This window comes from Myiozetetes cayanensis, unplaced genomic scaffold, assembly GCF_022539395.1.
Source record: "Myiozetetes cayanensis isolate MyiCay16 unplaced genomic scaffold, myiCay2020 scf5-8, whole genome shotgun sequence".
In the NCBI taxonomy this organism is placed as follows: Eukaryota; Metazoa; Chordata; class Aves; order Passeriformes; family Tyrannidae; genus Myiozetetes; species Myiozetetes cayanensis.
In genome coordinates, this window is record NW_026087742.1 from 24,486,849 (window position 1) to 24,550,265 (window position 63,417).

The 63,417-nt window shown below is 46.1% G+C and overlaps 1 protein-coding gene across 1 annotated transcript; it reads left to right on the plus strand.

Moving 5' to 3' along the window:
* Positions 1-4,374: 4,374 nt before the first annotated feature.
* Positions 4,375-31,526, plus strand: ATP1A1 (ATPase Na+/K+ transporting subunit alpha 1). Its single transcript, XM_050332935.1, has 23 exons — positions 4,375-4,607; positions 12,350-12,454; positions 13,688-13,747; positions 14,732-14,935; positions 15,292-15,405; positions 15,946-16,080; positions 16,276-16,393; positions 16,647-16,915; positions 17,920-18,118; positions 19,540-19,649; positions 21,059-21,193; positions 21,730-21,922; positions 22,417-22,592; positions 23,118-23,254; positions 24,508-24,658; positions 25,189-25,357; positions 25,979-26,133; positions 26,490-26,613; positions 27,409-27,554; positions 27,674-27,804; positions 28,363-28,464; positions 29,583-29,674; positions 30,126-31,526. The coding sequence occupies exons 1-23, from the start codon at positions 4,596-4,598 to the stop codon at positions 30,152-30,154; spliced, it is 3,066 nt and encodes a 1,021-aa protein (XP_050188892.1). The 5' UTR covers positions 4,375-4,595; the 3' UTR covers positions 30,155-31,526.
* The last annotated feature ends 31,891 nt before the right edge of the window (positions 31,527-63,417 follow it).

The window sequence follows — 63,417 nt, forward strand, 5'->3', positions numbered from 1 at the left end:
AATGGCAAAGTGCACACACAGATATACACTGTGGTTCCAGGGAGTCTAGTGATTTCAAAGCTGCTTTATCTACCAGATAACTCACTGGCAAAGAAGGGTGAATTAAGAACAGTGTTGGTATCTAAAAACGGAATGATAGGTTATAAATATGGGCTTCAAAAAAGAAGAGTCATTTAAGGACATGTTACAGAATCATTCAGAGCAAGAGCTTAACCCTCTACTTTTTGATTTGTGGATTCCTAAATATTTTTCCTGAAGAAGTACAAATACTTGAATTGTGTATTTCAATCTATTTCAATTTGGTGGTAGTTTTGCTTTTTGTACTCTCACAGCATCCCCTCCCTCCAAGTAGTCTTTGGGCATCTGTGAACCAGTAGTAAAACCCCATACCCTAGCAGTTGGACAGGAACCACGTGCTCCTAAATCCCACACACTGATCTGATTCACTGCATGACTCTAGTAAGTCTCCATCCACCTCCTCTCAGGTAAAACCCAAAAAAAATCCAGAGTTTGTAAGTTCTCGGGCTGAGCCACTTCGAGCTTACTACAGAGAAAGGCTGAGCGGCCAAAGTTCCTGCTTACGGAAGTGCCAAGTGCCCAGGAGTTTTGTACAGGCATTGCACTGAGGCACTTGAAATGAATGGAATGCTCTTTTTGTGCCCTTTGCCTCTGCAGCCCGCAATGCCATCGTTCTGAAGGAAGGTGATACTATTTATAAGCAACGGCAGAGGCCAGAGCTCTCATTTACACAGGGTCTTTGAGGAGCCTTTGTTATGTTTTTGCAACAGTATTTTAATGACTTGGAGGGCTTCAGAAAAATCCAAAATGTTTGTATACCTCAGCCAGGGGGAGGAAAAGAAGCACTGGAAGAAGCTTAGCCAAGCCTGACAGGGTATAGTAGATCTTGATCTTTGCTCACACCATAGTTAGATATTGTTCCCCCCCCTTTAACGGAGTCACTACCTTATCTCTAAAGTGATCTCATTAAAGGCTGGGGACAAGACAGCAGTGGGTGTGAGACCTGTACTTACAAAATACAGTTTCATACACCTTGTTTTTGTGTTTTCTATCAGAAGCAGGGTGGCCTTCAAAAAGCATGAATCCCTTTTGACCAGTTTTTTGAACCACGCTGACAGAGACCTCATGGTGGAGCACATCTCACTTTATCCGCGCTGCTGCTGCTTTTGTTGCCTGCTGTAGTTTGCTGTGGGTAGCCATGTCCTCTGGAGACTCTTAAGATAAGGTACAAGTGGATGAGGGAAAATAGCTTATTTGTGTCCAGCTCCTTTTTTTCTTTTTTTGCTGAGTAAGTAGGAGTTGCAGGAGCTTTTCATCTCTGCTGGTAAGGGCACTGTAGTATCCATAGGCAAACTGCCCCAACATATACATTGCCACTGAAGGAGCTGCTGTGGTTTTCAAGGTGAACGCTGAAGTGTGGCTCTTGTTGCAACATGTCCAAAAGGCTGGTGAACATGGGAGATGTCACAGAAAATAAAAACAGGAGGGAGATCACATTCTTTCCTATTCTGAGTACTATCCACTGCAGGCATCCTAGTTTGCCCACCCAGTGCAACCCTAGGCAGTGGCAGTTGTAAAGGGATAAAGAAGATTTGCTTCTCTGTGTCGAGCTGCACGCAGTTTGTTACTAGAAATAGGAATATGCCTGAGCAGAAGCTGTCATATCTAGCAGCAAGAGCAAAGAGCTTTCAGACCCTTGGACTCTTAACTGGAACCTGCTAAAGCTTTCCTGCGTGCATGCTTACCTCTCTGTTTTCCTGTTCCTAAAATGGCCATAATAAAACTCCCTGCTGTAAAACAATCCCAGCTTCTTGAAGTAAAAAATGTGGCAGAAGGGCCTTGTGATGTCCACAGGTGCAAGCATTCACACAACACCCTGCACTATTTTAGCTAAGGCCCAGCCTTCTCATTTCAATGCATCCCATGCTACCTACTCCTGGAATTCAAATACCATTCAGCAGCCCACAACCACACCAGTGAATGGTCTGAAGGGAAGAACGATGTATTGATGCAGATCTGCAAAATAAGGATTCATGACTATTCTTGGGATGAACTGAGAGGGACAAACAGCCAAAGAGGAGTTTTCAGGTATTAAAACCTGATTTGGATCTCACCCGCTGGCAGGAGGTGAAGTTCCCTGTAGGTTATCTCTGTTTCTCTCAGTCACCCTGCTAAGGTATCAAAAAGAGTTCGTAATTGCTTGTAGATACTGAAAACAGAGCTCTCCTGATTTTTCTTAAGCTAATCTCACTGATACCTATTGCAGAGGGAGAACACAAGCATTTCTAATATGGAATATTACTCTCTCCTCCGTGCCTGGTTTGATGTAATAAAATTTCCTTTGATCAGTATGGATTTGCTCTCTGTTTAAATTACTGCCAGTAACAGAACTGAGACGCATTTTTCTCCTGAAAGAGACACTAATCCAAGTTTACAGCACCACAGTGGCATGCTACAGTTTCATATCATGCAGAAATGGCAACACATAACTATCCTAAGGCAAAAGATGGACCAAACTGATAGTGTGCCAAATCAACTACATTGGTTAGGTAGAACTTCAAGGGGCAATACAGTGCAGAAGTCATCTGAAGGTCTTCTTTCAGTGTCCTATTTATGACACTTTACTGCCACAGAGAAAGAGACCCAAGTTTGGTATGGTGAATTGCTCTTAGTGAAATGCTTTTAAGGAGTGAAAATGAAATAATTAGGTGATTTAAGGTTCTGAAATTTCTAGTCACTTCCTAATGCCTATCCCCTTCTCCCCACCTACTGGTAAGAGCCAAGCCTTTCCTGGGAAGTCTTAAAAGAAAATCTCAGAAGTAATCAATGAGAGCTATCTGAGAATATTGCCTTGGGGATAAATCAGTGCAGATTAGTAGGGAGATGGCTGCCCAGCTACCATGTGTTTTATAGGTAAACCAAAAAGCTTCAGTCTCTCAGTCTGCCAGCACAGTGCCAGATCCCATAAAGACCATCAGAGGCACAAAATGGAGCTTATACAGAAAACTAAAAAAGCATCTCTGAAACATTGGCCTGCTGTCTAAAATTGCATCTGATCTGGTTTTTATTTTCAAGTTAAGTATGTTCTGTTGCAGAAGCACTTCAGGACTGAGAGGTGAGGCTGTTTATAAGTCCAGCTGAAGTCACAAAGATGGAGCATCCTGGGCATCTGCAAGTGGCAGATCCATCAGAGGCTAAAAGCAGGTCTAGGACCAAGCTCCACTGCCATTGTGGTGACTTCACACACAACTTTCTAAAAAACCATGATGGCTATAGTGGCAAACATTCCCTTTACATACATGGGTCAAACACTTCGATAAGCAAGCTCTTGTGCAGGATGTTTAAGGCATGAATTCAGTTCTCACGTGGAGGGAAATTTCAAGCCATGCTTAGCAGGGAAGCACTGCAACCGTGTTCCTCCTCTACAAGAAAGTTCACTGCTAATTTTTGGGGTTCTCAGCAGGCAAAGCCTCCTGAGACACTTTCTCATTTCCAAGTTCATACAGGGTTACTAAGCCGTCAAAAGTGAAAAGGATCATCAGCTGATTTTCTTTGCCAGAGAACTTACACAGAAGTAAAAGTGAACACACTTTTGCAAAGGAAAAAAAAAAAAGGCGAAGTGAACAAACATGCCTTCAGAACTTCTACATCCCCCTTTCCCAGAATGGAAGGATGGCCCTAGTCAGGCTAGGTCCCCTGGCTAAGCTCCCTGAGCAGCAGAGGGCACAGAAAGCTGCCCTGTAAGCCCTCAATCAGCAAGATCAGTTTCTGGCAAGTACACGCACATCTCCCAGCGTACGGAGCGGGCTGCGGCTCCGGCAGGTTTGCAGCTTGGCAGGCGCCATGCCCCCCACAGCTCGCCAGCGGGAATCTTTTGGGTAAAAAGGGACGCCCGGGGGACTTGTGCCTCCCCGTGCGGGGCGGCAGCGCCGGCAAGACCCGCGGAAACCGACAGGCCGGGCCTTGGGGCGGCCACGGGGCACACACAGGGCTGACCCCCGCAGGGGCAGCGGGGCGGGCGGAGGGCAGGGCGCCTGGCGCGCCCCGGCATGGCGGCGCCGGGGCCTGGGAGGAGCTCTCCTCGGCCGCCGAGGAAGGAGCCCCCGCTCAAGCGACGTGCAGCCGGGGTGAGCCCCGGGGTGAGCCCCAAGGTGAACCCCAAGGTGAACCCCAAGATGCACCCGGGGCATTACTCCCGCCCACGGCCCCTCCCTCCCTCCTCCTCCTTCTCCCCCCGCTGCCCCGGTCCCGTCCCCTCCGCGCCCCCCCTCGCCGGGATGGGCGGGCGCGGCTCGGCGGGCTGGGGCGGGGCTGTTGGAGCGAGGCTTCTTTATGCGGCGGGAAGCCGGCGGCGCTCGGAGCTTCGGGCGGTTGCAGCGACTGAGAGGAGCGACCCCGTCAGGGGTAGAGGGGGGGCGAGGCGAAGGAGAGGAGCCGCGGAGGAGAAGGAAGAGGAAGGCGAGCGGCGGCCGGGGCGCTGCTATTGTTCCGCACCTGCCGCCGGCCGGGACACGTGGCGCCGCTGAGCCCCGCTCCTCGCCCCCCGCCGCTTGACCCGCACGCAGTCGCCCGGCACCATGGGCAAGGGGGTGAGCGGCGGGGGCCGGGATGGGGCGGGAGGTGGGAAATCCAGGGAGCCGAACCGCGGCCGGTGCCCGTTTCCCTTCGACGGGGCTGCGCTTTGTCTGTGCGGGGCTGGTGCGGCCACGTCGGGTGCGAGGGCGGCAGCGGCCGTTCGAGGGCGGCGCCGGTGCCGCCTGCCCCGAGCAACGTGCCCTGGCGGCCGCCGCGGTCCCGCCGCCGCCCGAGGGAGGAAGAACCGGGTCGAGGGCGGGGCGGAGCCCGGGGCAAGAGGGGGGTGGCTCAAACCCCCCGGCTCCCCCTTAAGGCCGTGCATCCCCGGCAAGGGGCCTCCCGCTTGTCCGCCCGCAGCCCCCAGGCTGGTGTTATCTGGTGGCCTTGCGGAGCTGGGGAGGGAGCGTGGCTGCTCCCCTGGCTCCTAAGAGTACTTTAGACTTCTTGAGACACGAGGGCCCCGGTGGGGGGGGAAGACGGGGGAAGGGGAGCCGTCAGGATTATTAGGCTAATTTGCCTCTCAGTAGCAGTAAGGATGTGATGGGAGATGGTAGCAGGAGGGGAGTGGGTGCCCCTGACGTTATCGTGTTCGTTGGAGTGATAAATATTCGCAGAAGGTTGTGCGGCAGTTTCTACCCTGTATCAGCTCTTTATCTACCTTACAGCCCACGAGGAGGAGAAGTCCTTAATGTAGATTTTATATTTTAACTAAGTAAAGCGTCTGTGGAGGCTGTTGGAAACGGACAGTAGTGGCTGTTGAGAGTGGACGGTAGTAGAAGGCTGTTGGAAACGAACAGTAGTGAACACTTTTTAAAGCTGGATGTTGTGATCAAGCACACACGTGTGTGAAGCAGAAACACCTCTTGACTTGCTCCGATTTCATTTTATGTTTAAAAACTAGAGACTAGTTTCTAGGTTTCATTGTTTGGATGTTTGTTTTTTCCTCTTTAAATACTTCCCTGCGTATCTTGTGTAGTTTGAGGTGTGTGGATTTGTGTTTAGAGAATATTTCACAGAATATTGTGGGGTGGAAGGGACCTACAAGGATCATCAAGTCGAGCTCTTGATGGCCCATACAGGGATCGAACCCATAACCTTGGTGTTCTGAGCATCGTGCTCTAACCAACTGAGCTAATCTCAGGCTTTCCTGAGGGTTAGGCACATTCCTGTAAAATTCCCTAATTTCTCCACTTCTCGAGGAGAGGGTGACCCTGTGGGGCCATGAGACAAAGCAGTATTAGTGTGTTCCCTGCCTACAGGTGTTCTGTGCTTCCTAAGCGCTGTTCAAACATTGACTTGACTTTGTATTGTCCTCATCTGTGCAGTACAACAGTGGCAGTGTTGACATAACCACATGAATAGGAGGGGAGCTGCAAGAAAGAACATGACTGTTAATAGGAAAAGGGAGTTGAGTGTGTTGGGTGGATTTTCAGCATGTGTGTGTGTACGGTTTTGTTGGGTTTTTTCTTCAGTGATATTCTTTTGATGCTTAGCAGCCCAGCCTGACATATTTCAGTGCAGTAGACAACAGGCAGTGTGCACAATAAGAGTTCATCCAGGAGATAAAACACTGAGGGGGGGATTTGGGGATGTTGGCAGTATTATGAATCATCTTTAAAGCATCGAAGAAGCCTTAGAGTGTTGTGCGTGTGTTTAGGACTGTAGCGCAAAAGGCTTCAGGGACTTAGTCTGCCTACACAGGACTAATAGGAGGTACAAATGCTTTCTCATGTAGAAAGTTGTTAGCTGTCTTGCTTCCATTTCAGAGTTCGTAGGTTGCCTGGATAATAAAGCAATTAACGCAGAACTGAAGTGCCGACACAAGGAGTAATTCAGCAGGGATAATACGGCTGCCTCATGCTTTCTGGTAGCAAGTCACAAGATTTGTTCGTTTAGCAGTGAGAATGCATGCGGATAATTAGGGACCCCCTGAAAAATGGGAATGTGAGAGAGCAAGGCTGTGAAAAAGGTGGTGTGTGGATACAACACTGAACAGCATGTGCCTACCTTGAATTAGGGTGGCCTAAAAGGAAACTTCTTTCCCATGGGAGCATGTGATGGAAGAGAGAATAAGAGCTTAAGTGTGACAGAGCAACTTTCTTCTCTCAGTGGTTATGAGGAGAAGCTGAGCAGTGTGTCTGTTTTACTTTAAATGGTAACAGGACAGGGGGAGGGCCGTCAGCTGCCTGGGTATGCTGTTCAGCCCAAAAAGCAGATTATCCAAGGGGGTGTGTGTAGTGGAGGAAAGCACTCAGAATTTAATTTCTGTTCAGAGCTGCCTGGAAGCTACATGTCTGTAGACAGCAGCATGTTTCACTCCATATCCCTCGCTGCACAGACATAGCACACAGTCATTGGTCCATGCTTTGGGTTGCCTCTGGAGATCCATCCTACCTTGAAGCCCACAAAGAGAAGTCCTTAATTTAGATCATGTCTTTTAACTAAAGAAAAGCATATGTGAAGGCTTTTTGAAGCTGAATGTTGTGATCAGGTAGCCTGTGTGGAGCAGAAACACCTCTTAGCTTGCTCCAGTTTCGCTGAATCCCAGTTAAAGGTTTTTTTCGCTATCAGAAACTAGGGAGGCTTATTGCATAATAGACCAACTGAGGGGTAATTATGCAAATCAAAGCAATCCTTATCTGGTGCAATTAAAAATTTTCATATATTACTCTTCCCCCCCCCCCATTTTTTTCATTTCTTTATTACTATGGCTGTCTTATTACATTGACTTCCTATTATAGAGGTTAGAGGATAGTCCTTTTACCAAAGAAAACCCTGGGCCTAGTCAACGCACATTTTTGCAAAAACAGTGTAACAGGATGAGGGGTCTCTGGCAAGTGGTCTGTACAACCCACAGTGATCCTGACCTGCTGAAAACTGCAGCTCATACTTCACCCAGGCCTTTCCAAGGGGTAGCCTGTCACCATGTCCTCTAGGGAAAACTTGGTCTTCATATGTTTGTCAACTACTAGAGATGTCTGGATTTATGGTAAAGATGTGCTAATATTACAGGCAAAGAAGTGAGGGAGGTGACTTTCCATAGCTGGCACAGCATCAAAAAAGCTGGATGGGCCGCTCATCTGTGCAGCAGTGGCATTTGGAAAGCCCGCTCTGCAGTTGGTTCAGCTCCATGGCAAGTAGAGATGTTTGTCATAATACCCAGAGAACGCTTAAGGTGTGTGGGTGGTCCTGTTTTTATCCTGGTGATGAAAACCCTAATAGGGTTTAGTTCCTTTCTCAGGAGGAGAGCTTGTCCATCTGTGATTTAGGAAGCAGCAGTCTTGCACAATGAGCAATTACAAGCTATGGAGTAAAAACCGACTTGTACTGTCCTAGATGTTGAGAGTCTGTTCAATTGATGCAGTTGATTAAATTTTTGATTCAGGATAGGAGATTGAACACAGCTCTTGGGAGGGAGTAAGAAGGATCCAAAGAAGCCATTTGCATCCCTTGCTAAGATTACATAGGGTCATGGAGTGGAGTTTTCAGTCCAATAGGCATAGTCCATTTTATGACACATCTGGTTAATGTATTTACTGAAAACTGTCACATGAGGCAGCAGGAGAGTAACTTTCTTGTTTTCTCTTCACAATTGATTATAATGACATAAGTAGTAGAACAGACCAGGCCTCCAGGGACGGCATAATTTATTTTGGCTCTTACTTGACGTTTCTTGTTGGATTAAGCGATCATAGAATAGGGTACTTCTGAGCTTGTCTGCTGATTTGTACTCTTCCCGTTTCCTGGTCAATCATGGCTTGTGTCGAGAACATCAGGTATGAATGGCTCAATTAGTCCAGAACGGAAAAGCATTAGCTGTATCTGAAAGACAATAGGATTTTCTGGGGGCTGTATAAAACTTCTAAAACTGGTGCGTACAAATGTGCTTAAGCCAGTGGAAAAAAAATAAATCTTGCATGGAAAAAAAAAAAAAAGAAGCTGCGCTGTTTTATTTCTGTGGCAGTTTTGATGAGTCACATGGGTTAAGTCAAGTAACAGGGGTGACATTTCTGATGAGACAGACCTTCCTTTGTGTTCAGGCCGTGTGATTAAATTGCAGTAAGATGTGGTTCTGGAGTACCATAGGCCTTCTTCTCATTGTACAGCAGGAAAAGGAGGGGAAAGCAGGGAAATCCTACAGCGCCAAAGTGGGATGAAACTCTCTTTCCCTGGCAACCCAGCCAGCACAAGCCTTTGTTGAACAGATTGGGCTCATCTTGCCGGAAGAGAGGCAATGGCCCTGGAGGCACGGAACAGGGGCAGGACTTCTGACTCTGATCTGTGTGTCAAGTTCAGATTTGAATGATGGAGCAGGAAGTTCGGACTCTGCATGAAATGATCCTGTAGCAAGAGCTGAAACTGATTCTCCTTACTTTTCTATAGGGTTGAGATGTGATACTAAAGCAACAGAAGGGAAGATACTATGTTTTTCTCCTTTTTTTTTGCCTTTTTTTTTTTTTTTAAGCTGAGGAATGCTGAGCTCCTGGGTAAGATGGACTCCATTAAGACCCAAATACTTGGGTACTTAAAGAAGCAAGTAACTCTATCAGCTTTGTTCTGACTGCAACTGATTGCTGGTTTTTGTTTGTTGTGGGGTTTTTTTTTGTTTGGTTGTTTTGTTTTTTTTTTTTTTTAGCAAATCATGCTTGAACAAGGGCAGTGAGCCTTTTCATGTTTGCCCACTTGTAGGTTGTTTCAGCTGCAACTGAAAAAGCTTAAACATTCCTATATTCTTGGTTGTTTACCACTGTCCCAGATAAGCTGAGTGACTACTTCTCACAGAAGTTTCAAAGAACCTGGAGGTTTTTAGATTCGCCTGCAAGCTTGCCAAGCTTTTCTGGGGAGAAGGGTGAAGCTGAAGGTGATAGACTCCTAGTCAAGCAAGAAGGCACTAGCTCCTTCACCTTAGTTAGAAATCATTTCTCATCTCAAGAAGTAATCAGGAAGCATGTGTTTTGTGCAGGGCTGTGTTTGGACTTGTCTGCCATAGCTCTAGAAGGAGTCAAAAGTTGTTTCCTTCAAAGACTGAAGGAGAGAGATGCTTCATGGTGACTACTTGTGGCTTGCCCTGTGGCAAATTCTTGTGATGCTGGAATGTGAGGACCGTGCTCCTTTAAATATGCTTTTTAAAGAAGGGAAATGGGAGTTTAGGTGCAGGGAGAAAAATGCCAGGAATGCTGACAGTCTGTAGCTCTGTGTCCTTTTCCTATACCAGTGGAGGCAAATAGCTCAGCTCTGCTCCGCTTATTAAAATCTTTTTCCATTGCACAGTTCTAGTTGCATGCAAGGATACGGGACATGCAAAGCCTGCCTTTACTGAACCGGGTGCGAGAGGACTTCTGTGGATGACAAATGTGTGACTGGCTGCAGAGTGTTGCATACAGAACTTTTTCAGATCAGTAAAAACCCGTGTCTACATGTGACTGATAGGTTCTTTCAGAAAAGTCATGATTTTTGTTTCTTTTTTATGTAGTTTCACTTTTGGTTTTGGTTTCTACTTCTCCCAGAGTTGATAATAAAAATTTCCTACGCTTGCTGCTGAACAGGACAGTTCTTGGATCCTAACAATAGTTCCTGTGTCCAGATCGCTCTCAGGAATCCAAGTTCGTGGTTTGAGGTGCTCATGCAAAGATGGAGCAAAGCAATGCACTTGAAACCTTTTCTTAATCTTGTTAAAGTTTGACTCTGGTGCCACTAACTGCCGTTTCATTTCAAAGTTCTTCTCGGGGATCTTATTTGGGTGAAAATCTCATCATATAAAACTTGGCAGGGTGTAGGGAAGTAATAGATCCTACACAGAAAGGAACGGAGAGTTGTCTTTTAAGTGATGTTTATGTGCACTAAGTCATGATTTGTTTGTCCTTAGATGCTCGTTTAGTCCATTATGACAAGATCTAAATCTTTACATGATTTCATGTAGAATTAACCTTAATAAAAGTGAACGAAAATCCTACTGAATAAAGGGGTTGTAAGTGAATCATCTGCTCTGTGAAGTGTGAGTGGGACTGAGCACAGATTGAATCTGCAAAAGTGTATTGCTGCTTTGTATACCATTCTTGCTGGTCAAACTGCCATAAATTGAAAGCAGATTTGTTGCATAACGAGCCAGCTAGTGTGCCAAACAGAGAATGAAAGTGTTGGAACTTAGCCCCCAGATTGGACCAGCCAGAGATACCACCTCTTATTTATCTTCAGTTGATAGGCTGCTCCTCCTCACCAGGGGATGTGGAGGACTCAGAGGGGGGAGGGGAAGTTAATGCCTTGAAGAGAACATACGTAGGCACTCAGGAATTGGTTTCTTCTGGTCTTCATCACTTTTTCAGCTTGAGCTGGGGCTCGAGCGTCAAGACGGCCTGAATAGCTTGCTTTCCTCCTAGCTGGACTTGCACAATGTCTGGCTATAATCTGTGTATTGGGGATGATGTTGAGCAGACTTGTCTGCTCACTAGCTCATTTTTTTTTATTTATTGAAGTGGCATAACATTCATAGAATCATTTAGGCTGGAAAAGACCATTAGAATAATTGAGTCCAAGTGTTAACCCATCACTGCCAAGTCTACCACTAAACCATGTCTCTGAGTGCCACACTGACACATCTTTTAAATACTACCAGGAGTGATGACTCAACCGCTTCCCTGGGCATCGTGTTCCAGGGTTTGACAGCCCTTTCTGTGAAGAAATTTTTCCTAATATTCAGTCTAAACCTCCCCTGGCAAAACTTGAGGCCCTTTCCTCTTGGCCTGCCACTTCTTTCTTGGGAGAAGAGACCAACCCTCAGCTGGCTACAGCCTCCTTTCAGGTGGTTGTAGAGAGTGATAAGATCCACCCTGTTTCCCCCCTTATTCAGGCTAAACACCCCCAGCTCCCTCAGCTAATCCTCATAGGACTTGTACTCTGGAACCTTCACCAGCTTCATTGCCCTTCTCTGGCCAGTCTCCAGCACCTCAGTGTGTGTCTTGTAGTGAAGGGTCCAAAACTGAACACAGGATTTGAGGTGTGGCCTCACCAGTACAGAGGGACAATCGCTTCCCTGGTCCTGCTAGTTATGCTTTTTCTGATACAGGCCAGGATGCCATTGGCCTTCTTGACCACCTGGGCACACTGCTGGCTCATGTTCAACCACTGCTGACCATCACTCCCTGGTCCTTTTCCAGCCACTCTGGGCAGGTTTTCTGCCACTTTGGGTAGTTTTCCAGCCACTCTGCCCCAAACCTGTAGTGCTACATGGAGTTGTTGTGGCCCAAGTGCAGGACCCAGCACTTGGCCTTATTGAACCTCGTACTGTTGGCCTTGGCCCATTGATCCAACTTGTCCAGATCCCTCTGCAGGGCTTCCTACTCTCCAGCAGGTCAACACTCCTGCCCAACTTAGTGTGCCTGAATACTGGCTGAGGGTACACTCAATCCCCAGATCATAGATCAAGATATTTAACATGACCAGCACCAATACTGAGGCTTGGGGAACACCAGTTACGACTGGCCACCAGTTGGATGTAACTCCCTTCACCACTGCTCTCTGGGTCCAACCATCCAGCTGGTTTTGTACCCAGAAAACAGTGCACCTATCCAAGGCACAAACAGCCTGTTTCCCCAAGAGAATATTGTAGGAAACAGGTCAAAGGCTTTACTAACATTTAGGTAGGTAACTTTTATAAATTACAATAATTTTTTTTTTTGTCTGCCTTGTGTGCATAGTTTGTGTCTACTGCTGTAGAATTTGACAGATGTTTCTAACAATGCTGTGTCTTCTCTTGCAGGCTGGAAGAGACAAGTATGAGCCCACTGCTACATCAGAGCATGGCGGAAAGAAGAAGGGGAAGAAAGAGAGGGACATGGATGAGCTTAAAAAGGAAGTTTCGATGGTAAGAGTGTAGGGCACAGAAAGAGCAGCTTAAAGAACGTTTGCTCTGCCAAAAGCCCTGTGCCTTATGTGACTGAAAGAAAAAGAGTTGGTGTGCTGACAGCATGGTGTGACTGAAGGTGCTGATTCCCCTTTTCCTCCCTTCCTGTCTGTCCCCAAACCAGAAATGCTGCAAGTGTTTGAGCATCAGGATGACCACACAGTAGACTCTGGAAACATCACTTCTCAAAAGGCACTTTACACAGAACCTTAGTTTCTGCTTGCCTATATTGCCCGTAGCACAGTATAGTTGTATTTCCTCACCAGGCAAGTACTCTCTGGATAGCAGCATTACAGGCTTTATTGTGCTGTCATGTGAGTGGCACTGCTGTTTTCATTGCAGCTGAGCAGTTGAGGCTGTACAGCTCCATTTACTGCTGGCCTCTGCTCAGAGTGACCTCAGTATTATTCCTTCTAATCACGTTTGAGGCTGTGGGGAGTGTCTCCCATCCTCATCTCTGAATGCTGGATGATGCTATACATCTGTCTGTGAGCATCATCTGGCTTAGATCTGCTCTCCTTGAAGGTGATGCAGGTTTTGTTTTTCTATTCTAGGGATTTGAGACTGTGCTTTCACTTTTTTGGCCCCTCTTTTAGGGAGAGGGGATTACTCCAAGATGAGATTTTGTGTTCAGTGGCGATATGAACCTAAAGCATCTGCTCCTCCAGTAAAACCTTCAAAGCGAGGCACTGCTCTGCACCAACTCAATCCAACTGAAAAATAGCCTTTCTGTGAAAAGAAACCTGTTTGGGGGACAACACAGTTCTCCCAAAGTAGTGCTTAATCTGGCAGCACTACTTAAAAATGTGTGAAATTGCAGGCTTAATCTTCTGTACATTCCTACCTTCCTTCCCATCTCCTTTTCTTTCCCCTCCTCTCTCACCCCCCCAAAAAAAACCCCACCCACTGAGGTTTCACAGAATCTGCTGGGGGTGTAAAAGACTGAGATATACTCAGATGTTTTTATAAGAGCTGTCACATTGTACCCAAATAGTCACAAGAACGCTAAAGATGAGACTGTGCTGAGCTGCGGAATGAGCTTGAGATTCTCTTCACAGGGAAGATGAGCTAGAGTCCTATCTCACCAAGCTGTTACAGATAGCAATTCCACCCCGCACCCCAAGTTTCCTGAGCTTTTGCTGATGAACCTACAGGGACTGATCTTTTCTCTCCCAACTATTTCTTGTCTTTCAGGATGACCACAAGCTGAGCCTTGATGAACTTCATCGTAAATATGGAACAGACTTAAGTCGGGTAGGTAGACATTGTTTTCCGGCCCCCCTTGCCCTCCTCTGAAAAGAAACATTCTTGACTCAGAGCATTTCACAAAAGGAGATCTGGGTGGTCTGGTTTCAGTGTGGTAGTGCGGATTTTTTGTGTTTTTTTTCTGTTTAATCTCCTCTCCTCCAGTTAAGTTTCTCAGGCTTCCCAGAACTGTTGAATTCACAAATACTTCTCTTCATACTCCCACTCTACAACCTGACTGCAATACTATTGTGACTTTGCTTCTAACAAAGTCACTGTTATCTGCCTATGAATTGTTCAAGGTCAAGTTGATTCTTGGTTTTATTTTTTTTCCCCGAGGAAAAAATGTAGTCTAGTGCAGATGTAGTCTAGTGAGCTAGCACATGCCCAGAGACTTAATGAAGGCTAGTAGCAGTTAAAATTTTGCCTTCCTGTAGTTAGAGGTGTGCAAATATCCAAGGCTACCTCCAGGCTCGGTGCAGAAGCACTGCAATGGTTTTACACCTTTGGTGTTGTTTGCTTTGCTTAATGCATTTTTTGCATGAGTGCTTATAGCATCAAGTTTACAACAGCACAGAGATTTGCATTTTTGTGTCAGAGACCTTGGCTTCTGAAAGCTGAACTTCCTGGAAGGCCATTTCAAAATGTCATCATCGTTATGGCCCCCAGCTTTCACACTTGTTCCGTAATTTGATAGGATGGATTGCACTGTGCTGTAACTCAGCGTTCAAAGTCCGCTGCTGTAGCTTTCTTGTCCTGCCCTTCTTCACTGCTGTAGCCCCATGGCCTTCAGGATCCTCAAGTAGCATTCAGCATCCTGTAGCTCCTCTTTTGGCATTCAGCTTTCACACCCTGCGCTTGTGTTGTGGAACCCTGGCAGCTGTTTACATCTGTTAGCAGGTCCTTGTTGCTGTGGTACACCTTGAACAAATTCAGAGCTACCTTCTGCAGTCAGTCTTGCCACAATGCCTAAAAAAGAAACTTCTCTTGTAGGGTTTGACTTCTGCACGTGCAGCTGAGATTTTGGCTCGTGATGGCCCAAATGCCCTCACCCCTCCCCCCACCACTCCTGAATGGGTGAAGTTCTGTCGGCAGCTCTTTGGAGGATTCTCACTCCTGTTGTGGATTGGTGCTATTCTATGTTTTCTGGCTTACGGCATACGAAGTTTAATGGAGGAGGAGGCCAACAATGATAATGTAAGTAAAAATGTCGGGTTTTACCTCAAAGGCAGGCCGAGCAGCCTGTTTAGCTCAAAGCAGATTAATTTCCTCTAAGCATTCAGTCCAGAAGCTTTTCCCATAAGCACGGGAAATTCAGTGTGAGAGCTTAACATGTCTTGGAGTGCTTCCACATAATGAAATGAACAGCCAACATCCTTTGTGTTGTGTTAACAACACTAGCTTGTGGATGGCCTTTGTGTACAAAATGTACAGAGACTGCAAGTACCTTCATGTTTGTAATGGGGCACTTAAATGCCAAGCAATTTATCTGGACAAGCTGGAAGCCTTTCAAGCAGATCGTCCTCTGACTCACTTTTCTCTGTTCTTTGTAGCTGTACCTGGGTATTGTGTTGTCAGCTGTGGTTATCATTACTGGCTGTTTCTCTTATTACCAAGAAGCAAAAAGTTCCAAGATCATGGAGTCCTTCAAGAACTTGGTGCCTCAGGTATGGAATGCCTCATTTCTCTGAGGTCTGCCAAGCCATAGCTTTCTCAAGGTTATTAACGGTTTTAAATATTCGCTTCAATTGCAAAAAGCCTGGCTGTTAGTGTGGGTTATTAGCTCTTAATTTCTATGGGTCTATGAGAGTCCTTCCCCTTTACGCTCCAAGTAATTATGCTAATAGGCCAAAGTAGTTCCTGAAACCCTGTGAGTTCCACCAGCTTATTAAGGATCGTAGGACACTTTCTCCATAGTCTGGGGAGCTCAGTAACTGGTGTGATAAGCACTATAATTTGTATTCCTTCATGGAGAGCCTATAACATACCAAACTACCAAACTGTCATCTGGGGAACAAGGAGCTTTAATATCAAGAAAACAAAAAATAGCTATTTTTCTTAAATAACATATGTATCAGATATAAACATCTTAGTAGAAAGTAGAAACCTTGTGGAACCATATCACAACTATTTTAAAGTTCTCAAATCTTCTGAACCCTTTCTTTTGACTCGCTTTTGACATAGATTGTTTCTTCACTGTCTTTCAGCAAGCACTTGTAGTCAGAAATGGTGAGAAGATGAGCATAAATGCTGAAAGTGTTGTAGTTGGAGATCTAGTGGAGGTGAAAGGAGGAGACAGAATTCCTGCTGACCTTCGGATCATATCTGCACATGGTTGCAAGGTACAGCAATGACAGAGTGTCTGGAAACTTCATTCTGAAGGAGGATGCATTAGTTTGGCTTTGAAATGTCTTCTTTGCAGTGAATGGGTGCTGGAGTGGAAGAGAAGGGTGGGGGAAGTGCCTAGTGTTTCATCTGCTTTCATTGCTGAAGGCATCTGCCTGCTTGTATATAACAAAGTACTCTCTTTCATGTAGGTGGATAACTCCTCACTTACTGGTGAATCAGAGCCTCAGACTAGGTCTCCTGACTTCTCCCATGAGAACCCACTGGAGACCAGGAACATTGCCTTCTTTTCCACCAACTGTGTGGAAGGTATGTGACTCTCCTACTTCCCCTGATGTATCAGCAGTGATAGAGATTGAACTGCGTAGGTGAGCGATGTGAATACACCAGGAGTTCAGTTTGTTAGTTGGAACATCAGTCATATCTGGCAGAACTTCCGTTGCAGCTCTGAGAGTGGTAGTAGGCAGTCTTTGTGCTGAAGCCCACCCAGAGCATCTCTTCACCACCCACAGGGTGGTGAGCTGTGACTGGTTTTGTTTTCTAAAACCTGTCTCTCTTCTAGGCACTGCCCGTGGCATTGTCATTAGCACTGGGGATCGCACTGTGATGGGCCGTATTGCCAGTCTGGCTTCTGGACTGGAAGGGGGGAAAACTCCAATTGCCATGGAGATCGAGCACTTTATCCACCTCATCACTGGTGTGGCTGTGTTCCTGGGTGTTTCCTTCTTCATCCTTTCACTCATCCTTGAGTACACGTGGCTGGAGGCTGTCATCTTCCTCATTGGGATCATTGTTGCCAATGTTCCTGAAGGGCTGCTTGCAACGGTTACGGTGAGTTAAGTTGGAAAAAAATACTGGATTTGTTAATATATGGTTCTTAAAGAAGTGGAGTGCTTTGTGCTCAGTGTACATTCACAAAGGTAAACACTGTGAGTGTGTAGAGTTCGGCTTTGAGTTCAGTGTACTCAGACTAGTTGCCCAAATCAGTGTTAAGTTCTGCAGCATTTTACCCATTAAAGATGCTTCCCTAAGTCAGACCTGCACAGAGGCTTGGCAGTGTAGAGCTGAAGTGAGCAAGACCAGAATTCTGGACTTGTCTTGCCTTTTTCTGTGGCAAGAAAGGGCCCTCCTGTTACAACTGTCAAGGTTTCTACACCCACATGAACACCAGCCCTTCCAATCCTTAAGGGCTGGCAAAGCATCCAGCAAGCTTCATTCTAGTCCCAGCTTTTGATCTGGAACCTGTTAGAGGTTCTTTACAAGTTTGATTTCCTAAAGAAATGGTGAGAGTATCTAGGTGTGCTTAGGGTGTACAGAGAGTGGTGGTGGACAGGGCTGGAGGCTTCCAGAGCAGCAACCGAGCCAGGGAATGGACAGTTGGAAGCTGGAACTAGATAAGAGCCTCTGGCAAGAAAGGGGTAGCTGGAGCTGCTCACTTCCTACACCAGTAAGTTGCAGCCTTATCACCAGAGCTATTTTGGGTCATCTCATATGTGGCCTGCCTTTACCTATTTTGAGAGTTCCTCTGATTAGGAGGTGGCAACTTGAACTGAAATTTTAGTCTGGGGCTTGTCATTTCCTTCCTAATGCACTGAGACACAGAAGACTGAAGCCTTATGGGTCCTTTTCTGAAGGTTTTATGTTTAGTGAAGTGTGTTATTTAAGCCTACCACCTGGGCCTAAGTGTTGCTGTTTATTTTTCAGTGGAAGGATGAGCAAGAGGTTAGGGAATCACTGCAGGGCACATAAGCGTATTGTCATTCCACGTGCACACTGAGTTGGATAGTGTTGTTACTGCACAAGTACATCTAACCTGTCATTTTCTTTGTCTCCAGGTATGTCTGACACTAACAGCCAAGCGTATGGCTCGGAAGAACTGCTTGGTGAAGAACCTGGAAGCTGTGGAAACCCTGGGTTCCACATCCACCATCTGCTCTGACAAGACAGGCACTCTGACACAGAATCGTATGACAGTTGCGCACATGTGGTTTGACAATCAGATTCACGAGGCTGATACTACAGAGAACCAGAGCGGTAAGACCATCTCTTTGCACTTCAGGCACTTCATTAAAAAATGGCTTTTTCTGGAGCTTCCTGTGCACTGGTACTTCTAAGAACCCACATTTGTAACTCTTCAGTCCAAAGGGAAGTTGACAGTGCAAGGACTTCTAACATATAATCTACAATGAGCATAAAAACCCTTGAAATGGCACATAGAAAACTTTGCACAGTGCCACATTTCTGTTTAATCCTTTAACTCCATATAGCCTGCTTTTTGCTCAGAATTACTCCGTTGGAATTTGAGCCTCTTGAATGTTCAGCCCCATGTGTTTGTTCTGTACATAGAAATACTTGCAAAGTACCTGACCATCTTTGCTAAAATGTATCTGATTAAATTGCTCAATCTGAAGTCTGTTGAAAGTGTGGACAGCAGCGGTGTTGGCCCTGATAATAATTACTTGAGGCTGGACATAGGTGAAAAGTTCCATGTGGAACTAGGTGGCTGCCTTTGTACAGGGGTTTTCCCAAAACGTCCAGTTGGTGTTTGCAGAGCAGCAGCATGAATGTTAAGACTTTAGCAGGAAGTCTCTCCTTGATATTGATAAGAATCTGAAATCTCAGTGTGCTGTGCAACTGGGGGAGTTACTTATCTCTCCAGAACTCTTCAATCCAACCAAACTCAGGAGTTTCCTAGCTGTCATCTACCTGGTGACATGTTGTGCTTGCAACAGATTATTAGCATAAACATTTTTCCAGTGGTGCTACTGCACCCCGTCCCAGACACTTCAAAACACTGTGCTTGTCTGAACTGCTTTAAAAAGCCGCTTTACTTAACACTAGTGCAAAGCAACAAGCTGTAAATAGCTTCTTGGAAGCCCTCAGACTAGCAATGGTTGAATAAACCTAGAAGATTTCTCTTCATGGGACATACATTAGCTTATCAGTTAACAGTCAGTTCAATTCATCTCTCTTGAAACCAATTTAAGAGCTGTCATGAGAGAAGTAGTATCTTTATTTTAGCTTTGTTCCTCTGGGAAATATTTCATCTAGTTCCTGGGTTGGTGGATAAAGTGAGACAACCTGGTAGAACCCAGCATTCCTTACTCAAACCTCTCTGAATGAATGTTACCTGTCCAAAATTCTGTAGCTTTATCAGCAGCTCTTCTGTTGCTGCTGGATACAACCACTACTGGAATCTTGAAAGCAAAGTGTTCTCTTGCACTGTTGCTCTTTCACCCTCTGGTCTTAAAATAATCAACTGTTCATCAAGTACCTGGGAAGGAGGGAGAAGGATTGAAAGAGATGTACTGTGCTAACATGCTCTATGTGTTTCCTGTTTCTGGGGTAAAGGCTTATTGCTCTGAAGTGTGGGGGATTTTGCACTTATGTGTTTGGTTGTTGTTTTTTTTTTTATCGAGGGGGAGGCTTTTTGATGTTTTTCCCTCTGCTTTCAGGTGCTTCCTTTGACAAGAGCTCAGCCACTTGGGGTGCTTTGTCCAGAATTGCAGGTCTCTGTAACCGTGCTGTGTTTCAGGCCAACCAGGAAAATGTACCAATTCTTAAGGTGAGTTCCTAAAAGAGGTTTTTGTCCTGTTCCTCACTACGTCTCTCTCATAATCATAGTGAGATTACATCTTGTGGTCACAGGAACCTGCAAAGTAGAGGTATCTGCCACTTTCCATCTTTTCTGCAGTCTAGCACTCTTAGAGGAAGTATGCTATGAGCAGTGGAGATGAGACTGGGAAGACATTTCTCCTACAGCAGACTCCCTGCCATCCACTGGCATCTACACCCTCTTTGGGAGGTCAAATACATCAGACAAGGCTAGGAAAGACCAAAAAGCTTTCTAGGCATTTCCCAATGTCTGGCTGTTCTAAGAATCGCTATCTCTGGCATTTGTGCACTTAAAAATTACAAGCACCTGGTGCTAGGATAAGTAGATGTCAGAGCTGGGAGAGCAGCAGTTGTGGGAGAGTGTCTCTAGCCAGTCTGTTCTCACTGGCAAGTCTTTTTAAGCTTTTGCTGTTTCAGTGCTGGTGCAAATACTGGCATAACACCAGTTCACATTCTTGATTCTGAACTGTGACCCAGCCAGGGCTGAAATTAATCGTACAGTGTTTATAATCTGTCAAATGTTAGTCATGTTGCTTAGTAAACTTCTTCCTGAGGGTGTTCTGATGCTGTGGTAATAGAGATGATGGAAGAAACTATTTTTCCTCAGCACTCCCCTGACTGTATCTTAGGTCTACAAAATAGGACCTGAAGTTAGAGAGTTGAAGTTCTTCCTGTCTGAGGAAGGCCTGGGGAGAGGAAGAGTTTTGAGAAGTCTTTAGATGCCAAAAAAAAAAGTAGCATAGAAATGAAAAAAAATTAAAATTCTCATAGACAGAGACCAGAAAGGCAAGAAATACTTGGTTTCAGTTGCAGCAAAGGAAACGCCAACAGGACATCGAGCACACACAGATCTCTAGGGATCCTATCTCCAGTCTCTACCAGTGCTAACCTTATGGGGAAGGGAAGCATGGAGAGATCAAATCCCTGCCAAAGGCTCGATAAGCTGATCATTTACTGGAGTGGGAGAGCACATACAAGTGTTTCTGTGTTCATGTCATAAGCCTTTGTCTTGTATTTGCTGTTCTTCACAGCAAGCAATTTACATTAGTCCTTCTGAAAGTTTACACTCTAGCCTTACTTAGGCTGATAGTACCTGGTTATGTCACTTTCTCTACCCTTTGAAAGGGCTTCTTGACTTTGGCATCTGAAGACCACTGTTCTCTCAGGCTGGGAGGCCAGGTGTTCTAAAATGCAGTGTTTGTCAGTACTAGATAATAGAATTATTTATTCTTTGCTGCCATATCATGTTATGTAGAAACTGGGACTGGACTGAGATGAATACACTTTTTTTTTCTTTTAATATCTGATCTGTGGTGAGTCCACTGGGATGCATGTTTTGATAGTTGTCTCTTTCCTTAGAGAGCAGTGGCAGGAGATGCCTCTGAGTCTGCACTTCTGAAATGCATTGAATTGTGCTGTGGTTCTGTCAAGGAGATGAGAGAAAGGAATCCTAAAGTGGTGGAAATACCATTTAACTCTACCAACAAGTACCAGGTAAGCATGTATCCTCTTGAAGGAGAGCTGCTGTGTGAAGTACTTGTGTAAATCTACACACAGTGTGCCTCCAAACTTGGTTTGGCACCAAAATCTTGTCTAGCTATTACTTGTCTGAAGTCTTCTCAAGACTAGAAATTTAAGTTAACAGACCATGCTTTGTTATATTGTGTAAGAGCTTCTGGAGCTACACTGACACTGAGGTGGCAGCTGTAACAATAAACCAGACGTGCATCTGACATGTATACCAGTAGTGCATGGACAGTGGAATAACTTAAATCTTGGAATAGGAAAGAACTGCTGGGAAATTACCTTAACAGGTGCAACTTGGATACAAAAAAGACCACTGTGGTTATACGTTAGTGTTAAAGAATATATAGATTCTTCAGTTTGTAAAACCTCTTTAAGGTGTGGGTAAATGAAAACTAGAGCAGAATATCACAAACTGTCCTGAGCTACTGTAGTCACAAAACACTGAGTACTCATGACCTTCACAGCACATGTTTATAGAACAGTTCCATTTCTTCCACCCATAGCTGTCTATCCACAAAAATGCAAATCCGTCAGAATCCCGTTACTTGCTGGTGATGAAGGGAGCTCCAGAGAGGATCTTGGATCGCTGCAGCACCATTCTTATTCATGGCAAAGAGCAACCACTGGATGAGGAAATGAAAGATGCTTTTCAGAATGCCTACCTTGAATTGGGAGGCCTTGGGGAGAGAGTGTTAGGTAAGGAAAAGCAGCCTTAATACTTTGGAAAAGGTTTGTCCCTCATGTTCCTAAGCAGTCCCCACAGATTGAGTGAAGGGTTACTCTGTTCCTACACTGTAACAATAGTGTTGAGTCAAGGTCACTTCAGCAATTCCTGTAGGAACAGTCGTGCCTTTTAACCTTTAATTCAAAAGGGAGCCTGCAGGGCCTTGTCACGCCCAGCATCTGGGTTGCCAGGATCAAAATGCAGCAAAGCATTTGGGACCTTCAGTCTCCATGGACCACAGGGTATTAGGTTTGCTCCACTGCATGTGAACCAGGCTGTGTCTGGGCACCTAGCAACAGCTATTAGTTATCAGAATACGAGCGTAACTCCCGCCTTGATAGCCCTGGCTAAACCTCTGACGCTGCCCTGTTATTCTTGTGTAGCTGTTTGCAGAAGCAGTGAGTGTTCACTCTCTCTGCCTCCTGATACGTAGGAACAGAGTAAACATGAGTTTTGTGTGTTACAGGATTCTGTCACTTGGCTCTGCCTGATGATCAGTTCCCTGAAGGCTTCCAGTTTGATACAGATGACCTGAACTTTCCTGTAGACAAACTCTGCTTTGTAGGACTCATGTCCATGATTGACCCTCCTCGTGCTGCTGTGCCAGATGCTGTTGGCAAATGCAGAAGTGCTGGGATCAAGGTAGTTTATTCCTGGATTGAAAATTGCCTCACTCTATTCCCAGGCATATAAAGGACTTCCCTTTACTCTCTGTGTTGCTGTAATGGGGGTGGATGAAGCATCAATCTGTATTTAAGTATACTACTCCAGGCTTAATTTCTAACTTAAATACAAATGATTGTATGTTAATGGACTGAAAAATGAGTTAAACTCCAAACTGCTAGGGCACTGACAGGTGCAGACAGCATGGTGTCCCAAAGCAAGGGATTTGGCTCAGGGTATGTGTTCTGCATGTCCCACGGTACTAGGATGAGAATGAAACGTAGGCTGGAAATGAAACTGGCTCTGTTGACTCAGGATGAACAATTTTTCTTGTCTTCCATCCACCTCAATCCCTTGCATACTAGTAGTAGGTTACTGACTGTACCTCAGGCTTGTTCTGTGCCAGTGCTCACATGGCCTTTTTAGTCTAAGGGACACTGCCTTTTGGGCAGTGTTACCCTGCAGTACAGGCAAGGCTTTCATGGCAGTCTGTTTGCATTTCAGGTTATCATGGTTACTGGAGACCATCCGATCACAGCCAAAGCCATTGCCAAGGGTGTCGGCATCATCTCTGAGGGCAATGAAACAGTAGAAGATATTGCTGCTCGACTCAACATTCCTGTCAGCCAGGTCAACCCTAGGTAATGACTGGTGGGAAAAACCAGAGCTGTTCAAAGAATTAAGCATTTGCCTCTCTCCTTGCCTTGGTTAATCCCTCATCATCTTTCCCTGGATGTGAAAAGCTTGGCATTTACTTAGCTCAGCATATTTTGGCTCTTTAATGATCATGAATTATGTGAAGAATGCACTGCGCTGTCTTAAATGTGCATCTCCTGTGTGTGGGAAGTAGTTAAGAGTGAGATTGTAGGTGGGCAAGGGGAGCAAGCACTTAGGCTGGTAGTTGACACTAGTCCATAGCTACAAGCAGAATAAGTGTAAAAACAGAACTCCTTCCTCTTAAAGGTTAATGTTTGCCTTCATAGCCTAGTGCAGAACTGAGGCATTCTCAGAAAATGTGCTTTGGCATAAGCAGGCTGTTTGCAGAATGGCTGGGCTGTCTGCATTGCTTAGCTTGACCCAGCCTGTGTTTGGGCTGGAGGGTGGCCATGTAGCTTATGAACTGTGAATAGAGACACCCTGTGAAATGAAAGTGCTTGGGAAAGACAAGTACTCTAACTGAATTCCTTTTTTTTTTTTTTTTTTATTTGAGGGTAACTTCACAGCCCAGCAATGTAGATTGGGAATTGCTGGGCTATGTGACTGAGCAGCTCAGCAGCTGGCTCTAAGGGTGGGGAAGGAATTTCCCTGTCTAAACTGGGTGATGTCAAGAGCTGTGTGGATAGTCTCCTAGACCTATAAGGGATGGTATGCTGGGTTAGAGAGATGGTATTTTGTTGTAGCATGCAGGGTACCAAACTAGTCTAAATATAACGCTATGTGCTTTTGTTGCCAAAGAGTGTAAATTAGTCTGAACTGGCATAGTGTGAGCACTCTCTGTGAAGGGCCACACGTAGATCATCAGACTGTTATCAAATGGATTGCCTGCAGAAGACAGCAGCATCTCTTGCAATGTTGGAAGCTAACTGCAGAGAGGCCAAGAACTGTGGACACAACTAGTCTTGGCCTTGATGTGCTTCAGAAAGCTATAGAAAGAATTGGTTTGCTCATGAGGCTTTTTGTCAGTTACTTGCCTCTGTTCATCTTTTTTTTGTGTTCCCCATTTACCTTTTAAATTTTGAGCATCAAACTTCTGTGGAGAGGCTGGCTGGATTAGTATTTAGTCACATCAGGAGTTGGTCTTTCCCAAGAGCACTGAAGAGCCATAGTTTTATAAGGCAAGTACAGCTAATGAGAAATTTAGTGTGAAGTAAAACGTATTGTCTCTTGTTTGCAGGGATGCCAAAGCTTGTGTTGTTCATGGCTCAGATTTGAAGGACATGACTAGTGAGCAACTGGATGACATCCTGCTTCATCATACAGAAATCGTCTTTGCCAGAACATCTCCTCAGCAGAAGCTTATTATTGTGGAAGGCTGTCAGCGACAGGTAAAGAGAGGGATGTCATACTGGAAAAATCCCCAGACGTACATATAAACTACCGTACATACAAACTTCTGAAGAGGCAGGGCTTAAAACTAAGTGATCTCACTTAAAGGGCCAGACTAGATCTCAATCTCTGAAGAGCCTTCAGATGCTGATGTCAGGCTGCTCTAAAGTACATAAATATAAGGGTTTGGCAGGAAAACATCTTCAGTTTGTACTGAGGCTTTCTTCTTATCCTAGGATGTGTGTTAGCACCCTTAATTCCTAAATGCTCTGGATGTGCTTGGGAGAGGAGGATTCAACATGTTTATATGTTGTCCAGCATCTGCTTTGGAGGGAGCAGGATGATTCTCTGATGAGCCTGATCAGAACAGGGAAAGGATGAGGGGAGGACAAGGAGGAACTGAGGTCTTTTTATGGCAAAGTGAAATAGATTTTGTGCTTCATCTCCTGAAAGATAGGAGAAAGTTTCTTTTTGCTGAAAACCTCTTACATGATGATTTGAGTCTTGCTGTTCCTCTCTTTGTGACTAGGGTGCCATTGTAGCAGTCACAGGTGATGGTGTGAATGATTCCCCAGCCCTGAAGAAAGCTGACATTGGTGTTGCTATGGGTATTGCTGGCTCAGATGTCTCCAAGCAGGCAGCTGACATGATTCTGCTGGATGACAACTTTGCCTCCATTGTCACTGGGGTTGAAGAAGGTGAGTTTATAACTTGAGTGCAATGGTGATGAAATAACATTCTTCAGCAATGTTACTTACTGATTCCCTCTGAAATAGCGGCATCTGGAGGACTCTCTTCTATTTCAGCTTGTCTCCGTGACAAGTGTTTGCAAGGAGAGCAACACTTTCCTCCTCCCTTCAGAGTCTTGTTCCTTTCCATGGGTTCAGCATGACCCTTTGGGATGGATAACAGTAGGAAGCAGCTGAGTAACAAAAGCTGCTTTGTCCTTTTGCCTTACACGTGACCCTACAGTCATCTTTGCCAGCTGAGTCTGACACATTTTCCTCCCTGATGGAGCAGTAGCTCTCAAACAGGAGCAGAATAGAGGGTACCTTCAGGGGCTCTTGGTCTCCAGAAACCAGGGCTTAGTATCCTACTGCTGTATGCAGTGAGCTCTGATTGCTGTGACCAGTAATGTTGCTCTCTTTAGGTGATGCTGTGCATGGAGCACGCAGTCTTACCCTTACATGCAAGAGAACTCCTTCATTTGCTGCACTAGCATTTTGCTTTCCAGTGTCACCACTGAAGCTGTCTATGAGCTACTTGGCTGCCTTGTGCTGATAAGTGAGAGTTAAGTTGTTCTTTCTTCCTTGCCCCAGGGCGTCTGATCTTTGATAACCTGAAGAAGTCTATTGCTTACACCTTGACCAGTAACATTCCTGAAATCACGCCCTTCCTGATCTTCATCATTGCGAACATACCCCTTCCACTGGGAACAGTAACCATCCTCTGCATTGACTTGGGCACTGATATGGTGAATGTCTTTTTTTTTTTTTTTTTTTTTTGTCTCAAGAAGAAATGTGCATGTTCTTAGGTACCATAAAGAAAGGACAGATGGAAGGAAAATGCTTAAATACATTTTTTTTCTAGTGTTTGCATAAGCAACCATCTGATCCTCCCTTAATCCATACTCTCCATCTCATGGCTCTCCTGAGTCTGAATATCTTTCAGTTCTGTATAAGGACAAACTGGGGATGGGGAGGTCCTTTCTGAATACTACAGCTAGGGCTTTTGGGCAGTGCTGTTTCTCAAACTGAAAATGGGGCAGGGAAGACTCTACACAGTGGAAAATTAGAAACAGTTCTAACAGCAGTCCTGCCACCTCCAAAGGTCCCTGCAATCTCCCTGGCCTATGAGCAAGCAGAGAGTGACATCATGAAGAGACAGCCCAGAAATCCCAAAACAGACAAGCTTGTGAATGAACGGCTGATCAGCATGGCCTATGGGCAGATTGGTAAGCTGCTGTTTTCTCTGGCACCAATTTGAACTCAGTGGTAGCAGGGGTTGTACACCATCCTGAGTCAGTGACTGCTCTGCTTATTTTGGTAGGGTTGAGGTTTGGGGTGTGTAAACCAGAACCTCAGGCTGTTAAGAACTTGCCATGATTCTTCCCCTATGGCTTATAGCGGTGGCTTATGCAGCTTGATCCATTGAATCGCTTTCACAGTAATTTTGTTTAATTGCACAGTGCTGCAAAGGAACTGGCTGACAACCAGCTCTCCTCTGGTTCAGACTTGTTCAGCAAGAACATAGATCCCATTGTTAGTTTAATTAGAAGTAAAGGATTCTCTCCAGCGTATCCCTAAACACACAGTATTAGGAGCAGTGATTAAAGGCAGCTACAGAGATGTGCCCAGTTCGCAGGATGAGAGCACATGCTTAATTGCAGCAGACCTTGGGAACCTTCTTGACTCTATTTTGCAAAGGTTGGGGGTGGGCAAGGCTAATGATAATACAAAGGGAGTTTTATCTTGTGTCCTTGAATACAGTGCCATCACAGCACAGGGCAGAACAGAAGTAATTCTGTACAAAGTTGGGAGCAGAAGCAGCTCAGCAAAAAGGTTGCAGCTGAGTTTGATTTTAGTGTGAACTATTTCTCTAGCTGCTGCTTGGGACACTGAGCCCCATGAGGAGCAATTTTTAAGGTGGTTGGGGTTTCCTGCAAACTGCTCTGTTATAATTGCTCTCCACTAGCAATTATAAAAAAAGTTCAGTAGCTTCATCAGTTTTATCATTCTTATCTGTTCAGGTATGATCCAGGCCCTTGGAGGTTTCTTCACCTACTTTGTAATCATGGCAGAGAATGGGTGGTGGCCTTCTGGCTTGCTAGGGCTCAGAGTTCAGTGGGATGACCGATGGATTAACGATGTGGAAGACAGCTATGGGCAGCAGTGGGTAAGTTTTGAGACACAGCTTAGAGGCTGGCAGTCAGAATACTAATGCCTGCTGAACTTGGTGTGAGCACCAGACAGCCAAAGGCAGCATGTCTGAATGCTCTCTGCTTTCCTTCCTAGACCTACGAACAGAGGAAAATAGTGGAGTTCACTTGCCATACAGCCTTCTTTGTCAGCATTGTGGTTGTGCAGTGGGCAGACTTGATTATTTGTAAGACCCGAAGAAACTCCGTCTTCCAGCAGGGGATGAAGTAAGTCAGGCTGTCCATGGAAGATTTAGAATTGGACTGTGTGTTCTCCAGCACGTAGCATTCTAGTTCTTTGTCCCAGCACTGTCTCAGCATCATAAGTCTTGAACAGTCCTGTGCCTTAGTAATGGATAAAAAAGGACTGGGTGCTCTTTTTCTTGTAGTACTTGCTACAGTCATCAGGCTGAGACAAAGAGAAATGCTGGCTTCTGCTGGCATTGTCTGTGGGAGCTAGCCCACCTCAAACGACACTGACATACTCGAGCACACAGCCTTGATTTCCTCATCTCATACATCAAGAGATCTGGTGACATGAACCCCAGCCTCCTTCTGAATTTGTGATGAAAGCAATTGCTGGTTGACTTAGTCATGAACTGGTGTATCTCCATCTAGAGACATAAAAGACCCTCATGGCAACTGTGCCTCATAGTCCTCACCTGACAAACTTCTGGGCTAGACTGGAATGCCTGTTTCCATTCACTCCCATGTAGCAACTAGGTGTTTTTTAGAATCTGATCTCTGACGGTACTTTGTCCCTGACTGCATTCCTGTTTCGTCTAGGAACAAGATCTTGATATTTGGTCTCTTTGAGGAGACTGCTCTGGCTGCCTTCCTGTCCTACTGCCCTGGGATGGATGTTGCTCTAAGGATGTATCCTCTGAAGTAAGTTGCATTATGCTTTTTGTGCAGCAGACTGTACCATAGAATAGTAGTGCTTAGGTGGGGAGGTGGTTAAAAGTAGTCGTGAGCTTGTGGAGCGTGAGACCTAGTCTTAACCCAGAAGAGTTCAAACTGGTGGGTGTGAATGATCCTTTGCTGAAGTGTGGTATACCAGGGTTTTCTTCACTGTATATGGAATGTTTATGAGGAGCCTGCAGTTCAGTGCCCCACTAAAAATTATCAATACAACTTAAGTACCAGTGTGCTCTAGTACAGCTGCGTCCTGTACTTACTTTCATGAAGTATTTTTATGGGTGGAGGACTGCACCTGCAAAGAAACCCAGCTGAAAAGCTCTAAATCATAGGCCATATATAATTCTTCATAAGATACATAATTCTTCTGTACTGAACAACTACTGATGACATCTTGTGCCTTTTCCTGCCTTTCTCAGAAACAGCCCAAATAGTAGTCTTTTGAAAGATGCTACGTAGATCCAGATGACCAGTCAATGCATAATAACTTTCCTAACAGTTGAGAGGGTGCCAATATCTCAAGCTTGCTCAACAGCATTGCAATATTTCATGGCAGGGTTTAGTCCTAAGCTTTGAACAGTTTGAAGTGTCATGAAATTTTCGTGGCAAAAAAATCTTGGTACATCTTGTGTTCCATTCAGAAATGTTGTCTGGAGTTTGGTGCTGAAGTGTGAGCATTTCCTAACAAGAAAGCTGGCCTCTGCCCAGTGCCTGGAGCAGCTGGATGTTAGCACATGTAAATCATAAGCGAAACAATGCAGTTCCAGTGGGCAAGGCTGTGGGCACAAAGGTTATATGTACTTAGAGGAAATGCTGCTAGATTAATAGGTGGGGAGGGGTAGGTACAGGATGAGCAAAGTCAGCATGACACGCCTCGTGTTGGGATTAATATCCAAAAGTGGATTGATCTATTGCAGCAGAAAACCTGGTGGTAATTCTTGGCTTGAAGGGTTTTTGATTGAACCACAGCCACTGGCAAGCTGGGGCATGCCAGCCTTGCTGCACTTGTATGTGCCATCAAGTCAGAGCTCCAATAGGCAAAGAGCACCTCTTCAGCTTGTGTTTTCACTGTCTCCTCTCCCTAACAGGCCGACTTGGTGGTTCTGTGCTTTCCCGTACTCCCTCCTCATATTCATGTATGATGAAGTCAGGAAGCTCATTATCAGACGCAACCCTGGTGGTAAGAATATGCTGCTCATCTATGTTTCCTTCCCCACCTCCTCCTGCTGCTGAGTTCTCTAGGAGCCTTGACAAAGCTTGAGGACCTTCAAGTACTGTGCAGGGATTGATTTTGCTGTGTTTTCCCTTCCTCAACATTAATACTGCAGTTAGTTCAAGTTAAGGACTTCTTGCTGTTCCTGCATTCTCTCCCAGTATATGAAAGTACCCGTGCACTGAAGTAGGTAGAAAAGACTAATGCTTGGGTAGTTCTAGAAAGCTGAAAGAAGTCCTGTAGAATGTCACTGTTAGCTGTAGAACATGAACAATTTGTCAGGATTTTTCCATTGTGGAAGGTCACTCCGTAGCTCATGTGCTTACAGTGCAAGTTTTCCAGAGTCTAAAAGAAACTCTTGTGAACCTCATACTTGGTCTGCCTTAAGACTAACTCCTTCTCCCTCCTTTTTCTTTAGGCTGGGTGGAAAGAGAGACCTACTACTAAAAAGCGCCTGTAAAACATTCCACACGCAGCCCATGCCACCTCTCCACCATCTCCCCTGTGTGCATACTTCCATCTTTGCAAGAGCAGAACTGTGCCTGGGCACGAGTGAGCTGAAACTAAAGGAAACATGAAGAAACGTGGACTGGAGGAGAAAGCAAGGGGGAGGTTGGGGTGGGGGGGAGTGTCTGACCATCAGTCCTGGGGGATGAGAGTTTGAGTAGTTTTATGTGCCTTTATGTTTTTGTAAAAGGAAACCGAAGATTTTATATGTTGATTTTTACAAATAAAGATGGATTATAAGAGGATGCCCCCACATGGTCTTAGGTGGATGTTTTTCTCAAGGCAAAAACTGGTTCAGGGCAGCCTCCCCACCTTGCTTTTAGGGTGTGGTGGTAAGTGCAAGGATTTAGTCCCTGTCTTCCCATTTCTGTAGTAGGGAAGCAGAGCTGCTTGACCTGCAGACAACAGCACGTGTAAATGTGCATCTTACTTTGTACCTCAGTGCTTAATGTGACAAACTGCTTGCAAGGACTTGCATTTCAAAGCCTAAAGCTCAGGAATGTTTCCTGGCTTCCACTGAATGACACTGGGATCCAAGCAGACTTTTCTTAAAATTCTGACACTGATTTTCCTGCTTGCTTTCCCAAGCAAGGAATAGTGTTTCCTAGTGTCCTCTATGCATGCACATACTTGTTCCAGCATGGCACTTGCATCCTGATACTGGCTTGTGCCTCCTGTGGAGCGAGGTCATAAGCTGACCGTGGATTCTACATCCTCCACTTTTGAGGAATGCATTGCTGTTGTCTGGGGTCCAAGCTGTCTCTCTGGGCTGAAGTGAGTCATGCTGCTTCCCTCTGAATATCTAACCATTTTCTGTATGTTTTTACTGTTAATGCCTGTATGGCTTGCTTCTGTGAGGACTTGGTGAGAGAGCTGGCCTTTTGCATGTGGACAGTCACCATGAAGTCCTAACCATTGCTCCAAGTGCTGTTGTGCTAAAGATATCTGGAGATGCTTGTTCAAGGCCTTGGTCCTATTCCTGAACTTCTGGTCTTTGTCCCTCTTAGATATGTGTCTACCTCTGCAAAGGAACAGTCTAAACCACAGCACTGAAAGGCTCTGCAATTAAAACTCCATCTTGTCATCCCTCCTTCCTCATTACCTTTTGTTTTTTTTTTAAGGTGTTTGAAAGCCGGGTCACTTCATTCATGTACTGAACAATATAAGCTCATAATAGCAAAGAGAGAGCACAAGGAAGGGAAAAAATGAGAGGCTGAAGGTGGGAATTGTTTTAATTTGTCTTGGATACTCTAATGTGGAACCCCCAGTTGGAGACAATTAAAAAATAAAGTCTTCCAAGTGTTGGAGTCTACCCATGCTAATAGTTGACTTGATACAATTGGGCCTGAGGTGATCCTAGTTGGGAAAGGGAGATGGGGACTTGCACTAAGGGAGGAGGGAAAAAAGGTGGGATGCATTTTACTGCATCTGATGATGACTGAGGAGGAGTGATGCAGAAACAGCAGTCAGTCCACCCAGGCATGACCCTTACTTGAACTTTTTGATTTGATGCCTGACTCCCACTGCAATGAAGTTGCAAAATCAGTGTTGCTTTTCTGATGCAGGAAGAAAAGAAAAAAAGGGTCCTGTTACTTTCCCTGTCATTTCAGCTTTAAACAGCTTTAGCAGTGGGCTTCTTGCTAGGGTAAAAGATGTAGGTGAGAGACCTCTGAAGATCCAGTGCCTGCTCAGAATGCAGCTGTTTTCAAAGCATGCTCAGGTTGCTGATGGCCTGGTTGAGCTTAGATCTGAATATTGGCAGGGATGACTGGGGTTCCATACCTCTGAGCATCTATGCCAGAGCTGAACCCATGCCCTGGGAGCTCACAGTGCTCTTCCCTGGGCTGTCCCTCTGCTGTAGTGTAGCTGAGGCTCCTTTGCAGCCAGGTCCAACCACATCTTGCAGGAATGCTTTTTGGCTACAGTTGCTGGTCAGGAGTAATACCTCACACCAATCCCGGAGCATTTCTTGCATTTCATGCTTTGATTTTCAGTCCATCTTCCAAAAGAAGATACTCTGAAGCCGTGACTGGAGCAAGCACTGACTAGTGTTAAAGTTTCACCCCACTGTGACAACTTTAAAATCCTTGTCTGGATAAGGGACTGAGGGAGCTGTGACTGGGGTGAATGGGGCTCCAATACTTGGGGAAGGGAGCAGATAACCAGAGTGCTGGAAAGCAACACACAAGATGTTTTATATTGGCCCTAGATGTTTGATATTCACAGGCTAAGTAATATGCAGTAATTAGAGACAGCATTTACAGCTGCTTCTCCTTAGTGCAATGAACTCTTGTCACGTGGTTGAGCTCCTCCTGCCTTTTTTTCTACCCTCAAAGGGCAGGATATGCTGGTGGCAACAGTGTCTCCTTTAACCTAAAATTACAAGGAAGATCTTGCAGGAGCGGCCCATGACTCACCTCCACGTGGCCAGCAAAGGGACTTGAAATAGCATCAGCCCCTGAGCAGATGGGCACAGAAGGGCTCCCAGAAGACAAAGTTCACAGGGGATGGATGGACACCAGACGTGTGTGCCCAGCTCATGCATATCCTTTGCTGGAGGGGGGGGCCTGAGTCAGAAGGATAAGGTCAGGACATAGGGCCAGCTGGGGATGGTACCCACCAGGATTTGGGAGCCTCAGCAGACCTCTACAGAGCAGTTACCTCACTCAGTTCTAGGCTCTTGCAGAGATGTTTTTTTCCCCAGTAATCCTTCATTTCCATGAGACCCGCCAATTAGCAAGAAGAAAGGCACTAGTCCCTCCTGGGGACCTGCTCTCCAGCACCGTTCCTCAAGGGATAAAGCACTTTTCTGCCAGCTTTGAAAGCAGGCAGCTCTGAGCCCCTCAGAGCTCACTCGCCGCTGACTTCATGGCCTGAAAACAGGAGGAGGGCAAAACATGCCCCTCCAACCTATTAGGCCTCTGAACCAGCTGATTAGCCAAAGCAGAAAGCAGATTAACCTCAATTAGGTGGAAATGTATAAACAAATATACTCAGTAAAGCCTTTTGGATAGGTTCCCCAGGAGCCTGGCTTTGAACATACCTCCCAGGGACCTTCCATAGCTTACACTCACAGCTTCATACTCCATCAGCTCCTAAATTGTGCCAGTGCTTGGGGCCCCTTTGGTGCTCACACAGCTCCTGTGCACTTGCTTCAGATGTTGCTGTGCTCCTCTCACTCATCCTCTCCCTCACCTGCAGCCTCTGCAGCCCTTCTCCTTCTCACCCCATCGTTCCATGTACCAGACTGGACTCCTGGGCTTTGCTGATGAAAAGTATGGCAGAGGGTCTGTATCTATGGAAAGTTTTACTTCCTATATGGAATGACAGAAATTCCTCTCATCACACTCATCTTTGCTGCCATGAGATCATGCATCTCTCTGCTTCGTTCATCTGGCTTCCCAAGCACGATAACATCTTCACTTGTGTTAACCTTTGAGCTCTCTTGCTCTTCAGAAGTATGAAAAATTGCTGGTTTGCCCAGCTCTGGTAACAGCAGCCACAGGATCTTGCATTTCTATGCTTTCTTTCACTTCAGAAGGCCCCAAATTTCCCACATGGTACACAAAAAATTTCCCACATGGTACACAAAAAATTGTCTCTGCCTCTGGGAGGCCTGTGCTGCTGTCAGGCAAACAGCCAGTTCAAACAGCCCAGAGGGGAGATCCGATCAGGAAGGAGATACCGAAAACTCTCCAGTGAAATGCCACCAGAACTTTCCTACTATAGCTTGAAAACAGCTGTGCTTCCTAAGCATGCCTGGGAAGGTTGGTGTCACCTCCCAGAGGTTTCCCCAGCCAGCACCCCTATGTCCTATGCACTTGCTGAACTGGATCCCTGATGCACAGAAACAAGACAGAAAGTGGAGGATGGTTAGAAAATCGTCAGCCATGAGGAATGGGAAACCTCTCTACAGGCAGAGCAGCTCAGCGTCTCCCCTTACTGCTTCAGAGAGGAGGTTGAACAGCTAGCAGAAAAAAAAAAATGTTAGTTTATTTAAATGTTAAAGGAAAAAAAAAGGGATCCTTGACAGCATGTCACATGCATGGACTGGGACCTGCAGCTGACAGGAATGAGGGCTAAAAATAGATTATCAGTGCTAATGGGCTCAGAGCTGCCTTAGGTGAATGAGTCCCAAGGTGAATTATGAAATCTAACACGCGTTCTCTCCCTAACAAGTGTAGTTTCTATCAAGGCTTATTTACTTTGGTCTTCATTCCTGCCGGACATAGGATACTACTCTCAGGTTTCACAACGAAACAGATCTGGGCCTGATGGGGAGACAGCCAACAAGTCAACAGGAGCACTGTTATGGAGGATGCAGCTCCACACATCTCAGCAACAGCACTGGCCAAAGGAGCTTCTGGTTGTGATCCTTGCCCAGACAATCTGACCCAGCTAAATTGTGATGCCCCTCGGTGACTTGGCTTTCAAATAACCTCCTGAAATCCTGCATTCGAACAACACCTGACAGCCTACCCATGCTTATCTTGGTGATACGTATTCGAGGGTGAGGATCTGATTGCTTTCATCCAACCGATGCCCTCCTGCATCCCTATAACTGGTCTGGCTGAGGCATGGTAACAGAGCTCACTTCTTGAATGGTGCTTGTGATGGCTTTGTCCCATGTCTTGGGAGGATAGGCAGCACCTGATCCAGAAGAAAACACAGAGCAGCATAGGCATGAAGCCTGACTGTGCATGAATTATTGTCTCAAAAATTATAAAACTAAATATTTTGAACGAACAAGTTTACACTTACCTGCTCTGTGCGTGGCATGGCCAGGGAGTGTTTGATCTGATGGCAGGAGCCCTACCGTGAGGTTTACCACATTATCTAGCTACCACCTGAAATGGCTGGGAATAGTCTCCCCACAGCTCAGTGCTGCCTCAGTGGACAAAGCTGGGCCTATGGGAAAAGGATTGGGAGAAGGGAGTGCTTAGCAGGCAGTTGGAGTTTTTCTCTCCAGTTAGTATATTTTCTCCTGTTGTTTTCAGTTGTAACTACAGCTTATTATCCAGGAATGTTTTTTCTGTTCCTTCCCCCTCCCCCCCCCGCCCGCCTTTTAAAAAATGCTTTCTGAAAGCAAAATCTGTGCAACAGCCAGTCTGAAATGCGGTTGTCCCCAGCCTACTCCTTATCACACGTGCTTGCCTGCATGCTCTTACTTCTCTGCTCTTCCAGGTTTTTTTTAGGAGGCAATTAATCCCCAGAGGGATTAAAATAGAAATGAAGAGTGTTTTTCCTTGGAGAGAACATTTCCAAATGACCTTCCTTCTCCTCTGCAGTGAAAATTGACCATCTTGGATGAATCGCTCCCAAAGCAACAGATTCCACTTGAAGGCTTCCGGCAAAGTCTTCTCATTACCATAGACCAGGGGTCAGGAACAGCTCAGCTGCACTGTTGGCATCCAGCACAAGGTAATGGAAACAGTGTGATCACCTGGAAATAATGAAGGTATGATAGGAAAGAAAACTTAATACTGGGATGAGCACCCTCAGGATCTGCTGGGGAAGGTCTATTTTCGTCACAGACAGAGCAGTCAGTCTAGAAACCTCACTGACTCCTCTGGAAGCAGGAAGATAGCTACAGTTTGCCCAATCCTTCCTCTTTTTTATTCTGGATTTCAGTGTGTTTTTGTAACCAGCTGTCTGAAGTCATCAACATCTTTATACTCCCATGTGCCATTACTGGAATCAAGGAACTTGCGCAGGTGTCAGCAGGGTCCCTTCTCATGCCTGCATGTGAAATTCCCAAATTACTACCAAATTTGGAAGAAGCACTAAGAACCTCTTCTTCTTCTCTATGTCTTATCTTTGAGTTACCCCCTTTCGTGACGTTCTCCAGTCCTACTGCTGTATGCACGTGGTTGCTGGATCCGCAGCCAACATACATGAATCCACCTCCCCAAAACATGCACACGTGGTATGTAACAACCACATTAGGGCTTTTCTGTTCATATTATCCTTAAGGATTGTCCTGTCTTCACTCATATTGGTGGAATATTAACATCTGGACAATCAGGCAAGATCTAGTTGTTTAAATATATGACCACAGATACCTTACAGCTACAACTGTATAAATACAGTTACATAAATATTCTGTTGCCTGACCACCTTTCAGGCTTGAAAAGGCTTGTCCTGCTGTCTAAGGAGAGCTCAGCAATGCTGTTGCTCCCAGGGTGTCTCTGGGGCTTGAGGCCCGGTACCTCAACATCCCAGCTGTGCCCTAAAGAAGAGTTGGGAGCTGGTTCTGGATACTCTCCAGCAGCAGACTGGGAAGGGTGCAGCAGCCCCCAGGAACAGGGTTTGCATGCTATGCTCAACAACACAGGGAGAGGCATGTATTTTGCCCAAGGTTTAATGGAAATTAACTGAGTCGCCAGCAGATCTGGGGAGCAGTTTAGGACGTGCCTTTTGGGGCCATAAGTATGTGATGGTTCAAAACGGATGAGGGAAGCAAAGCCTCCCAAGCAAGCTTTGAGAAAGGCACCCTGCTAGAGTCAAGCTTGAGGAGGAAAGGAGTAAAGAAAAGTCTTTTCTTTCACAGTTTCACTCCTAGAACCTTGAGCAGAAGAAGGGAGGTCAGTCCCTCTCTGAATTTCGGGCAAACCTCTGTGATCCCACCCTAACAAGGCCTGTCCCACCTTACTGAGGAATAAAAGTGTCCTCAGATGCCATGTGTTGTGTTGCTGTTAAATAAACAGCTCTTCACAAGTCTGGGGGATGAATTTCTGCACCCATGGAGTATGGTGGTAAAAGAGCTCTCCAGTCCCCAGAGGTGAGGTGGGAGTTGTGCACTCCCAAAAGGGCAGGGTCAGAGAGGTAGGTTTGATGGAAAGTGATGTGGCATGGGCAGGAGAAGAAAAGCCCTTGAGCCCTGTATGGTGTGTCCCACCTCAGCCCATTGGTCCCCCTTGAAGCTGTTCCTCTTTCTGGTGCCTGTCCCTGACAGCTGGTGGGACATCGACAGTATATCTTGGACAGTTGTGGCATAGACTGAGACTGTTCAGCAACCCATAGCTTGCATCCCCTTTCTTGCCAGAATAAGTGAGAAAGGGGATTTTTGCTTCCCTTCATTGTAAAGCAGTTGGAGGCAGATAGATTTTGCTATAAATGGGGACTTTTTGGTGCTCTATGGGGAAAACAGGGGTGCAGAGCTAGCCAAATCAGAGGTACTCCTCTGTACTCGCATCATTCGCAGCTCCCTAAACTTCCCATCACCAGCCAAGGCCATGAGTTAGGGAACACAGGACGGGGGGTGAGAAGCAGGAGGAGAAGGGGTTCTTAAGAGAAGAACCAATCTCAAAACATCATATTTACACTCATTGGGAGGCAGTAAAGAAGCTAGGCAAGCAGGACAATTAGAGATAAGGGCAAACAACATAGTGTTCCCAGCCTGATGTCCTGCCTGCTGGTAAAAGTGGGGGTGCAGCCTGATGCATTCTTGACATTTTGTTCTCCCAACTGATGCCAGCTCAGTTCTTATCAGATATCTCCACGGCCAATGATTTTTACAGTGGATAACACCACTGCATAGGAAAGAGTCATAAACCTCTGTCCAGGCAGCTGAGCAGAATGTTCCCTTCCTGGCCTTCATATGGGCATATTTGTGGCTTTACCTTTTCCACTCTTCCTCACTTAGCCTCTGCCTTGCACATTCATGGCTCTGACCCACCCTGAGTTACATGAAGGCGGTGAACCTCAGACCTGATCTTTCCTCCACTCTTTGGATCCAGCATGACCTCCTCTTCCACAAACCTTTAAGATTGAACACACTCTGGCTGTTTCCTGCTGGCCAAACCGATCTTAAAGTGCAGGGACATTACAGCCAGGATGCAGACTCGGAGCTGGGGCAGGATGGCACATCTGGAGCAAGGCTGCCATCAGGGACCAGCACAGCAGCAGGAGAGGCCATGCTTTGCTTCAGGTTCCCCAACTCTCCACAGCAAGAGAATGTCCCTGTCCACCCTCCCCACTGAGGAAAGTAATTTCCATGCTCAAGGGTGTTCCCAGATTTATAGTTTCTATGAGGAAAAATTCCACAATCTTTGCAGTGCCAGACAAGGTGGAGGTGCATCAGCTGACCAACACTGCTTCAGGCTTAACTTGGGAATCACCTTGCAGCCAACAGAGCCACCTCTGACAGAAATCTGACCTTGAGCATGCTGGCCTGACTTCGAAGCAGAAGTGACACCTGAATTTCCCTCTCAAGCAGATTTTGGCCAAATCTCAAGGATGCTTTTGCTGCTGTTTTTCTTTATGCTGAACTATGTGAAACTGAGCTTGGTGTCACAGCAATGTGCAAGAGAGACACTCTCCTTGTTCTGCTCTGTGTCCAACTCTCTGCTAAAGCAATATTTGGGGAGCTCAGTTATGTGTGCCAAAAATCAGGGGAGCTGAGGATGCAATCCAGCTGCTTCCCTTTAGATTTTGTACTCTGGGATAAGAAAACTTAGTAAGATAAGTAAAGATAAGGAGCTAGTAAGATAAGTAAGCACTCACACCCTGGTGATAAGGGTGACAAAAGCATGCCCTTGCCTAGGTTAACACGTGATGATACTGTTAACACAAGCAAGGTGCTGCTCTGCCCTCCACAAGTGCGTACCACAGCTTGAGACTTTTTCAGGACTCTCTCGAATGAGTTCTCACAGATTAGACAACAAGGAGTATGTTAATTTTGGCCAGGCAGTGCTGGCTTTGATTTACCTTGGGCTGCTCTGCCCTTGGCTATGTGCCCCAGGGGCTCCCTCTTTGCAGCACCCTCACTCCTGGGGCACAGAGCATGTCCCTCAGGGGCTGTCAGTACTCCTGGGGCTGTTCAGAGCCTCAGGCTCTTTGCAAGAGATTTCTGCGTGGCATACATACATATACAAATATACATATGTTAACAGACGTATCTCTCTATTCCATGTCTGTTTTTACACACATGACACTATACTTGCACATCACTAGTGGTTCTGCAGCACTTTGCGATGGAAGGGTTCTTGAAACTGTGATAGCAGGGTTTCTGGGAGATGAGCTCTATGGCTAGTTCCTGAGACAGTTTAGGCCCTTTTTGAGGTGTTTTTCAGAATAAGCAAGATAATTTTCCATTTTTTCCATTCCTCCATTGTACTGGCAATGATAGGCATCAGCAGCCATCGGTCTGAATCTCTTTTGTGCAGACTGCTCTACCACAGACCCACAGAACTGTAGCCAGTCTCCTGCACTATCATATTATGGCATCAGCTGTATCCAGCCATGTTAAGATTTTCGTGGCTTGTGTGGCTTGCCTAGAGCCCACAGGTCTGTGTGCAGTCATCCTTTACCCACACACCTTGCTCTGACAGATCTTAGCTCCTTTTCTTCCAGTGCTGTGGATTCCCAGTTCTGGAAACCATTTCAGGACACTATTCACCCAGCCATAGCCAAGGTTTAGGAGGGGATGCTCTGTGTTGCTTGGCACAGCCAGAGTTAGTTCTGGCTCTCCAGCAGTCCTTGTTTTCCGTTCCAGCCATGGGCTGGTCTCCTCTAAGGGAGTTGGCTATGCTCGTCTTTTTCCTTTCTCCTTCCCTAAAACTACTAAGCCTATCAAGCACATTAGAGCCAGTCAGTGTAAAAAGTAGGACTGTATCTCAGGGTCTTCTTATTTGCTCACACTTTGTGCAGGCACTGAGTGAAACAGTCTTTGACTTTCCTCTGTTGCTCCCCATGGCCCCAGAGCTCCAGTGGAGCTTTAAGTGCTCCATGCTTCTGCTCTGATGTTTTCTCGGTATGTCTGGCACTGCGTGACCATTAGAGATTACTCAACAATTCAGGTATTCATTTGCAGGACAGAGGCCTGCCTGTGGTCAATAAGGAGGTGCCCTTCTTGTTTATTACATGAAAATTCTGCCCCTTCTCTGTCCCAAGAAATGCTTCCCACACCTATAACTGATGGGAACCTTTCCAAACAAAAGCCTGTAAGCACAGAACTGCCAGTTCCCAGCTCCTTGCAATAGCAGGACTATATCTGTCAGATGGAGGACCAAATCAGATGCCCACAATTCTTGCCTACCGGACCAGAACTAAGATTTTTTTTCCTAGCTTTGATCTTGGCACTGGCTTACCGTTGAATTCATGGACAAGGCACACCACAGAGATCCTTGAGAGGTTTCCCAGGTTAACCTGTACACATCCCAGCCGGTCCCTCTATCTGTGGCCAATCTTCAACACTTCAGAGAGTCAGCCAGAACTGTCCTGATTTTACAGGAATATGCAGCAATGGGGGGCAGTTAAGCAAGTGGCTTGCAGAGACAAAATCTAGCCAAACAGCATGCCTTCCTCCTGACCATGCAGACGGTAAGCACATCTGTGATGGGGAAGGAAACTTTAGAGAGTGCTCTTTGCACCTGGATCACAGCTCATGAGAAAAGAGAAGCTGTAGCTCAGTACCTGCTTCAGGGCACCAAGTGTGCACTGCTATAGGTGCCCCAAGGTGTGAGGACACCGGCAGACATGAATTCTGTGACCTGTCCCCTCTCCCTCACTCCACCAGCTGCATGGGCCCTGCGAGTGTAAGCCACGTGGTCAGGACTTCCTTTTTCAGCAAATAGAGGAAGGCAGCCTTTTGCCAAGAGTGAGTGGGTGGTGAGGGCAGGGACAGGTTACCTAGGCTAGCTGCTGCACACGGAGCTCCCAGCTGGCTCTTGTTCCAGGGGTTATCTACTGACAACACAAGGTCATCAGCCAGCAGCCAAGTTGCATTGCTCCACAACCTTGCTTCCTTGTCTATGTTCCCTGCTGAGACCAGCCCCCAGCAGGGACTGGCTGTGGCCTCTCTCCCAAATTCACATGAAACTTGCTGGAAGATGCTGATCCAGTGTCTACCCAAGATCCTGGCAAAGGCAGCCTGAAAGACTAAGGTGCACCGTCCCACTCTTTTGGATGGACATGACACCACTGGTGCACACTGATGCTGATTTCAGTGGTTAACACTGTTTGCTTTTCTGAGGGCTACTTTGACAAAAACATTTGATCTCCCTAGCGATATAAATGCACAGCTGCTTCCTCCAAAATAGGAGGTAAATGGAAGTGTGAAGAGTGAAAGTGTGTGCGCATTTGTGGTGCTTGTGCTACAGAGAAAAAAGGGAGAGGAAATGAGGCTTAGTGCAAAATACAGGAAGTGGGAGAAAAACAGCACAAAGCAAATGCTGCATCCATTGAACGGGACTTGAATTGGTATCTTGGTTGCTGTTTGACTAACTTATGGTATCACTAAATCCCATTCTCCTCACAGGGAAAGAAACCCTGCAACTGTGCATTGTCAGTGTGACGGAAGAAACAACGGCAGCTGATGCTGGTTGGGTCAGTATTACTCTCAGTCTCACAGACCAGTCTTTGTTCCCAGAGTGGTGACAAAGGGCTCCCTTCTTTCCTTCACATCCCTCATCTTGTTCATAGGCGTGTTTGTACAGTGCATGTTTTAAGACTATATCAGCTATAGGTGACATGCCTTGGCGAGCTCCCATCAGGACCTCTGCAACCCCTGCCCCCTGGGAGGTGTCCCTCTCGTGCACCGGTGCCCTCTATGGAGTGCACTGGAAAAGGCTCACTCCCTTATCACCTGGTGGAGCTTGGAGCTGCGTGCTCCTGGAGTCTGTTGGTAGTAAACATGACCACAAGCTCTGAGCCAGCAGGTCCACAGGATATCAGGAGCATGCACAGTGCTCCTATTACTTTCTTATTCACCTCTATGGTTACCCTCAGCACCTCCTAAACCTGTCACTCTGCTTCCAGTCTCTCTTGGAAGATGTGTGCAGGGGAAAGGGAGCTGGTGTTGGTGAGTCTTAGCTGGCATCATCAGGGTGACCTCTTTCTCCTTCTGCGTGGAAAAAGAGACTTCAGAAGGTTTGGCCAGTTCCTGAGAAGGAACAATTTACTGCTGCTAGTGTAACCCCAGCCTGTGGTACATGCTTTTCCAAGAAGAGGTAGCCTCTCAGCCAGTGACTTTTGACAAGCAGCTGTGCCCAGTATCTGGCAGGAGAGAGTTTGCAGGGCATTGTGGTGGGTGGCAGAGCTCTTCCAGACAAGGGACTCAGCTGGAAGACACACTTCCCACATTCAGCCATCCCATGACTGATGCTCTCTGCCACCCCGCTGCCAAGCAGTGAAAGTCTCCTCTCCCAGCATCTACATGTTGCAAATGGAGACCATGCACAGTGGGGCAATATCTGAACACCTAAGAGTGCACCTTCAAGGCCCTTTGATATGATCCCAGTATTCCCAGTCTTCCCACTCTAAACAGTTATTGCCTGAGTATCAGAGTGGCAGAATTATTCCAGCCACTTTTCTAGGGCTCTTTATCTCAGCAGCACAAGGACTTCACCTTCATTACATTTCTCATGTTCTTGGTACAGAGGGTTGAACCTGCACAGAGATATACAGAGTTACAAAATAGGACCTGCACACAGGGCCTAACATACAAAAAGACACATTCAGAGGCATATACATAGACACCCACTTACCAAATGATTCTGTGATCTTGCATGGACAAGCGGAACAGTACATGGAGATAATGACAGACAGGCGGACATTTTCTAGTGCTCTACAAGAAATCCTAAGTGTTCCCAATGGGAACCTGGAAAAACCAGCATAGTATATTAGGTTGGAAATTGATGTTTCAATGTTTCCCTTTCAGAAAACAGGGAAATAATTTTCAACTTCTAAGAACATCGAACAGCAGCGTATGGAAGAGCCAACATAGGAGCCACTGCCTCTGTCGTAGTTTTGATGCATGAAAGGACCTCAGCACGAACATCACATGCTGGCTGCCATGCCTGCACAAAGGGAGATGCCTGCAGTCAAGCAATCCCAAATCTGTCGTTGGAAGTTGTGTCTCCAGGTCCAATTTTTACAGGTCAGCAACACTACAAGGAGTGGTCTTCCTTGAACAAAAGATGGACATTTCTGAGTGGAAGTTAAACCAGTGAAGTTGACCACATGTGTCACAACAAAGGGTTCATGACCAATGTTCTCCTCCTCTCTCCTCATGCTTCCTTGAAGCTAATTTTTCCCCTTAGGGCTGTGTCTGATGCCAGGCAACACAACTCTGTCATGAGGCCTCCACAGGCAGCCCAGGAACACAGCTCCTATTCTCCTGTGGAGTTTGGGTCCTAAATTGTTGGTTTTTTATGCTAGGGATAAGCCAGATGACTCCTTACATAGGTAGAGTAAGTTCAGGAGAAAACTGAAAAGGGAAGATAAAGATGCAAGACATCTTATGCTGCGTTTATTTCCCTCCCCCAGTGTAATACAGTCCAGAGTCCCATGAGGAGCTGTGGTAACATGGATGTGGTAACTTGTATCAGAGGGTACCCAATGGCAAAAACTGTGCAAATATGCACATTTCTGGGGAGGTCAGCAAAGAAGCTTTTTTATGCTAATATCAGCCAATCATGCATCCAGATCTCAATGAGACCAGGGACTGTACTTCATAGCTCAAGTGAAGCTGGGCAAAAACCCATGACCTTGAATCTATGACGCTTGTGGAGAAGGAGGGGATTGACCTGCAGCAGGAATTACAAGTTGCCTACAGCATGGCTTAGCTAACATTTCCCACAGCAGAGCAGGGGGAAGAGCTTAAGCTTGTTTGAGATTGTTTGAGGAAGAGAGAGAGTTTGTCTCCAGAGTTGTTTTTTATGGCATACATCTGAAAACAGTTTACATGTGGCTAGAAAGAAGCCTCTTTGTTATTGTGGTTAAAATGACCTCTCAGTACCTAGCCTCTATTTTAAGCAGGTGATGCATACATGTTCTCATGCCAGTACTCTTCAGTCTTTTAGCTGAAATAGCAGTTCTCTTTCATTGGGATTTACCCATCTGATGTATTAATAGGCAGCAATCATATGCCCTCTTAACATTCCTTTTGCTAGGCTAAAAAAAGCAAAGACCGTCTAGACTTCTACAATCACCTCTCTCTTTTTGTCCGGATCACTCTAGTGCCATTCTTTCTACTTGTTAGAATTTTCTCTTTTCCAACTCTTCTGGAAAGTACTTTTCTCCTCCGTACTGGCAATGCTTCTTTGTTTTGTCTCTTCAGCTAACATTTACATTTTTCCTCCAAGGTCATCAGTGAAGATACGAAATTAGTTGGTGCCAAAACCAGTCACTAAGGAATTTCATTAGCAACTTTATGTTTCAGGGTCTTTTCATTAAGCAATTTGTTACCTACTTTTCAGTTCAAGTGTGAATCCCTGCACTCCCCTGCTTTCACAGCTTCTCAACCATCCTCTGTGAAACCCAAATATCTTTCATATACCACATAACCAATGTTTTAAAAAATATTTATTCTCCTCCCCAAGCATAAAAATAATAAGAAATCATCTATCTTTCATACAGCCACATTGAATTTTGTCTAATTTTCTATGCACTTCCACATCTCTAATTATTCCCATTTTGTTCTAGGACAAAAGGAAAAGCTGTTCTAAGCTTTTGGACTGTAAATAACCACATCTCTTCGTTTGTTCCTTAATTAAATTTAGGTTAAATTGTTGATACTGGGCAACTCTCTACTCCCCATCAAACTTCCATGTGCACAGGTTGATTGTATTATCAGTGTTACTGGATTTACTATTTGACCTGTCTCCAGACACCTTCTGATCTAAATAAACCTTGCGAATTTTGCCTTGACCTCTGACGGGATTGTTTCTATTTCCAGACACTTTTGGCCATCAACTTGTAATCCCCTTCTTCTACACCATCTTTCCTGCAAAAGGAGGCAAAACTTCTGGTTTATGGAGCATGCCTTGATCTTAGCTGCACTGCACAGAGGTCTGATGTCTTGCCTTATTCTTTCCATCTTAACAAAGACCTGTATTCAGCAACTCTGCCATATCTATCTCACCTTGATGACTGACGTGTGTGTTTTCCTAAACTTTGTGACCTCTGCAATGTAGATTTCTTTGCTGACCACTCCCATCTTTCCAGGAGGATTTTTTTTCCACCAGTTTTTCTTTGTGTTTTCCCTGTGTTCTTTGTTCGGGAAAGTCAGTTAGCTGGTGCCATGCTGAGTCTGAATGCCTTCTACATACAAATATTTAAGACTTCTAAGTTGCTTCATCACTTCAGTTCCATCTCTGACCATTAATGTTTTGAGGCTGAAAAATCTTAGCTGTGGCCCCATGATATTTACTCTTCTATTCAATTTAAACAGAATCAGCCTGTGTACAGTCAAGGTTAAAAGTTATCTTCTGCCACATTACTCTGCAATGTCTCACTGGTTACCAAGACCAGGTCAAACACAACGGCAGCTGTGGTTAGTTTGCTGCCTCTTTAGCGAAGAAATGTCAGCCAGTGCATCGCTGAATACCTGTGCCCAGCCTATGGTAGTAGCACTTCATTCTCCATGTAAGAAGTTAAAACCTGTAGTAATGACAATCCCTGGTTCTGCATTTCATTCTAAAATAGTAAGAGACAGTCATCAGCTTCTAGGCACATCCTTGGATAACCGCAGCAGAACTACAGCTGTCTTTCCTCAAGGTGATTTGAACACAAGCAGAATCTGTTTATCACCTCTGTTCTTGCTTGTTTCTCCATATTCAACAATGTAATGAGAAGGCAGTACTGCCACAGGCCCCGCTTGTCTTTGCTCTTCTGAGCAGCACAAATCTTTTAGTCTCACTGGTCCAGCCATGCCAGTTGTCCATCCTGACTCTGAAAGTCCTGGCATACACAGCCTGCATATTGGTCATGAGGTCCTTGTCTTACCATTCAGGCACTTCCATTGTTTTTCCTAGTTTCCCATATATACTGGCTATATAATCTTGGATGGAGTTTCAGTTTCCTGCTCTAATTACTATTACACTCCTGCTGTCTTATGTTCCTTTAGTTGTTGCTGTATTTTGATATCTATGCTCTTCCTTCAACTACACATCAAAAGCCAGTATGGAAACCACACAAGTCCCAACTAAAAATCCCCCACAAAATACCAAGTTCTCCACCCTATATCTTAGTCTAAAGCCTGTCGCAGGTGTCTCATTCCCGGCAGGCTGTGTTCTTCCACATCCATACTCCAGCTGCCAAGGAGAGTCCTCTTTCTCTGGATGACTTCAAAGACACAACACACTGCTGGCAGGAGTTCCCAAGGAATCTGTAATGTCTGGGCCATGGATTTGTCCTTCTCTTAGGACATGTTTCACTGAGGTATGTGAAGTGCCTTGAGCAGTATCTGTAGTCATCCTTCCATTTCAGTGGGAATCTAGCTCCCTCATTTGTCTCAACATGAAGGGATTATTCTGTCAGACACATTTTCAATTCAGATCCCCTTTTGTAACACGAATTGTCTTAAAGTGTTCCCACTCACACAGACCTGTCTTTCCTGGGACTTCTGATGGTCTCTTCTCCTTGCCCTTTGTAGTATTTCCTGCAGCCTCTTCTCCTTTCCAGGTTCCTGCACTCATGTTTTCCATGGCCTCTGACCTCAAGCCATCCCCCTCTCTTCTTTTCATTCTCTGCTGGGTTCACTTTTTCCTTTTTTGTTCTTGTTGCTTTTCCTTCCCCTTCCACAAGCTTTTTCTCAAATTTCAAATGAAGTAGTAGCAGGGAAGAACTTGCATGTGCCTGATAAACTCTGCTCTGATGCTTGCTCAGAAGATATGGTAGGGATGACCAGAGTGCATTCCTCTCTACACTGAAAACCTGAACTCATGAAAAGGGCTGAGGGATTTCAGCAGCACAGAAACTGTAATCCTAATTTAAGTTTACTCAGATCCCACCTCTGAAGTGGCCTAATGTTTCAAAGCAGCAGAGCAGGCTGCAGCAGCATGGGGCCAGAACACACAACAGCCTTACCTCAAGACAGCAATTCCCATTACAAGTGTGAGTTGAGAATCTCATTTCCCCAGGAGGTAGGCAGCTACTACTCCAAGCATCATATATCATGGTGACAGACAGAGGTTAAGGAACCTGTTTATTGTTACTGTCAACTAGAAGACAGCTCTAAACACCTCTGTTGCCTGTCCCTTGGCACTGGGTGAGAGCTGCCAGGGAGGTATGGGACTCAGGCAATGTGCCTCTGTGATAGGTATCTCCATCTGACTGTGTTGCCTAGAATCCATTACACAGTACAGGTGGAGGCAGAAATGATGGACATATACATCTTCAGCATCCTAGTCCACGTGCCATTACCTCCTACTCCATTCTGCTAACATCTAAACCACAGTTTGGGTACTGCGCTGTCCAGCACAGCACCACTGGGTAGCATTGCTCGGGTGGAAGACGTGTGTTTCCTCCATTAACTTTCCATCCTGGATAGAGAGGGTTGCGTTGTCTAGGGTGACTGACATGATGTTCCCTCTTGCTGGGTTGAGAAGCAAACTGTCACAGCACAGCAAAGAATGTTGTTGTCACAGAACCATCTTCCCTCACCTCCCATCGGCCTTGCTCAAGGTCATGCTGCATGGCAGCAACAGGAATAGAGCGTGTGAATTCCACCTCCTTATCCTGCTTGACCCAGGGCCAGGCCCAGCTGGGAAAAAGCAATATCTGTCCAAGCGTGGCAGCGGTGCCCGGGTGTTGTTTTGCAGCTCGAGAACAGGTTAATGCTCGTGCTGAAACCCCCGCCACACACACAATAGGCATCAAGAGGTGCCAGTTCTGGAAGCTGGAGGCCTGGGGACATGTTGTGCTGGAAACACTGGGGCCCCATCCAGCTGCACCAGCACTCCCTCGCCTGTGGGACTTCGAGTTCCTCCCTGGGAAAGCAGCAACGCCCAGCTGACTGCACGCCAGCCCCGGCAGGAAAAGGCAGACTACGGACAATGCCCAGATGGGGTGATTAAGCCCCAATCAGTGAAGAGTGGTCCCACACATGATCTGTGTGTGCCCCACGAAGCACACCTCCACTCCAGGCTGTATTTTGGTATTTTTTTTTTAAGAAACATTCTGCACTTTAGGGATGCTTCCTCCCAGAGACATAAGGCAGTAGGAAGGTGTTTCACCCCTACCTACCAGGCAGTTTTAGCTCTGTCCCAGAGGCATCCTGAAAGAGGATGCAAGGTTGTTTACCCTCAATGAGATAGCTATCAAATCTGATAGCATGGACTGTAGAGGCTGAAAGATTTGGGCACCCAATCACTAGGGAGTAAAATGTGCTGCTTTGACTTGAGTGGAAAAGGTCACGCATCACAGGCTACTGCCAGCTAATGAGAAATGAGTCTGGACAATTAATCAATACACAATCTCCTCCGCTAATCATATTGGTGGAAGAAGAGCTCCATCCCCCAGGAAGGGCAAAGGCCATTGAGCTAAGCCATTTAGAGGCATTTATTTATATCCTTGGTGGCTCAATAATTTGAGTCTTGCCTGATAGCATCAGGCCCCTGAGGGCTAGGCAATATTGTCCAGGTGGAAAAAAAAAATCCAACACAACAGATATTACTTAGCAGAAAAACAACCTTTTAATAGAAATGAACACTTTCAAAGGAAAATGCATTCTTTTTCTCTACATTTTCAACCACACACATGTAAGCACAAAAAAACTTCTGAAATATTCTATGTATATGGTCATAAAAATATAATTTTCTATGGGAAACACTCAAAGAAATTATCAAGGTCTCAGGGCATGTGCTGCTCTCAGTTCCATCAGAATGCCTTTCTTCAGAAGCCTACCATGAAGCATTAAAAGAGAATTTGTTCTTCACTCATCCTAAAACCATGCCTTTCCTCTGGCAGGCACAAACTGCTTTGTAAGAAATCTGGTCCTGTAGGTACATGCTTGTGTAATTAAAGCCTATGTTGAAACACATACACACCAAGGGACAAAGATGATGTCATGTCACAGCTGTGTCTGCAACACAGCTGGTTTCCTGGCTCCCTGATATAAATCCTGCTCTTGCTGAGCTGCAGCAAAGCAGGTGGTAAAACTGTCACTTGGAAGTTGCAGGTCATCCCTGCCAGTTGTGTGTGGTGCTCAGACTGCCCCTGCAAAAGCTAACAGAGCCCTTCCGTTGCACTACGTAAACTGTGGAGAAAGGCATTGGTGCTCACAAAGAAGCTGTTTACTTACACAGTTGCCTGCTGGGACTTATTTACAGAGTACTACTGACAGCCACCAAATCTGCTTGTATAGCTCTGGAGACGGTTCAAATCCTCCGTTCCCAGACAAGTGATTAATGCTGTATGGAGAGAAGTTAGGACTGAGGATAAAACTGAGCTTTCAAAACGAGAGCCTCTGATCTCAAACTGAACAAACATTTCCCCTTGCCTGTGTCAGCTAGTTTGATTTTCAACAAAAGAGCAGATTGCTTGGGAAACCACAGTCACACTGGTGAATTACTTTCCTACTAGCCAGAGAGAGCTCCCTCAAGCATCCTGTCCTGCTCTCTCAAATCAGGTTGAAGGCAGAACTTCCTCTGCAAGCAGCTAGTGAAAATGAAGCACAGAGGCGAGTCTCCCAGCTCAGATCTTGTAAAGAACAAGAGTACACTCCTTAGAGCCCCACCTCCTTATTAACCCTCATTTACAAGTAGCCATAAGGCCAGTGTGTGCTCAGAAGATGTACCTGATCCTGCCAGCAGCAGATCCAAACATGAAGGCACCACTGGAACAGTTAACCCGCCCTTTGAAAGGACTGTAGAAGCGAGAACAGGATTTTCTCACAGTTTGAAAACATCTCTGAACAGGAAAGACTTAATGGCACTGGCAAAGGTGTGTTTCATGCAAACAGGTCTCTGGAAGCAGCACACACTGAGTGCTCTGATAGCAACAGCTCAAGCCGCAGTGTCTGGGTAGTATGGTCCTCCACAAGACAAGACCAGCCTTCCCCTGTGCCCCATCCATAGAATGTATAAAAAGTAGTGAATGATTATTAACAACTGTTAGAGTCTGTGGCTTTTAACCTACACATAACAGAATTTGCATGCAATTTTATATGTGCATGCACACACCATCATGCATATATTCGTGCCGTGGAAAGCCCATTACACGTGCAGTCATTGCCTTGGGCACTGCCAATAACTGATGAGTTCTTGCTGAAAAGTGCTTTAAGCCTGCCTGCACTCAGGTTTAACCTCGTGCAAGCCTCTCCCAGCTGAGCCCACGGAGAACACCGCTATTGTGAGCGCCAGAGCCTTTCTGCCATGCCAGCACACGCAAAGGCTGACGTTTCATAAGCTGCCTGCCATCAGGAGGACAAAGTCCCGTTGAGTGGGCACTGGCTCTGCCTTCCCTTGCAGATAGCAAGGGATCAGCTGAACTCAATTTTGGCAGCCTCCCAGGGTATGGCACAAGGCTAGCCAAGCATGTGAGGCAGAGCCATTATCAGTGCCCTGTTCCTAACAAAGTGAAGACATTCTCTTTCATCTCAAACTAATATTTGTCCCTGCTCTTTCCAAGCAGAGGAAGAAAGACATACACTGTGCCAGATCCCCTGCTGTGATATGTATCTACTAATCTCTAACTTGTATGGTTACAGGGAGGCTGCAAGCATGGGAAAAAACTTAAACATCAGAGTTCAGGATAACATCCTGAAGTCACGGTGTAAAGTAAAAACAACACATAAAGGTTCTTTGGGAAGGAGGGAAGACAAAATTACTTAATTCTGTGTGTTTTCCCATCACAATGGCTACAGAAGCTAAGGTTTACAGAGAGCAAGTGAAAAAGGCCTGTCCAGTCCCCTTTAGAAGGAAGAAGGTGCTGGCTGCCCAGAGCCAGTATCCAGATCCCTGCTATCTCCTCAATCACCTTTAACACCAGAGGCAGGGAAGATGAAGTTCACAGAGCTTTCTTGCCACTTACGTCCTGATTTAGAGCACAGACAAGTCAGACTCATGAGTTAGCTGAGGTCCTGAGCACCTGCAGGCACTTCTCTCTGCAAAAAGTTATCCTAATTCATAATGTGTATTTTCTTTATAACTTGACCCTATCCGGGAACTAGATTCACTTGCATTTCTAATTAAAAATAATCCATCTCTGAACAGTGACTTCTGGCTAAGCTGAACCTAAGTGATATGACGTGTGACATGACACTCTGCTCCTGCTGGGATGCCAAATATTTAATGCAGAGCTGTCCTGAGAAGCTGTTTGGCCATGATATAGGCAAGGAAGTGGGCTTTGCCCCTGCTTCCTGTGAAGGGATATGCCCTTGCTTGCTCCAGGGAGGAATGAAAGAGTGCAGTGATCCTGAAGCAGGCCAGACTTTCAGCTGTGCCTTTTATTCGTGTCCAGGCTTTCCCCAGTCTTTGCAGATATGGGGCCCTTCATGGCATCTCCCTCTGATGCTGTCTGGAGAAGGGGATGGGGGAGCAGTGTGAAGGAGAGTCAGTGATAAAATGGACCTGGAGTGCCAGGTCTCAACTCCTTTTCTCACCAGCTTTCCTTTTCCTTAGCAGCCCGTTGAATATTCTTTTCAGGTTACTGCAGAGCTCTCACAAAGCATCTGCATCCCTGAAGCAAAGGCAGCATATGGCTGGGTGGCTCTGGAGGTGTGAGCTGTCAATGAAGCAGGTGCCTCATCAGACGTGCAGCGACAGCCAGCACCACACATGGGATGAAGCCCAGCATCACAGACAAGAGGTTACTGGGCAAGCTGAGCCACCCTGTGCAGCCTGTGGGCCACAGGTGAGGGAGCTGGACACAGCGCAGCACTGCTAAAGTGTGCGATATGTGCAAGGAGTGGGACAGGACCTCACTGCATGCCTCACATCCAGCCATGGCTGGGCATCAGCAGGACTGCAAGCACAGCTAGCCAGCTCTGGAGTGTGCACATTTCTTGAATCCTCAGTCTACTCCAGGCGCTCCTACTGCAGCCAGGGGACCAGGGTCACTGCAGTCCTTTCACAGGGTGCCAGTGAAGCGGTAGGGAAAGAGCCAAGGTAAACTCTTGAAGAAAAGCAAGAGCCACCACAAACACAGCTGACTGAGCCCAGCAGGAGCAAGCGTGTGCTCTGTGTTGTCCCTTTAAACAACATTCAGAGAAGTAATATTGCAAGCCAGTGGCTGTCTCCCAGGAGGCAGGAGTCCTGGCTGCCATGGTCAGCCTTGCCAGTCCCTTTGCTTTTTGGCTTTGCCTAGGCCACAGGACCTCTGTGTTTCTGTTTCCCTGCTACGCAGCGTGTGGCAAAGGGGAAGGACTCCTTCCAAAACGTCTGCCATTTTTGACTAGAGCAGCAAAGGACCAACTCAACTTGGCACTGGCCAGCGAGGAGAGGGACAGCATAATGCCTTGTGTCAAGTACAGAGGCTGCCTGCAGAAGTGCTTGGAGCACAGATCCTAAGGAATTAAATTCCCAGGGAAACAGCCAGTGTTGCCCATCTGTTTCCTCCCAGCCACGCTGCCCTGCTCTGCCTCCACAGGGCCATTAGGCCAAGTGGTGAAAGGCAGACACTCAGGCCTCTGTCTCCACACAGTTCCTGACCACCACATTATGGACACAAGCCAAACATCTAAGATACACCTGTGTCCCTTGGCCTGACCTACCCCAGTGCCAGCATCTCCACTCCTACCCCTCAGCCGGAGCCTTCCTGCAGCTCTGCTGGAGACTCAGCCCTCACACTCTTTTTACCACAGCACATGCCCTTCCTAGGTCTCCCAAGCCTGCCAGGCTTAGCAGCCATGGAGGAAAGACCCTTCTCCCACTGTGTAAGAGAAGGAGCTTCAGAGAGGCTTCACAGCGGAGAAACCAGACCAGCTCTCTATTTTCCCTTCCAGAGCTGAGGTGACCAGCTATTTCAGCTAAGAGGACTCCTTCTCTGGCTGTTGGCATCTGTGGATCTTACCTCTACATCTTCATTTTTTCTTGTGTGTCAGTCAAGTGAAACTAATCAAAGATGGGTTTTAAAGTATTGGATGTTATCTCAACATCTCTGTGCCAGAATCTGTCTCCTTAACTATGTTGCTGTTTGACAGCCTGCAGGGCCTCTGTACCTCGTCCAGGAGTTAATATTTTATCTAGACGTTCAAGGAAAGCTTGGTGGAAATTGTGCTAGCCTTGAAATGCCAAAGGTAACTTTAAAATATTTCCTTCCAGACTCTGAAATGTTGCTAGTAAAAATGTATTCTCCAAAAGGAAACGGCTCCAAACCTAGGCTAACAGCTGGGGAGATTATTCATGGAAATCAGTACCCTGAGGCTCTGTATCACTTTCATTTGTCTTTCCCAAACCCCCCACCTTTATGGAGACCAAGCGCATCACTCTTCTAGCTCCAGGGAGGTGAAGTGGGAGCAGCTCTCCAGCAGAGGAAAATGTGTTCATCCTGAAAAGGTTTCTTTGTTCTCATTGCACAGGATCATTTGTCTACTGTGCAGCAGATTTATGTGAGGAACAGCAGTGACACAGGGCATAATGACTCCATTTTGTTTAATAATTAACTCACATGTTCTCCTGGTGTCACATGTTCCAGCAGACACTGTAAGGCAGTCAGGCTGTGCTGGTTGGAGAGCTAAGCAGCAGGTGGGCAGTAAGGAAAAACTGATTTCTCCTTCTGCTCACTGATGTTACACCCTGACTAGTGCTGGGGTCTTCTTACCTGAGGTATGCTGTCCCAACAACTCTCCAAACTCTGTAGACTCTGCACACCCTGAGTATTTTATCAAAACAACTGACTCTGTAGTGTATTATTTCAACAGGGGTCAGATAGCAACTATTTCAAAGAGCAGGCCTGAACCGTGTAGCAAGAATAAGAATGGAAGCCAAAATTCACCTAACTGAGTTCTCCCGCTACCAACAGGAAGCTCCATCCTGCAACCCATCACTGTTTGGTTTGCAAACGGCCAGGAATTGCTTTACAGTGCAAAGATACAGGTTTTATGAGAACTTTTTGGAAACCTTTTTGCCAAATTTTTCGCCAAATTTTTCTCAAATTTTAATACTGGTTCCCCACAATCAAATAATTTCTGGGGCAGAGATGCTTTCAAAGAACTTGTCACCCTGAAATACTGTTGAGAGGATCTCTTTTCTAAGTACTTTGACCTTTTTTTTAAGAAAAAATATTTCACCACAGATTTACAATACTTAGTTGTTCAAATACAGAAGGCTAGATATATTGAAAAGGTTCTAAATAGACCATTTTAAGATTACTGAAATAAATATTTCAAAAATATTTCAAAAAGGGCTTTTTTTCCACTAGCAAGATATCAATTCCTTGAAAAGTTAGAGACTAGCCTTTTCTCCAAATTCAAAATACATCTCTTTACACAGTATCTCAAACCTTTGGGAAAGGGGGAATCTATTACCCCCTTAGCTTGGTTTTTAGAGAAGTAGAGAAAAATAAAGCAGAAAGGAATTTATCAGGAAAAAAATCTCAACTAGAATCCTTTGCTTAAGTGAAAACAACCCTAGGTTTATCAGGGACACTTGCAGCCAAGGCTGAGGCAGTTGTAGTTTTAACAGCACTTTCCTTCCTGAACAAACGCCTGAGATGCCATCCAGTTCTCTCTGGCTGGGACCTGAACTCTGTTCCTGTATCTCTGTCTATTTTAAGGCATATCCCATACATGGTCCTTGCAGCTCCTCACAGTCAGGAATGTGGCTCTTCCTGGAAACCATCTGCTCAGGAAGGCAGCTGGGCTTTTACTGAGGACTGAATCTGTACCCTGCACTGCAGCTCCACCTGAATGGTTAGGGTGCCCTCCTCGCAGCATGTTTCCATGGTTTCAGATGGGTTAGGGTGTCCTCTCGACAGCAGGTTTCCAGGGTTTCACAATCTCAGCACTGGGGGCAGACCAGCAAATGTAGGAAGGACTTTGGTTTGCAGGATTACAGCTTATTACCAGCCCTCAGGCATCGAACTATGATTTGGGTACAACCCGACAGCTACATCCTTCCTACCTGCCCCACATCAGTCTCCTTTCCAGGCCTCCTCTGCACTCATCAGGCCATGAGTCCTACTGATAGCTTGTGCCAGGTGACTGCTGCTCCACGTCCCATGTAGGCTGCCAGCCAAGCCTTGCTGCCCTGCTAGTCCAATGGTCTGAAATGACCTTCAAGAGACGGCTGCAAGGTGAAAGTACACAAGCATGTTGAAGCTGGTTATTCAGCATCCAGGGATTAGAGCAAACAAGAGTGAACAAAGCTGATTTCATTGTCTTCTGCAAGACATCATTGTCTAAGTCAGATCTGCAAGCCTCAAAGCAGAAGCTAAGAAGAGCCAAGGGGCCAAAGTAACCCAAATTCAGAGGATTGGAAGACTCCTAACTACAGCCCCTTGGGCTACAGGGGGAGAGGATGAGAGCCAGTGAGAAGTGGGAGAATATTATTCCAGACCACATCTAAGTACTGAAGTGTGGATCCCAATCTCCTCTCCTACAGTCAGTCCCAGTGAAATTCCATATGATGGCATCATCTTTGATTCAAAGCGGGAGTGACAACAATCCAAACCACTTTGATAATGTGCAAGTTTCAGCAGGGATCCTTGAAAATCTTCCACAGCTGAATGTTCTAGTAATGTTCTAGTAGTTCCTGAGAGCCCTAATACAGATTTTTTTTCTTCCCTGTCACCACTGAATTTTATTAGGTTCTTTTACTTACTCTCTGAGTGCTTTCAGAGCAGACCAGCTGGGGGGATGCACAACAGCACATCTGCACCCTAAAAATCAGGTGGTTGCTTAATTCCTTCAGAGGATAGTTGAGTATTTGGGTAGAGGAAGGTGGGGAGGATCTCAACAGACTTCAACTCCCTATTTTTTGGTTAGCACCACCACATGCCTCCTGAAATGCCTAGCCTGTAAAGGTGGTGCCCAAGCTCAGGGGGTAGTGAAGAATTACAGCTAAAGTTCTCCCTCTTCAGTCCTTGAACACACAAAGAGCAGCTCTGCATTTCCTCCCAGGGCCATCCAGCTCGATGATGTGTGACTAACTCTTTCATTGACCAAAGACCAACCACTTTCCTCACGTGACCTTACATAACTGCTCATCTATTTTGTTAATGAATGGAGCTTGAGAAAATTTCCATTGCCTAAGGCCCTTGGGGGAAAATGCGTGAGCACCATCTCCACCTCTTGTGTGCCGATTTGGGATTTTCCTATGGATTAACTGAGTACAGTAGTATTATTTTTTGGTTGCTGTCATTGGTGACTGAAATGCTAAGCTAACAGCCAGGTGCCATAGGGGTGGAAAAAAAAAGAAAAGGAGTCCCTGACTGAGCCAGAGGAAGCAGGAGACTCCTTCTGCCAGGAGGAGCAACAGGGACATCCCTGCCGTCAATACCCTGGTCAGGGACTACACCTATTCCCAGGCGCAAGCTGCTGTGTTTACTCAGCACGGAGCAGAGCCAAAACACCTCCTGGCTTCTCTTCACTCTCTGCCACAGATCCAGCAGTGTCAACAAGCTGGTGTCCCAGGGGCCAGACCCAGTCCTGGGGCTGGCAAACAGTTCTTTCTGGCCTGCCATGGTCAGGACAGAGCAGTCTGATGCTGGGCAGCAGTGCAGAGGGGTAATATGTAGCTGTTGGGTACACTGGCATGTCAGAGGTACACACCCCAGCATTTACAGCAGGTAGGAACTGGTGGGAAGATACTCCAGTATTTCTAAAAGCTCCTACCAGTGTTTCAGATTTTCTCATTGTAACCACTTCACTGTGGTGCTACCTAAGATAGAAATTACTTTTACCATAAAAGTCCTTCTGTTAGTGGAATACTGGGGAGGGGGGAGCTCAACCTCTCCCAGAGCAATGCCATGCAAAGGCATTTGTAAGTGCTAGAGACACATGATTTTCAGAAATGGGATTCATGCCATGTATTTTGGAACCGAGGAATCTGTTGGATGTGCAACGTGGGCTCCCTGTGGCATGGGCTACAAATCTCATGGTTTAGGAATGTTGCTGAAGCTAACAGGATAGCTAAGTTGAACAGGCCATGACTGGACTACCAGCAAGGATGGAAGTGGCAGCACTAAAATCCTAGAGGATGATCCTTTTAATTTCAGTTGATGGGGAGAAAATGTAAATGCTGCCCAGGCTCCTGTAATGCCTGGTCTATGTGCAATGATGAGTAAATATTTAACTGCAGAAAGAACATTCCCTTCCAGAGATTGAAGGAACCAAGTTAATCAGTTCCAGACTATATTCAAGTCATGGGTGTCAAGAGGACAACACAAGTTCAAAACCTTGAGGATGTTCAAAGTCTGCTACTACACCGGGCTGTTGCCACGTCTTCCCTGGGATGCTAAAAATGAGCATTTTCATCTGCTGAGAAAGCAGGATGGTTAACTGACTCAAAGATATGCTTCACAGGGAGAGGGAAGGGTTGGAGATGTGGCAAACAGAGTTTGAAGATCTTCCTGTTGCATCCAGATGGTGCTTCAGAAACTCAGGAGATGAGGCTGCTTCAGCTGCTAGGCTGGGAAAGTCCTCAGGCAGGTATGGAGATGTTCCCTGCCCTGGCAGCCCACTGGGTGTTCACTGGCAGGTCTGATGACAGAAGTCACCACTGGTAGTAGTTCCCAGGCCTTAGAAAGTGTTCAGTTTCTGCCAGACCCTCCTCTTACACAACAACATATTTCCAGTTGTTCTTTTACCCCAGTACAGTTAATTTGCCCTCAGTATGGTTAATTTGCCTTCATCTGTCTCTCCCTTACAAAGTCAGTCTGTTCCCTTCAGAGATTATGCAGTGGAGAGATGTTAGTACTCATGTCTATAATAAAGCAAGTTCCTCCAGGCATGGTGTAGTTCATATTTTCATATAATGTCTGTAGGGTTCTCACTGCGCTCCCGGAGCGTTGGAAAGAGACTCAGGTATCAACATAATTTCTCCCACCAGTAGGAGTGGCTGACCAGCTGATGAGCTGGGGTCTTGGCTGCTCTTGGCTGCTCATTCATCTCTGACTTTTCCTGGTGCTTTATAGTAGAGTTGTCTCTCTGTGGAGAAAAAAACAACTCCAAGAATACATGTCTCTTTAGATCCAACTTCCTCTGATATCTCCCACACAAAACCCCCAGAGGTTCAAGACAAATGTTTCCAGTCCCCTGCACTAGACACTATTCTTTCCTGTAGAGTCCATTTTGCATGAAAGCACCTCATTTAGAGCTCAGAGGAGAAAGGAGAGAAGTGATTCAGTGTCCACTGAATTTGGATGACTGAGCATCTCTTAAGATCTTCAGCCAAAGCACTCACGATTTACTATCTAGGGTGTTTTTTTGTTAAGAGTCAAAAGAGTCAAATATTTTACCATGCAATTGAAACTTTTGTCTGTTATTCAAAGCTCAACTCCTCCTAGAGAAATGACAAATCAGAATAATGGTAAACTGAGTTTTAGCTACAAAATAAAAAAGCAGAAGTCTGTGTTGCTGTTTCTCACTTTGGATTTAAACCCTCTGGACTGAACAGCCCTTACCAGGCACTGTGTAAAGTTTTTTCCTAAAATAAGATGACAGGGGTCAGGGGCCCAAGCTAAGCTGATTAGCACAACTAAAGCTGTATCACATTGCTACAGTAGGGTCATATGATTGATCACTGGGATAAATATTTAGGAAGCTTCCCAAGGGAAGAGGAATAGATGGGACTGACCATAGGAGCCAGGGAAAATGGGCAAATGGGATGTGGCTAACAAAGGGTCTGATACGATTTGCCTGTCATAATACAGATCGAAAAATCAGGAGCTGTTTTGCAATGGAAGTTACATCTCCCATCAGCTTCCCCTCTGAGTATGTGTTCTGATCCACAGGACTCTGGGTCACCTTCACTGAAAGGCAGAGTTTTCAGCAGGCAGACTGTGTCACTCTGCAATCAGGTGCCACCATTTTGCCAGGCTTTGGTGGCGCAGGTCAGTCCTGCTCCCCTCTCCCAGCAGCTACGGACAGCACAGTGCCCATTACAGAAGGGCAGCATGCTCATCAGCAAGTCAGATTGGCTTTCCATGGGCTTTGGCTTTCCCAGAGGCAGCATGGGACCCTCCCTGAAGGGCAGGTGGGGTAGAAAGTTTGAAGGGGCTCTGAGCAGCCACCAAACTGTGACAGCATGTGAGTGGTGTGCAGGGAAGTGGTACTCAGCTTGACTCAGACCCTGAGTCTTCCTCCATGGCCAAGTTGTATCCCTCACTCTGCTGGGGCTCTGTTAGCAGGTGCTGACTGGCCTCAGGAACTTTGTCCCTGTTCAGCAGGGACAGAGAGGCCTCTGGACCTCTTCTTCCTACCAGAAATGATGGGCAATATCCTGGGCTGGAGCCCAGCCTTCATAAGTAGGGCCAGAGTCTCGCTCAGCCACCAACCCGCTCACCCTGAGGCACCCAGAGCCACAATGTGAAAAGTTTCCTGAGCTCCCTCCATAACTCACGGCAACTAAAGTGGTCACTGTGAGGGCTGAGGGGCAGGCAGGGAGGGAGGTACTGCCCCAGTGACCACCCTGAGGTCCCACTGCATCATGCAGGGATGCTCCTTTGTCCTGCTGAGACCTGGGTGCCTGGGGAGCAAAGGCGAGGCCCGAGGATTTCAAAGGAGGCGAAGCATGAAGGCAAGGAGGCTGTGAGCTATGGAAAATGAGCACACAGCCATTCTGGAGAACCTGTATTATTAAACAGGTGCAAATGCCAGCTGCCACCTGTCCTGGAGGGGGTGGAGGGGGTGTGTTTTCCACACATGCAGTGCCTTATACAAAACTTTTCCCCCATCAAACTCAGTGGTGAAAAAAAGAAGCCACCAGAAGTTAACCTTCTCCTCTAACCCCAGCTTAACCAGCTCTCATTTCTTCACTGTTTGTCTTTCCTGCCTTGTTGCAGACCGAGGTTGTTTGCCAGAAAATAAGACAAAGGCTTGTTGCTGCCAGAATCTGCCCTTCCAACAACAAGGAATAGCAGTAAGTGAGCAAGTAGGGACACACAGAGCTGTACAGAGAGCAGAAGAGAATAGCTCCTATTATTTTGGTAAGTTGCTGTTGACTTAGAGGCAGGACTCTCAGGGAAAGGTAACAGCTGGTGTTAGACAAATGATACGGCTAGAAAAAAAACAGAAGAGCTTTTAGACACACAAATCCTTCTGAGCTGAAGCAAAGGGCTATAAACGTCAGCCTAAGCACATATTGGAAAAATTTCCTCTAAATCTCTCTCTTTGGCGAAAAAAGAGGCTTCGTGGGGAAAGAACTTGCCCCTCCTCAGGGAGTAAAATAGAGGCATGACTGGATCCCTGATCCCAGCTCTTCTGCAATGAGATGGTGTTTCCTTACCTGTAGAAGCCATTGCTGTTGCTGAATCCACCAAACAAAGCCTGTTATGCTACTGCAGGACCCCAGTACTTGTGGGTCCTGGTAGATGCTCTGCCCCACTGCATCGCTGCACATGAGCAGTTTGCAAGTGCCACTCAGACACAGCCTTGTGATGCTGAGCTCTGGTTTGTGATTTGCACTGACCTCAGAGATTTCAGGTCAGTTTATGCAAGTGCTTAACTCAGTCTTTGCTGCAAACATTCATTGTATTTTGAAAATAAAAAAAAAAAAGGACCAGTTTACAGACCCTAGGGAGAGGCAGAGAGGTAGCAGGGTTGAGCAGAGCTCAGGAACTGCATCAGCACTAAAAGAAGTGGGTAAATTAGAAGAGGCACAGCATGAAAACACTGTTGAGCTGAGACAGGGTGATGGTCAGTGAAGCAAACTACGCTCTGCTAAGTTGCAGGGTCAAGCAGCAGTATTATATTGATTAGTGATGTCAAAGAAGACTGGTCTCAGACACAGCAGACAGTTCACATTGCATTGCGGGTACTGTATGTCTGCTTGATTTGAACAGCAGTGCCATTTGTCCTTGGACAGATGCCTTGGCTTTGATATAGCACAACGAGGTTTGCACAAGAGACTGCATTCAAGTACAATTGTCGTAAGTGTCACAGGACAAACCCAGGCTATGGGTGGCAAACTGTCCCTGTGACTGGTGCTCAGCCATGCAATTTCCTATTGCATGGTGTGGACGTTTTCTGACTTGCTGTGTCAGACCTGCCTCACCCTCTTCTTTCCCCCTGTTATGAAACTCGAGATGCTTCCCCAGCAACAACACTATTTTGTTCAGGAGGGAAAAACCAAGGCCTGATCTACCCTGCTATCAACAAGCAGGTGTCTCAGATAGCAACAAAAGAACCAGCATCAATAATGGAGAGGGGTGAGAGAGACAGAGATGCAACGAAGTGGAGAGAGGGAAGCCAATCAACTTAATGAAATAAGGCGCAAGGTTAGTGAAGGGCTATTTATAGACTCCAGCTGGTTCAGCCCTGTGCACTTAGAGGCTGGTTCAAACTGGCTCCTTAACAGCAGTAATAATCATTACCGAAAAGAAAGAGAAAAAAAAGTGAAAGCTTGGAAAATTCACTGCCGGAGGTAAAGCTTTGGAGCCGAGTCTGGCTGGAGTCAGAAGTAACTGCATTACCGAGAGATTGAAAGGTTAATAGGAAACCAGCTGACACTGAAAGAGAACAATTAGAGAGGTTAAGGGGCTTAATATTAGATTAATGGTTGCCTGGAGGAGCAAAAGCAGGGATTTCAGGAAAATGGGAGAATGGTGAGCAGACGGCTAGGTTTTTTTCATGGATGGAGAGCCCCAGGTCTGCTCCTGCCACTCCCCGGATAAACTGGAAGAAGATGGTTCTGACATTCCTTGCCTGTCTTGCTCAGTCTCCTGTTTCCATCTTTCTTCCTCTTCTCCCATCTGTTTGTCTCTGTAAGTCTCTTTGGGTTTGTACTCTCTACCTTAAGCACTGCCCATGTGGTCTTATATTGTCTTCATTGTGTTCCTCCTCCATTCTCCCACTGTCTCTGTTAAGGTCATAATAAAATAATGCTTAGTATTCCCAATGGCTCTTCATTCCTCTTCGGAGGAATGCCGCTCCCCAGAAACAGGGATGGTGGGAATGGACACCTATATCTGCATTACCCATAACCAGGACTCAGAGCTCCAAAGAGGAAAAAAAAAAGGGTTGTCAAAGATCAGATGACAGGTCTGTTTCCCAGCATATTCTCCCCAACTAGATGGACAATATTGACACTGATGAGGTCCCTGACTATAAACCAGCAATTTTAAAAGACTTTTTAGCAGGAAAATATTGGACATACTGCAAAGAGGACCAATTCAGCAAGATACAAACTAGCGTGGATCAGTGTCATCTCCAAACCTGAAAGGGGGGTTGAAAATACTAAGGAGGGGACAGTCAGCACCAGGAATGCATTCCTACTAGGTGAAGAGCCATATGTATGATGCTTCTGTGTGGTGGGCTGAGAACTGAACAAACAGAAGTTTAGATTGTGCCTTTTAGAAGACTACAAAAGACTGGGGTGTTCTGTAGAGGTGCTGGATGATCTGAAACATTATACAGCAGAGAGGAGATACACTGTGCTCCCTTCCCCCACAGTAGCAAAGTATTTGGTATGAGTAGCAAAGGATTTGGGATGGACTCCCTGCATCTGTTCAGTGCAGACACCCCAGGTGTAGCATGTCCTGTCCCATTTTGCCATGGCCACATAGTCAGTCCCCTGACAGTCCCTGCACCTCAGTGCCAGGAGAGCCTTGTCACACAGCACTACCAGCTGCTGCTCTGGACAATGCTGGGAGCCTTGAACTGCTCCCTGAACCACTCCAAGGGACTCCTGTGACCCAGAGAGAGATTCTTCCCTCCTGCACCATCCTTGACTGCTACACTCAAGGATCATTACAAATGCACGTGCTTCTCCCACGGGACAGGGAGAACTTTCCCCAAGTGCCTGGCCCTTGACAGCTGCTTGTGTGGTCGAACAAGTGCAAGTTGGCTGGATCCTTCTGTACCTTACGCTGCTTCCCACAGCACAGCCTCCCCTCTGAAAATCTCTGCAGTGAGATTAGAAAAAAATGCATTCAGCACTTCCTTCTAGGGCTGTAAAAGCCAGAGTGGGACTCCAATACTTTGCAGGCACCCGACAGAGAAGTTTCCTCACTCATGATAATGACAGCAAATGTCCCAGCCCAGAGAAGTTGTGGTCATTCATGGCATATTAGCCCCAAAACACGTGAAATGTGGTGCTCTGGCGTAACGCAAAACTATGGAGGTCACCCAGGAGAAGTGTGAGAAAGCTCTGGCTGACATCAGAAGGCAGCTCAAGCTGTTTTCTTCTGTCTGTGACAGCTGAGCACTGACTTCTTACCAGCTGGGACACTGCTGATCAACAGAAAGACCAGAAAGATGGCTAGAGAAACATTCATGGAATGTATTATTCCTCAGGTCTCTCTTTCAAACAGCCACATCTGCTTAAAAGCAGTGAGCCTGAAGGAACAGGCTCTCCCCTCCCCGTCACCTTCCCATT

What these genes read in the sequence shown, in the direction of transcription:
- ATP1A1 (XM_050332935.1), top strand. An exon ending in GGCTGCTTGCAACGGTTACG is followed by an intron (nt 16,916 to 17,919) that starts GTGAGTTAAGTT and finishes CTTTGTCTCCAG; the next exon opens with GTATGTCTGACACTAACAGC. An exon ending in GCAGAAGTGCTGGGATCAAG is followed by an intron (nt 22,593 to 23,117) that starts GTAGTTTATTCC and finishes TTTGCATTTCAG; the next exon opens with GTTATCATGGTTACTGGAGA.